General features: G+C 46.0%; 1 protein-coding gene across 1 annotated transcript; it reads right to left on the minus strand.

Annotated features, from left to right (window-relative positions):
- Positions 1-20,570: 20,570 nt before the first annotated feature.
- Positions 20,571-36,183, minus strand: PFDN4 (prefoldin subunit 4). Its single transcript, XM_077460550.1, has 4 exons — positions 36,040-36,183; positions 33,108-33,215; positions 29,728-29,865; positions 20,571-21,682 (listed from the first exon to the last, which is right to left on the minus strand). Exons 1-4 carry the CDS (start codon positions 36,061-36,063, stop codon positions 21,551-21,553), a joined length of 402 nt encoding a protein of 133 aa, XP_077316676.1. The 5' UTR covers positions 36,064-36,183; the 3' UTR covers positions 20,571-21,550.
- Between the last annotated feature and the right edge of the window lie 35,393 nt (positions 36,184-71,576).

The following is a 71,576-nucleotide window of genomic DNA, read 5'->3' on the forward strand; positions in this document are numbered from 1 at the left end:
AGCAGAGACCCAAGTGAATAAAATGGCGGTTGTCACAATATTTTATGTCACGCTGTATTCGCGCATCGGTCTTTTTGTGTTGTGTTTCAATTATTTTTATTAAATTATTATAGACATACAAAACCTTCCATATCATTGCAAAGAAATAAATACAGAACATTATAATAATAAAGAAATAAATACAGAACATTATAATAATAAATAAATAAATAATTATTATAATAATAAATAAATATATAACAAAATAATAGAAAAACACATATACAAAAATACATATGCAAAAAAAAAAAAAAATAAAAAAAAAATAAAAGGATCTATCCTATAACACACACCTCTTGAAGGGTCACAAGTTCATGATCAATTTAAGAAAGAAAAGTAAAAATAAAGTAAATAAAAAATAAAATAAAAATAAAAAATAAAAGTAAAAATACTACACCCTCAACTCACTGCCCCCCCCCCCCCCCAAAAAAAACCAAAAAAACCCAGAGGTCTTTTAAATGCAATTGTTTTGGAGAAAATACACTTCAATAAATAAAAAAAAATAAAAAAAACAGTAAAGTTAGCACAATTATTTTTTTTGTATAATGTGAAAGATGATGTTACGCCGAGTAAAAAGATACCTAACATGTCGCGCTTTAAAGTTGCACGCTCTCGTGGAATGGCGACAAACTACAGTACTTAAAAATCTCCATAGGCGACGCTTTAAAAATGAATAAAAAAAGTTAAAAAAACAAGAAACAGTAAAGTTGGCACAGTTTTTTTTTATAGAATGTGAAAGGTGATATTACGCAGAGTAAATAGATACCTAACATGTCACGTTTTAAAGTTGCGCACGCTCGTGGAATGGCGACAAACGACAGTACTTAAAATTCTCCATAGGTGACGCTTTAAGAATAAAAAAAAAAGCAAACAGTAAAGTTAGCACAGTTTTTATATATATAATGTGAATGATGATGTTACGCCGAGTAGATAGATACCTAACACATCACGCTTTAAAGTTGCGCACGCTCATAGAATGGCGACAAACTACGGTACTTAAAACTCTCCATAGGCGACACTTTAAAAATGAATAAAAAAAAAAAACATGAAACAGTAAAGTTAGCACAGTTTTTTTTGTAGAATGTTGTTAGATGATGTTACCTCGAGTAAATAGATACCTAACATGTCACGCTTTAAAATTGCGCACACTCGTGGAATGGCGACAAACTACGGTACTTAAAATTTTCCATAGGCGATGCTTTAAAAACGAATAAAAAATAAATAAAAAATGAAACAGTAAAGTCAGCACAGTTTTTTTTTATAGAATATGAAAGATGATGTTATGTATATCTACGATCTATGTAAATAGATACCCAACATGTCATGCTTTAAAATTGCGCACAATTTTGGAATGGCGACAAACTACGGCATTTAAAAATCTCCGCTTTAAAAATGAATAATTAAAAAAAAAAGGGGGGGGTTTTTGTATAATGTCAAAGATGATGTTACCCCGAGTAAATAGATACCCAACATGTAGCTGCAGGCATCATTCAGATATTCCCACTGAAAGTCAAGGATGTCATATGACGCCCTTGGACGGGAAGTTTAAAACAAGGGCAGAAGATTTAACTGCTTGCGGACCAGCCGCCAGGTAGGTTGGCTCCGCTGCACGAAATCACGTTATCACTCGATGTCCGCGGGGATACCCGCAATCATCTCCCGGAAAGGAAGAACGGGGAAATGCTAATGTAAACAAGCATTTCCCCATTCTGTCTAATGACACTGACACTGTAATTGGGAGCGGTGATCAATGTCGTGTCACACACAGCCCCTTACCCCCACAGTTAGAATCACTCCCTAGGACACACATAACCCCTGCAGCGCCCCCTCCTGGTTAAACCCCTTCACTGCCAGTCACATTTACACAGTAATCAATTCATTTTTAATCGCACTGATCGCTGTATAAATGTGAGTGGTCCTAAAATGGCGCCAAAAGTGTCCGATGTGTCCGCCATAATGTCGCAGTCACTGATCGCCGGCATTACTAGTAAAAAAAAAAAAAAAAAAAACAATATTAATAAAAATGCCATAAAACTATCCCCTATTTTGTAGACGCTATAACTTTTGCACAAACCAATCAATAATCGCTTATTGCGATTTTTTTTTACCAAAAATATGTAGAAGAATACGTATTGGCCTAAACTGAGGGAATTTTTTTTTCTTTTATATATTTTTGGGGGACATTTATTATAGCAAAAAGTAAAAAATAATGTGTTTTTTTTTCAAAATAGTCGCTCCTTTTTTGTTTATAGCGCAAAAAATTAAAACCGCAGAGGTGATCAAATACCACCAAAAGAAAGCTCTATTTGTGGGGGAAACGTCAATTTTGTTTGGGAGCCATGACGCACGACCGCGCAATTGTCAGTTAAGGCGACGCAGTGCCGAATCGCAAAAAGTGCTCTGGTCTTTGGCCAGCCAAATGTTCCGGGGCTGAAGTGTTTAATAGATGGAAAGATGAAAAAAAAATTACTGAAGGTCCCCTTTAAAAACAGCAGATACTGTAATGCGGATTTCAATATCTGCTACTTTATCTCAATAAAGTTGCTTTGAATGTGAAAAAAACAACAGATGCTAGAGGGGCCTCTAGCGGGCGGGGGTAAGTACTTATGCCGTGTACACACAACCGGACTTTCCAGCAGAAAAGGTCCGACGGTCTTACCAATGGACTTCCAACGAGGTTACGACGGACTTCCGTCTGAACGGACTTGCCCACACACGAACGGACCGAAGTCCGTTTGTTTTGAACGTGATGACATAAGACGGGGCTAGAAAAGGAAGTTCAATAGCCAGTAGCCAATAGCTGCCCTTGCGCTGTATTTGGTCCGTCGGACTAGCATAAAGACGAACAGTTTTCCCGATAGGAATTGAGTCCGTTGGACAGATTTGAAACATGTTCTATTTCTAGGTCCGTCTGAATTTTTGAAGAAAAAAAGACCCCACGCGATCGTAATATCCGACGGAATCCCGTCGGGACCTTTTCTGCCCGGAAAGTCCGGTCGTGTGTTTACGCGGCATGAGAAGTAAGGCCAGGAGCCCAGGGTTGGGGTTTTTTTAAAAATGAAGGCACAAATAATCCCAACCATTCATAACGGCATATCATAAACTTGCCCTTTGCCATTTCTTATTTTTGAGGCAAATGTATCCATAAATATTTATAGAAAAAAAAAATATATACAACTGGAAGCCTGACCTGAACACTGGAAGACCTTTTATCATTTATAAGATGCTGTAACTCCTCATTCTTGGAGCGATCAATAAGGCGCTGCGCTGGTGGGAAAATTCTATTCTCAGCCACGAGTCCCGTCTTTTTACTATTCTGCGCATCGGTTTGCTCAGCAAAGATGTTTGAATAGGAGAAATGACCGGCAAATGTTTTTTGACCTGTGATTGTGCAGAACATTTAAGCCCCGTACACACGAGAGGACTTATGTCCGACAGACTTCCGAAGGAGTTCTGCCGGAGTTCCGACAGAGTTCTGATGGACTTTTCGACTGAGCGGACTTGGCCACACACAATCACACCAAACTCCGACGGATTCGAACGTGATGACGTACGACTGGACTCGAATAAGGAAGTTCATAGCCAGTAGCCAATAGCTGCCCTAGCGTCGGTTTTAGTCCGTCGGAATAGCATACACACGAGCGAATTTTTCGGTAGGAACTGGGTCCGGCGGAGTTCCGTCGGAAAAATTTGAAGCATGTTCCATTTTCTAAAGTCCGTCAGACTTTTGCGAATCAAAAGTCCGTTGCAGCCCACACACGATCGAATAGTCTGACGGAATCATTCCGTCGGACTTTGGATGTTGAAAAGTCCGCTCGTGTGTACGGGGCTTAAGAATTTGGCATATAAAAAATTCATGCCCCGACTTAGTTGGGGTAGGCGGAACACTTTGCTGGGGGTGGGTCAGCCCGACACTTGACCTTTGACCTCTGGGGACACGCCTCCTGACCTTTTGGAGGTCCCTATTCAACAAAAATAAAAATCAGTTTTGTTTTTTCTGTTTTGGAAGCCGGCATTTCAGCGATGGTTAGGTGCCGGAATTTTGCACACTTATAATTTCAGGTTGAAAACATGCAAAGGAAGGTTCAATGTCGAAGAATTGTTGCAAGTGAGCTGTTTTTTTATTATATAGAGGAGGTACCACATCTAAAAATACCAAATCATTTGTATTAAAAAAAAAATAATAAACTTGATAGTGGAATTATAAGGTACCCAGATATTACATGTAAAATCAAAGTATGACATTTATTAATCATCTATTAAAAATAATTTAGAGGTATGCGCTGAGAGAACGCGTTCCACTGCCGCATTAGCATATCTAACAATACATTGATGGATGGAGTCATTGCACCATCAAGATTCTAAAGCCTTAAGGTTTTTTTACTTTAATGGATTCTATGCATTAAGGTTAAAAAAAACAAAAAACGTTTGTGCTACAGGATCTCCTCCTCCCTTATACTTACAGTGCCTTGAAAAAAGTATTCACACCCCTTGAAATTTTCCACATTTTGTCACGTTACAACCAAAGAACGTAAATGTATTTTATTGGGATTTTATGTGATAGACCAGTGATGGAGAACCTCGGCACCCCCAGATGTTTTGGAACTACATTTCCCATGATGCTCAACTACACTGCAGAGTGCATGAGCATCATGGGAAATGTAGTTCCGAAACATCTGGGGTGCCAAGGTTCACCGTCACTGTGATAGACCAACACCAAGTGGCACATAAGTGTGAAGTGGAAGGAAAATGATAAATGGTTTTCAACATTTTTCTACAAATAATTATTTGAAAAGTGTGGGGGGCATTTGTATTCAGCCCCCCTTTACTCCGATACCCCTAACTAAAATCTAATGGAACCAATTGCCTTCAGATGTCACCTAATTAGAGTCCACCTGTGTGTCATTTAATCTCGGTATAAATACAGATGTTCTGTGAAGCCCTCAGAGCTTTTTTTTTTAGAGAACCTCAGTGGCCAAACAGCATCATGAAGGCCAAGGAACACACCAGACAGGTCGGGGATAAAGTTGTAGAGAAGTATAATGCAGGGTTAGGTTATAAATAAAATCTCCCAAGCTTTGACCATCTCACGGAGCTCAATGTTCAATCCATCATCGGAAAATGGAAAGAGTATGGCACAACTGCAAACCTACCAAGACATGGCCATCCACCTAAACTGACAGGTCGGGCAAGGAGAGCATTCATCAGAGAAGAGCCAAGAGGTCCATGGTAACTCTGGAGGAGCTGCAGAGATCCACAGCTCAGGGGGGAGAATCTGTCCACAGGACAACTATTAGTCGTGCTCTCCACAAATCTGCCCTTTATGGAAGAGTGACAAGAAGAAAGACATTGGAGAAAGAAAGCCATAAGAAGTCCTGTTTGCGAGAAGCCATGTGGGGGACACAGCAAACATGTGGAAGAAGGTGCTCTGGATGGATTTAGCTGCAGTCTGGCTCCAGGTCGTGACCCCTAGGGCCTCCCAGCTCACACTCACGGTAGACTACAGTGAGGTAGAGAGGTAGCAGGTAAGGATAGTTAGGAGATAGCCAAAGGTCGGGGGAACAAGCAGGTAAGGATAGTCAGGAGATAGCCAAAGGTCGGGGGAACAAGCAGGTAAGGATAGTCAGGAGATAGCCAAAGGTCGGGGAAACAAGCAGGTAAGGATAGTCAGGAGATAGCCAAAGGTCGGGGTAACCAGCAAGTAAGGATAGTTAGGAGATAGCCAAAGGTCGGGATAACAAGCAGGTAAGGATAGTCAGGAGATAGCCAAAGGTCGGGGGAACAAGCAGGTAAGGATAGTCAGGAGATAGCCAAAGGTCGGGGTAACAAGCAGGTAAGGATAGTCAGGAGATAGCCAAAGGTCGGGATAACAAGCAGGTAAGGATAGTCAGGAGATAGCCAAAGGTCGGGGGAACCAGCAGGTAAGGATAGTTAGGAGATAGCCAAAGGTCGGGGGAACCAGCAGGTAAGGATAGTTAGGAGATAGCCAGAGGTCGGGGTAACAAGCAGGTAAGGATAGTCAGGAGATAGCCAAAGGTCGGGGAACAAGCAGGTAAGGATAGTTAGGAGATAGCCAGAGGTCGGGGTAACAAGCAGGTAAGGATAGTTAGGAGATAGCCAAAGGTCGGGGTAACAAGCAGGTAAGGATAGTCAGGAGATAGCCAAAGGTCGGGATAACAAGCAGGTAAGGATAGTCAGGAGATAGCCAAAGGTTGGGGTAACAAGCAGGTAAGGACAGTTAAGAGATAGCCAAAGGTTGGGGTAACAACCAGGTAAGGATGGTTAGGAGATAGCCAAAGGTCGGGGTAACAAGCAGGTAAGAATAGTGAGGAGATAGCCAAAGGTCGGGGTAACAAGCAGGTGGAGAATTAAGCTGACTGACAAACATATCTGCATATCCACGACATTAGCGCCTTCTGTGTATGCACCCCAAGCAATAACACCTACTTTATACAAAAAATATATATTTTTCCCTGCCAGAGACATTTTTATATTTTAGTAACATATGGGGGGGGGGGTATTTGGAAGCAATTAGCAGCTATACAGCTGCTGTTTCCATCAGTAACACACTTTCTGTTCTAGGGTGACAACACTCATTCACTGTACTATATCTTTGAAGAACAGTGTTGTCACCTGTGACAGATCCAACCAGGACAGGGGCTTTTGGAGAGGACTAAGGGCCTCCTACCGACTGATTATGGCCCATGGAGAGAGCAGATCATTCTCCAACGGTAGACAATGTGATGAACGCTGTGAGCGAGGCTTGTATTAATTCTCTTCTGGAGTGGTTGGAAAGGTGTAATATTAATCTTGTATAGGTTAATGGTCACAGGGAATATGGTGGCCCTCCGGTAGACTGGGTCTGAGAGGCTCCTTCACTTGGGACAGAAATATTTATCAACAATCTCCCTCAAAGATCTATGAAGATGAATTAATTCCACTGTATCAGACTGCTGGAACATTGTATGAGTTGGTCTGATAGACTGTTGTAGACCAGTCTGAGGTGGGGTGGGATCGATGTTTATGTGCGTCTCTCACATTGTGTGCACCCTAGGTGTGCATTCCCAATGTTAATTGAGACACCTATTGTTTCTGTCTGTTGGCTAATTTGACTATCTCTTGGAGGTTCTTACACAATGGGATTAGTCTGGTGTCATCTTGCCTTGTTTCTCTTAACCACTTAAATACAGGGCACTTTCGCCCCCTTCCTTCCCTGCCCAATTTTCAGCTTTCATCGCTCTCGCGCTTTCAGTGACAATTGCGCGGTCATGCTACAATGTACCCAAATTAAATTTTTATCATTTTGTTCGCACAAATAGAGCTTTATTTTGGTGGTATTTATTCACGGCTCCGTTTTTTATTTTTTGCGATATAAGCGCAAAAATGCGGAAATTTGGAAAAAAAACGATATTTTCTTTTTTCCATTTTAAAAGAAATCCAATAAAATCAAATTTTGTCATAAATTTAAGCCAAAATGTATTCTGCTACATGTTTTTGGTAAAAAAAATTCCGTTAAGTGTATAATAATTGGTTTGTGTGATCATGGACACATGTACATATGTGTGCAGGTGATCACGTACATATGTGTGCAGATAATCATTGGAACATGTGATTTTAGTGGGACATATGTGGGGGACATGTTTTTATTATTAGGGACATGTGTTTTTTTTATTTGGGGACATGTATGTTTTGGGGACATGTGTGTTATTGGGACATATGTGGGGACTGTGTTTACACTGTGTGGTGTGTTGTGTATTACACTAGACTGGTGATCAGTGAGTAAAAAACTGTAAAAAACAGCTCATACTCACTGATCATCAGCCGGCTGCAGCGATCTGCTCTCCTCTCCTCAGCGATGACTTCTGTGTGAGGAGAGGAGGAGCCGATTGCCTAGCAACCGGCTGTTTGTTTACATCACATGACGGCCGTGATTGGACACGGCCGTCATGTGATCAGGAGGGCCAATCAGAGAGCCCTCCTGCCGATCTGAGATGCGCCGTGTCCGGGTGACACGGGCGCATCGGGATCGCGCCGCTGCGCGGGCACGCGCGCGCGTGATCCCGCTCCTTCTGATGGACGTTCCTGAACGTCCTATCAGAAGTAGACGGCTCCCACCCGGCCGTATATGTGCATTGGCCGGGTGGGAAGTGGTTAAAAATGTAGCTCTTTAGTACTCCTATAATCTTCTCATTTAAGCCATGCCTTTGCACTTCCTGTTTGCCAGGTTATTGTGCTCTCTCCAGCCAATATCTTGCTCTTGTCACTCTTGCTGTCATCCTCATCTACCATACCACTCGTTACCAACCTTTGGCTTGCTCCTTGACTACGCTGAGGCTTGATCCCAACCTGCAACCACTTGTTACCGACATTTGGCTCGTTTACTGACTACTCTTCTGCTTGATCCCAACCTGGAGCCACTTGTTACCGACCTTTGGCTTGTTTACTGACTACTCTTCTGCTTGATCCCAAACTGCAACCACTTGTTACTGACCTTTGGTTTGTTTACTGACTGTGCTTTTACTTGTTTCCAAACTGCAACCACTTGATATCGACCATTGGTTTGTTTACTGACTACGCTTCTGCTTGATCCCTACCTGAAACCACTTGTTACCGACCTCTGTCTTGTTTACTGACTACGTTTTGGCTTGATCCCAACCTGCAACCACTTGTTACTGCCCTTTGGTTTGTTTACTGACTACACTTCGGCTTGATCCCAACCTGCAACCACTTGTTACTGACCTTTGGTTTGTTTACTGACTACACTTCGGCTTGATCTCAACTTGCAACCACTTGTTACTGACCCTTGGCTTGTTTACTGACTAAGCTTTTGCTTGATCTCAACCTGCAACCACTTGTTACCGACCTTTGGCTTGTTTACTGACCACGCTTTTGCTTGATCCCAACCTGCAACCACATGTTACTGACCTTTGGCTTATTTACCAACTACGCTTTTGCTTGCTCCCAACCTGCAACCACTTGTTACCGACCTTTGGCTTGTTTACTAACTACGCTTCTGCTTGATCCCAACCTGCAACCACTTGTTACCGACCTTTGGCTTGTTTACTGACTATGCTTCTACTTGATCCCTACTGGCTATATCTGCTACTGGACGCCGGCTTGCTCACCTCCTGAGGACCATCACCTGGCACTAACACACAGCAAAACCCATTTTCACCATCAAGAGCTCAGACCCTGCACTTTGAGTGAGCCCTTGTCATCTACCAGGGTGACCTGCTTGTATACCTATCCTGCTGGTTGGTGGGAGCCTCTCTACTGCTTTAGCTACTGGTCTCCGAGCCTGACCTCTGACCATGACACTAGCACATCTAAGGATTATTGAGCTACAATATATTACATGTTTGTTTTGGGTTTTGTTTTTCATTGATAAGAAAGAAGAATATCACAAACAAAAACTATTCTAGAGTTTACTGACCTTTGGCTTGTTTACTGACTACGCTTCTGCTTGATCCCAACCTGCAACCACTTGTTACCGACCTTTGGTTTGTTTACTTGACTATGCTTCTGCTTGATCCCACCCTGCAACCAACTGTTACTGACCTTCGGCTTTTTTACTGACTATACTTTTCCTTGATCCCAACCTGAAATCACTTGTTACCGACCTTTGGCTTGTTTACTGACTATGCTTTTGCTTTATCCCAACTTGAAACCACTTGTTACCGACCTTTGGCTTGTTTACTGACTACGCTTCTGCTTGTATACCTATCCTGCTGGTTGGTGGGAGCCCCTCTACTGCCTTAGCTACTGGTCTCCAAGCCTGACCTCTGACCATGACACTACCACATCTAAGAATTGTTAAGCTGCAATATATTACATGTTTGTTTTGGGTTTAGTTTTTTATTGATAAGAAAGAAAAATTCCACAAACAAAAACTATTCTAGAGCCAAAGGCACAGACTGGAAGTTAAATCTACACACCTTTTCCTAAGTATCTATAAACAAAAGTCTAAGCCTGGGATTTGTAGAAATACTTAACGTAATATCACACAGAGCTATGACATTAGGAAAAAGAAGGCTGAGCTCGCCAGTGATTTTCCAGAATCTAAATTGATGCAGGAGGAATGGAAGCGCCTCAGGCTTCCTCTAGGCGGAGATCCGAGAGGCTCTTACACAAGGATTTGATTCTACCGCCTCCCTTTAAACAATTTCACGCTGACGGTTTTCGACGTGCCGCGCACTCAGCTTATGCACTCAGTCAATTATCTACACTGGGTATTTCAGCGCTTTCTAGCCTGGGGGTCCCAATGTCAGAACCAATGTAATCACAAAACAAATACATAAAATAAAAATGGATGCATTTTCTCCAGAAATGTCATATTTAAATGTAGATTATGTTGTTGTAATGGAGGTAATGTGCGAGAATGGAATGGCACTCTGAGGAAATAAGAAAATGTAATGCTCGGGAATTGGTTACGCCGATTATAGAATGGCAATGGACTTCTTGCTTTTTGATAGAAATGTGAAGGGGTAACATGCAGTTCTTATAGAATGTCTATGTTTACCTTGACTTGCAGAGCGTATATAATAACTGTCCCCGGCATTAGACCAGCATTACAGGAGACAGCGCTGTGTTCATTTCATACGTTAAGGGACAACTCAAGTCAAATGTCTAAATTTTCTCTTACGCGAAGGTACAGCATCCTATGCGAAGGTACAGCATCCTACAATGCACGGGGTCTAAGCTTGAAATGTTTCAAGTGTAAAACTTTACAATAAAATTATTTGAAAATAATTTGTAGAGAACAACAAAAATAATGACATGGCACCCTGTACTCAAAAGTGGGCTATATGACATTATCATCATCTAACTGGTCAAGAGGTGAGCATTGCAGTGGGAGCTAAATTATTTGAAATGTTGGGCTACTGATTTAAATAAAAAAATCATTGGCCTGCCTCTCCATAGGCTATCCCCTCTTCAGTCTATCATGAATGCTGCTGCCAGACTTATCCACCTTACCAACCGCTCAGTGTCTGCCAACCCTCTCCTCCAATCCCTACACTGGCTCCCAATCACCCAGCGAATTAAATTCAAAATACTAACCACAACATACAAAGCCATTCACAACTCAGCCCCGAGCTCCGTCACCAATCTTGTCTCCAAATATCACCCAAATCGTCCCCTCCGCTCTTCTCAAGACCTCCTACTCTCAAGCTCTCTTGTCTCCTCCTCCCATGCTCGTCTCCAGGATTTCTCCAAAGCTTCTCCCACCCTCTGGAACTTGCTACCTCCACTGGTCCGGCTATCCCCTACTCTTGCTACCTTCAGACGATCCCTGAAAACTCATCTTTTCAGGGAAGCCTATCATGTCTCCAGCTAATCTCCTACTACTTCCATCAGCTCATTCCCCAGTTATAACCTTTTGTACCACCTGCCTCACCCTATTAGATTGTAAGGGCCCTCTTAATCCTCTTGTATTTTATTGTATTGTAACTGTATTGTCTCCTTTTATATTGTAAAGCGCTGTGTAAATTGTTGGCGCTATACAAATCCTGAATAATAATAAGACACTCCAGTGTGCAACTAGTGGGAGGGGGCTAACCCCAGTGTAAGACTAATGTGAGTGTTACCCAGTGTGAAACTTGTCGGGGTCAGACCCTGGCGTGAGATTAGTGGTGGTCCAACCCCAGCATGGGGCTTGTGGGGGTCCAATCCCATTGCGCAACTAGTGGGGGTCCAACCCAAGTGTGAGGCTAGTGCAAGTCTGACGCGGTGCAAAACTAGTGGGGGTCAGACCCCAGTGTGGGGCTTGTGTAGTACCAATCCCAGTGTGGTGCTTGTGGGGGTTCAACCCCAGTGTGAGGCTAGTGTGAGTATGACCCAGCGTGAAACTAGTGGGGGTCCAACACTGGTGTGGGATTTGTTAGGGACTGACCCCGGGACTTGTGGGGGTCTGACCCCAGTATGAGACTAGTGTGAGTTTGACCCATTGTGAAACTAGTGGGGGTCCAACACTGGTGTGGGATTTGTTAGGGACTGACCCCGGGACTTGTGGGGGTCTGACCCCAGTATGAGTCTAGTGTGAGTTTGACCCATTGTGAAACTAGTGGGGGCCAGACCCTAGCGTGGGGCTTGTGTTGGACCAACCCCAGCGTGGGGCTTGTGAGGGTCTAACCTGGCGTGAAACTAGTGGAGGTCAAACTCTGAAGTGGGATTTGTGGGGGTCCAACCCCAGTATGAGACAAGTGAGAGTTTGACCCAGTGTTAAACTAGTGGGGGTCAGAACCTGGCATGAGAGTAGCGGGAGTCTGACCCCGGAGTGGGGCTTGTGTAGGACCAACCCCAGCGTGGGGCTGGTGGGGGTCCAACCCTGGAGTGGGATTTGTGGGGGGACCGACACCAGTGTTAGACTAGTGCCAGTCTGACCATTCATGAAACTAGTGGGGATCAGGCCCTGGTTTGAGACTAGTGGGTGGACAAACCCCAAAGTGGAGCTTGTGTAGGACTTGTGGGGGTCTAGCCCCATTGTGAGATTAGTGTGAGTCTGACCCGGTGTGTCATACTAGTGGGAGTCCAACCCTGGACTGGGATTTGTGGGGGTCCAACGCCAGTGTGAGACTAGTGCAAGTTCGACCCAGGGTGAAACTAGTGGTGTCAGGCCCTGGCATGAAATTATTGGGGATCAGACTCCGGCGTGGGGCTTGTGTAGGACCAACCCCAGCGTGGGGCTTGTGGGGGGGGTCTGACCCAGTGTGAGACTGGTGGGGGTCCAATCCTGGAGTGGGATGTGTGGGGGTCTGATGCCAGTGTGGGACTTGTGGAGGTCCAACCCCAGTGTAAGACTAGTGCGAGTCTGACCCTTCGTAAAACTAGTGGGGGGTCAGGCCCTGGTTTGAGACTAGTGGGGGGGGTCCAACCCTGGTGTGGGGCTTGTGAGGATCCAAACCTAGTGTGAGACTAGTGCGAGTCTGAAATGGCGTGAAACTAGTGGGGTTCAGGCCCTGGTTTGAGACTAGTGGGGGGTCCAACCCTGGTGTGGGGCTTGTGAGGGTCCAACCCTAGTGTGAGACTAGTGCGAGTTTGACATGGTGTGAAACTAGCGGGGGTCCAACTCCTGTGTAATGCCGCGTACACAAGACCGGACTTTAAGGCAGACTAGGGCCGTCGGACAATCCAATCGTGTGTGGGCTAGTCCGATCGTTTTTCAACGGACCTAGAAATAGAACATGTTTCAAATCTGTCCGACGGACTCAATTCCTATCGGGAAAACCGTTCGTCTGTGTGCTGGTCAGACGTACCAAATACGATGCAAGGGAATCAATTGGCTACTGGCTATTGAACTTCCTTTTTTAGTCCCGTCTTATGTCATCACGTTCAAAACGAACTGACTTTCGAAAGGACTGTCCGTTCGTGTGTGGCCAAGCCCGTTAGTTCGGAAAGTCCATCATAACGCCTCCAAAAGACCGTCGGGAAGACCGTCAGACCTAGTCTGCCGGAAAGTCCGGTCGTGTGTACGCGGCATAAGACTAATGAGAGTCCGACCTGGGGTGAAACTATTGGGGGATAGATCTCCTTGTGCAAATACCAGATGGCCAGATGTAGGTTAACCCCCCCCCCCCATGAGCAGGCCGTTTTTTGCGATACGGCACTGCGTTATTTTAATTGACAGTTGCACGGTCATGCAACACTGCACATAAATGAACTTTATGTCCTTTTTTTCTCCTACAAATAGAGCTTTCTTTTGGTGGTATTTGATCACATCTGTGTTATTTTTTTTTTTGCGCTGTAAACAAAAAAAGACTGAGAATTTTGCTAAAAATTTTGCCATAAAACATCCAATTAAACATTTTTTTAAAAATCAAATTTCTTGATAAATTCAAACCAATGTGTATTCTGCTACATATTTTTGGTAAAAAATAAATAAATAAATCCCAATAAGTATATATTGATTGGTTGCGCAAAAGTTATAGCGTATACAAACTATAGGATATATGCAGGAATGTTTTGCCTTTTTTGTAATGGCAGTGATTAGTATAGCGGGACTGCGATATTGCGGTAGAAAGACTGATATTTTTGACACTTTGTGGGGGCCAGTGACAGTAATACAGTGATCAGTGCTAAAAATATGCACTGTCACTATACTAATGACACTGGCTGGTAAGGGGTTAAACATCAGGGGGGGATCAAAGAGTTAAATGTCTGCCTAGCCAGTGTTTGTGTACACAGAGAGGTGTGTTTTTTATTTTTTACTAAAGGAATGTGCTGGATTTTATTCCCTGCTTTGCCAGGAAACAAAATGCACCACGTCCCCACTGACAGGACAGAGATTTGCATTGTTTATATAAGCAAAACATTGTCTTCAAGCAGGTGCCATCATTGGTGTCAGTGGAAGGAATAGTGCCCCATCATTGGTGTCAGTGAGAGGAATAGTGCCCCATCATTGGTGTCAGTGAAAGGAATAGTGCCCCATCATTGGTGTCAGCGGGAGGAATAGTGTCCCATCATTGGTGTCAGCGGGAGGAATAGTGTCCCATCATTGGTGTCAGTGGGAGGAATAGTGCCCCATCATTGGTGTTAGTGGGAGGAATAGTGCCCCATCATCGGTGTCAGTGAGAGGAATAGTGCCCCATCATTGGTGTCAGTGAAAGAAATAGTGCCCCATCATTGGTGTCAGCGGGAGGAATAGTGCCCCATCATTGGTGTCAGCGGGAGGAATAGTGCCCCATCATTGGTGTCAGTGGAAGGAATAGTGTCCCATCATTGGTGTCAGTGGGAGGAATAGTGCCCCATCATTGGTGTTAGTGGGAGGAATAGTGCCCCATCATCGGTGTCAGTGAGAGGAATAGTGCCCCATCATTGGTGTCAGTGAAAGGAATAGTGCCCCATCATTGGTGTCAGTGAAAGAAATAGTGCCCCATCATTGGTGTCAGCGGGAGGAATAGTGCCCCATCATTGGTGTCAGTGGGAGGAATAGTGTTCCATCATTGGTGTCAGTGGGAGGAATAGTGCCCCATCATTGGTGTCAGTGGGAGGAATAGTGCCCCATCATTGGTGTCAGTGGGAGGAATAGTGCCCCATCATTGGTGTCAGTGGGAGGAATAGTGCCCCATCATTGGTGTCAGTGGGAGGAATAGTGCCCCCCTCATTGGTGTCAGTGGGAGGAATAGTGCCCCATCATTGGTGTCAGTGGGAGGAATAGTGCCCCATCATTGGTCTCAGTGGGAGGAATAGTGCCCCCATCATTGGTGTCAGCGGGAGGAATAGTGCCCCCATCATTGGTGTCAGCGGGAGGAATAGTGCCCCCATCATTGGTGTCAGCTAGAGGAATAGTGCCCCCATCATTGGTGTCAGCTGGAGGAATAGTGCCCCCATCATTGGTGTCAGCGGGAGGAATAGTGCCCCCATCATTGGTGTCAGCGGGAGGAATAGTGCCCCCATCATTGGTGTCAGCTAGAGGAATAGTGCCCCCATCATTGGTGTCAGCGGGTGGAATAGTGCCCCCATCATTGGTATCAGTGGGAGGAAAAGTGCCCCCATCATTGGTGTCAGTGGGAGGAATAGTGCCCCCATCATGGGTGTCAGTGGGAGGAATAGTGCCCCCATCATGGGTGTCAGTGGGAGGAATAGTGCCCCCATCATTGGTATCAGTGGGAGGAATAGTGCCCCATCATTGGTGTCAGTGGGAGGAATAGTGCCCCATCATTGGTCTCAGTGGGAGGAATAGTGCCCCCATCATTGGTGTCAGAGGGAGGAATAGTGCCCCCATCATTGGTGTCAGCTGGAGGAATAATGCCCCCATCATTGGTATCAGTGGGAGGAAAAGTGCCCCTATCATTGGTGTCAGTGGGAGGAATAGTGCCCTCATCATTGGTGTCAGTGGGAGGAATAATGCCCCCATCATTGATATCAGTGGGAGGAATAGTGCCCTCATCATTGGTGTCAGCGGAAGGAATAGTACCCCCATCATTGGTGTCAGTGGGAGGAATAGTGCCCCCATTATAACCCGCTGCGGAACGCAGTCGCACAGGAGCGATGTGTGTCCCCGTTTCAGGGACGAGTCTATGCCTGAATTCGGCCCTGAAACGGAGCCAAAGACGCACGCGTTTTTTCTGCAGTGCGCTCTGCAGCCGCCCCGGAGATATGTGAACCGGCTCCATAGGGAGCCAGTCACATTCTCCTACTATGCAAATTAGATGCGGGGAAACGCACATCTAATTTGCATAGGTGTGAACGCGGGCTTAAACCTTTGATCGCCCCTGATGTTAACCCCTTCCTTGCCAGTGTCATTAGTAGTGACAGAATATTTTTTTTTAGCATTGATCACTGTATTAGCGTCCCTGGTCCCCAAAAAGTGTCGTTCGTGTCAGATTTGTCCGCCACAATGTCGCAGTCCCGCTATAAGTTGCCAATTGCCGCCATTACTAGTAAAAAAAAATAAAAAAAATTCCATAAATCTATCCCATAGTTTGTAGACGCGATAACATTTGCGCAAACCAAATCAATATACGCTTATTGGGAATTTTTTTTTTTTACCAAAAATATGTAGCAGAATACACATTGGCCTAAACTGATGAAGACATTAGCATTTTTTTATTGGATATGTTTTATAGCAGTAGGTAAAAAAAATATATATATATTTTTTTTCAAAATGGGTCAATGTTTTTTGTTAATAGGGCAAAAAATAAAAACAGCAGAGGTGATCTATTTGGGGGGGGGAGGGGGGAGAGACCATATTTTTTTGTTTTTATTTGGGTGCAGCAGCACACGACTGTCAGTTAAAGTAACGCAGTGCCGTATTGCAAAAAAAATAGCCTGTTCAAGAGGGGGGGGGGGGGGGGGTAAATCTTCTGGTGCTGAAGCAGTTACAGTGTATCTGTGTTGCCTTCAGCGGGATTCCGCTCTTTTTTTTTTTTTTTTTTTATTACCTGTGTTACAGTTGGGCGACTGCTACCTTCACTTAGCATCCACGTCCGGCGTTTTTTTGACCCCCGGCACGACGATTCTTTTCCTCGGGATGACTTTAAAAAAAGTGCTCTGGCGTTTTCCATTTTAAGTGTGGGCGTCTGAAGCCCACAGGCATTTACTTCCTGTGTATCGATGACGCTCGGCTCCCAGCATGCTCCGCTCCATCTCGCACATGCTCAGTGTGCAATAGTGGTAATTGCAGATACAGCTGCCTGCCCACTTTAAAAATGGCAAATTCGGACACGCCCTCGTCACGTGACCGGCGTCCTAACGAAATCTCGCGAGATTTCGCAATTTCATTTTTCCCCCCATGGATTCTTGGGAAATAGCTTAGAAATTTCCCAGGGACCATTGCGAGGACGATAACCACGCCTACTCCCACGGGAGGACAACCCGGAAGTCAGCAGAAACATCTGAAATAAAAGGTAAGTAAAGAATAATTTTTTTTTTTCAGGGTTCATTTAGGTAAGTATTCAATCTGGTGATTTTAATAAGATGAAGTTTCATTTTTAGGTACCAAACCGCTTTAACCACTTGGGATCCGCGCTATTGCCAAATGACGGCATCAGCGCGGACCCACATTTCCGGGACTACGTCTATTGACGTCGTCCCGGATACGAGCGGCCTGCGCGCCCCCTGAGGGGCGCGCGGCGCGCTCTGTGATCGGCGAGTCCGTGAGACTCGCCTGATCACCGATCCGTGCAAGGGGTCGATCCCGACCCCTTATCACGTGATCAGCTGTCAGCCAATGACAGCTGATCATGTGATAGAACGGAGCCGGTAATCGGCTATTATTCCTCCTCGCGCTGATAGCGCGAGGAGAGAAAAAAAAAGCCGATCACGGCCAGCAATACAGCTGACCACCTGCCCCCTGCCAGTGCCCACCTGCCCACCGCCGTGCCATCCTGAATAAAAGTAAGTGCCCCCCATCAGTGCCCATAGTGCCCACAGTGCCACCTACAGTGCCACCCACAATGCCACCCAGCAGTGCCACCCACAGTGCCCACAATCTGCCTCAAAGGTGCTGCGACCCAGTGCCGCCCATCAGTGCCGCCCATCAGTGCCGCCCATCAGTGCCCAGCAGTGCCACCTATCAGAGCCACCTATCAGTGCCCATCAGTCCCATCTATCAGTGGTACCTATCAGTGCCCATCCGTGCCACCCATCCATGCCACTTATCCGTGCCACCCATCCATGCCATCTTATCTGTGCCCATCTTTGCCCATCAGTGCCGCCTTATCTGTGCCCATCGGTGCCGCCTTATCTGTGCCTATTAGTGCCGCCTTAACTATGCCTATCAGTGCCCACCAATGCAGCCCATCAGTGCCCACCAATGCAGCCCATCAGTGCCCACCAATGCAGCCCATCAGTGCCCACCAATGCAGCCCATCAGTGCCCACCAATGCAGCCATCAGTGCCGCCTAATCAGCGCACTTCAATGAAGGAGAAAAATGACCCGTTTGCAAAATTTTATAACAAACTATTAAAACATGATTTTTTTTTGCATCTTTTTTTGTTTGTTTAGCAAAAAATAAAACTCCGAGCTGTAACTAAATACCACCAAAAGAAAGCTCTATTTGTGGGAAAAAAATGATAAAAATTTCATTTGGGTACAGTGTTGTATGCCCGCGCAATTGTCATTCAAAGTGCATCAGCGCTGAAAGCTGAAAATTGGTCTGGGACCAGTAAGCAAGTGGTTAATAAACCTTTGCCATGAACAATGTCTAAATAGACCGAAACATTTACTGAACTTTTTTTTTTTTTTTTATTTACCAGTAAATAAACGACAAAACAGGCTTTTCATTGCACAAGCCTATTACTGTACTTGGTTGGTGCGTCGGGAGGCCAGAAGTTTTGGAGAACTGCAAACAAGGCATTAAAATGTGAACACCCGAAGCTCTGCTTCAGAAAGCACCGCAGTCTTTGGGACATTAAAATTGCATAACGCTAAGAAATTGTTTTGTTTTATAAAATGCTTTTTTTCCAAAACTGTAGAAATAAGAAAAGGATCTGAAAAGGCAGAATGCTATTTTATTTTGCATTTACAGAATACATTTACAAGGGTACATGCTACAGGCGGTGTGTTTTCGTGAATGCAGTCTGTCAAACAAAGGTTATATGTAAGATACGGTCTATGTCAGATGATCATTACTATGCAGCTGGGCTATAGCGCACCTAAACAATAGAATAGTGAGCGTCCAATCGTGACCGAGTGTCTCCACTCATGTCTTCTATAGATGATCTATGTCACCAACCCCACACTACAGGTCTCTCGGCGCAATCTGGAATCCAAAACGCAGATGAATATACACTATATGACCAAAAATATTGGGACACCTGCCTTTACACGCACATGTACTTTAGTCTTAGTCCGTAGGGTTCAATATTAAGTTGGCTCCGCCCTTTGCAGCTATAACAGCTTCAACTCTTCTAGGAAGGCCGTCCACAAGGTTTAGGAGGGTGTCTACGGGAATGTTTGACCATTCTTTCAGAAGCGCATTTGTGAGGTCAGGCACTGATGTTGGACGAGAAGGCCTGGCTCGCAGTCTCCACTCTAATTCATCCCAAAGGTGTTCTAAGGGGTTGAGGTCAGGACTCTGTGCAAGCCAGTCAAGTTCCTCCACCCCAAACTCGCTCATCCATGTCTTTATGGACCTTGCTTTGTGCACTGGTGCGCAGTCATGTTGGGACAGGAAGAGGCCGTCCCCAAACTATTCCCACAAAGTTGGGAGCATGAAATTGTCCAAAATATCTTGGTATGCCGATGCCTTAAGAGTTCCCTTCACTGGAACTAAGGGGGCCAACCCAACCCCTGAAACACAACCCCCCACACCATAATCCCCCCTCCACCAAATGATTTGCACCAGTGCACAAAAGACACAGAGGAGCGAGTTTGGGATGGAGGAACTTGACTAGCCTGCACAAAGTCCTGACCTCAACCCCTTTGGGATGAATTAGAGCAGAGACTACAAGCCAGGCCTTCTCGTCCAACATCAGTGGCTGACCTCACAAATGCTCTTCTGGAAGAACGGTCACACATTCCCATAGACACCCTCCTAAACCTTGTGGACGGCCTTCCCAGAAGAGGTGAAGCTGTTATAGCTGCAAAGGGCGGAGCCAACTCCATATTGAACCCTACGGACTAAGACTTGGGATGCCATTAAAGTTCATGCGAGTGTAAAAGGCATGCATACCAATACTTTTGAGAATATAGCATATCAGCCTACAACAGAAGAGACACAATCAGACCGATGACTCCTAGTAGGTGCGAACCTTGTGATTTAAACCCGATTCACACCTATGCAGTTTGCATATTCCAGGTGCATTTTGCGTTTTTCAATACACATTTTTAACTTATTGAAATCTATGGAACCAAAAACAAGTCCCTGGCCCTTTCTATAAATTGGAACTACATGCATAGGAAACCATGTTAAATGGACTGAAGTGCCTTTCTGCAAAACTGCACTAAGACACACATTAAGTGTGAACCAGGCCTTATAAAGATGTTATCCATTCAGAGATAGCCAATTATTTAAGGATTCCGTTATAAAAAAACAAACAAAAAAAACAAAAAAACAAAAAAAAACACAACAACAACACACAAACACACATTTTTAAATGGCAGAAAATGATTTATTCATTTGTACAGAATGCACTTTTCAAAGTAGTTGTTGCACAATTTCCTATGACAAGAGAGAATGTATTTTCTCTCTTCTCGTGAACAAAAAAAAAAAAAACCAGAGACGTGTCCGGCTTAAGAAGCAGACAAGAAGGTGAGGGTGTCTTACTTCGATCTTAAGCCCTGGTTCACACCGAATGCGGCTTTGAAAAAAAATTGCGCTACTTCAAAAGCCGCCGGTCAGTGCGATTTTATGTATGTTTTTTGTTTGCCAAGATCTATGCGATTTTATGTGCAGATGTCAATGCAAGTCGCACATGAAAATCGTCAAAGACAGTAAAAGAAACTTGTTCAAAAATCGCATGACAAGTCGCACCCTAGTCAAATCAGTGCGACTTGTATCAATTTGAACAGTTCCGTAGGCACAAATCGCACTGGTGTGAATGGGGGCTAAAGTGGAACTTTACTCTCTCAAACAACATTGACTACTTTTAATCCTCATGCTGCTATTAATATATAGGAAGGTAGAGCATTATATTCTAGGATGACAGGGTCTCTTAAAAAAAAAAAAAAAAAAAAAAAAAAAAATCTGAATTAAGACAGTCTCCCCTTGTCTACCCTTCAAAATATTATGATCCAAACGGTACAATCTCTATTTGAAAGTGACAAACATTTGTGTAGAGGTGGAGTCTATTGGACCAGAAATAAATTAAATGGATTGTTTTCCGAGAGGAGGACCATGTACTAAACAGATGTTAATGAATCTAAAAGGAGATTGTACAGATTCCGATGTGCCATTGGTTCACATGGATGAACTGTTTTTAGAAAGTGGTTCTTAAGGCTGCAAAATTCAGTTCTGCATCAAGGGGTATGAAGCAGTCTGGCCTCATATTTCATATGTGCAATCAATAAAATAAAATATATGGAGAATAAGAAAAAAAAAAAAAAGAAAACATATTGATTTGAAATGATTTAGCTGTCTTCCGCCTCTAGGTTGATGTTGTTTCCAAACTTGGCGTAAAGCTGGATCTTTAGATCAGAGAGCACTTGCTGTATAGACTCTACCCGGGACTGTAACGATTCCATTTCTTCCTCCACCGCTTTCTGGATAAGTGAGAAATACAAAAATAAAAAGACAGACTGACCACAGAGAACAGAGAGAGAGAGAGAAGCACAAAGACATTTCACAGCCGGCCTCTCTGGAAAAGTGCGACACCGAGACTGGAAGCTGCACAAAACAAATAGCATGCCGCTGTGTTTCTACAGGCTCCTGAGGAACGGATTCTGAATCTATTTCGGGGTAATTGGAAATAAATGGGAATATTTGCCCACTGAGCACAGTAGACCCTTCAAGATCCCGCCTGATAATTTTACTAACATACATTTCCAACTCATTCCACAACTTCTTTCCATTCCTTATTCCTTTCACTGCTCCACCCAGGCCCCTCTGTCCCACCGGGAGGCCCAAGCGACCGGGGCTGGCCAGAGACCTGAACAAAGCCGGCTTTGATTGGGTCTCGGATCAAGTAACCCGGACGCAAAAAAAAAATAAAAAAATTAAAATGGTAGTATTAAAAAAAAAAATAGCCAAACTTGGCGTTTTTAATGCTTTTAAAGTGGAGTTTCAGCCATTTCTGTGTTTATTAAAAGTCAGGTGGTACAAAAAGTGTAGCTGCTGACTTTTAATAAACACACACTCACCTGTCCTACGATCCTCGCTTCTCTCCCCCACCGCTGGCATCACTAGTATTGGCACCCGGCTGTGACAGCATGAGGCTTCACAGCCGCGTGCGCACGGTGCACGCACGAGTTACGCAATCTTCTGGGACCTGTGACGTGTTTGCAGGGAGAAAGGAGATCTTCCTGCTCGAGTCACCTTGGCGGGCCGAGTGGAATTGGGAGCTGGGTACCTGTCAAAACGTAGGCCCCTTTCACACTAAGGCGGTTTTCAGGCGCTACAAAATAGCGACTGAAAAAACGGCCCCTTTCACTCCAGTGAAAGCCCTCCGGATTTCACACTGTAGCGGTGCGCTAGCAGGACGGTGAAAAAAAGTCCTGCTAGCCGCACCTTTGGGGCGGTGTATTCACCGCTCCTACCCATTGAAATCAATGGTGCAGAGTGGCTATACCAACGGTAAAGCGCCGCTAAAAATAGCAGCGCTTTACTGCCGATGCCCGCACCGCCCCAGTGTGAAAGGGGCCTTAGTACTCGCTCTCCCCCCTCCAAAAAAAAAAAAAAAAATGTTGCATGTAAAGGGGGGGTGAGGAGTGCTTAAAGAAGAAGTTCCACTTTTAGGTGGAATTCCACTTTACATGCAAAAGAAGGGATTTGTAGTCTTCTAGAACCAAGATTCCAAAAAAAAAAAAAATTAAAAAAAGAAAGAAAGAACACAACAAACACACACATACCTGACACATGACTATTTCTATCACAAGGGATGTTTACATTCCTTGTGACAGCAATAAAAAAAAAAAGTGTAAAAAAAAAAAAATGTAAAGTGCCCCATCCCTCCGTGTTTGCGCGCAGAGGTCGAATGCACGCAAGTTTCGCCCGCAAATGTAAATAGCGTTCAAATCCCACATCTGAGGTATCACTGCGATCGTTTGAGCGAGTGCAATAATTCTCCTCTGTAACTCTAAGCCCTTGTACACACGCTATGACTAAGCACCGTGTTCGGTGTGAAACATGTCAGCGGCTGTGCAGTTAGTCTGTTTACCAGCCTAGATGCTATGATTTTAATTACATTTTTGAAATAAAGTTGAATAATTCGGAGTGCGGCTATCCAGCTACATCTTTTCTACTTCAGTTCCTGTTGCAAACAGAGCCAGCACCCTGTGGGATTGTGGAGACAGCTGTTTTGGGAGAAGTCATTACTTTAGAGCGGTAATTCTTTGCCCTTGTACACACGGTTGGAGATTCCGACGGAATGTGTCCGATCGGACCATATTGTCGGATAATCCGACTGTGTGTGGTCTCCTTCGGACTGTTTACGTTGGAATATCTGACGGACCAAGTTTTCCAACTTGTCTATAAAATTTTCCGACAACATGATCCGACCGGACATACTCCGATCATGTGTAGCCTACTCCGACGGACAAAGTGCCAAGCATGCTCAGATCAAATTCCTAGACCAAAGCTATTGGCTACTAGCGTGAACGTAGTCCCATCATAACAAAATAACATCATCACGTTATGTACAATCAGATTTTCCAACAACTTTGTCCGACCGTGTGTATGCAACAGTTTCGGACAAAATCCAACGGATTTGGTTGTCAGAATGTCTGACCGTGTGTACAAGGGCTAAACTGGTAAGTGTCAACTATGTTAAGTACCTTAGTTTGTCACCATTCTACCAGCGTGCACAATTTTGACATGTTAGGTATCTATTTACTCAGCGTAACATCTTTCACATTATACAAAAAAATTGGGCTAGGAGACCTTTATCGAAAATTTATTAAACTCAAGATAGCTGAAAACTTCAGTTATGCACTTAAAATATTTTTTTTCCAGCAGTGTATGTTACTTTTTCCCCAAATGTTGTGCAATTTGTGTATATAACTGAGCACTTTTTACTCAAAGTCATTGGCCATTGTTCATCCGGTTTATAAATGCCCTGCCCCGCCCTCCCCCCTTTTTCAACTTTCCAAGGAAGATTTACTTTCACATCCCAATAACCTGTGGAGATTTATTTTAAGACCGTTTAAGGAGTTCTTGTATTTGCTCAGGAGATCGGTTCACACATCGCACACCTATATATATAACCCGCTATTATCTCTAAACATGTCACTTAGAGAGGTCTTCAGATACACGTGTTCAATAGAAACCGACCAGAATAGCCTCATGACTGACGGAGGGGGCAGGCACCAGTACCAGCCGCCGCTTCTTGCCGAGCTATTTAGAGTAGAGTGATGGCGGTTAATTACATCCTGCCAGACTCTGTACATTTTACCCAAAACGCGAGATGCTTTTCTCCAAAAAAAAAAAAAGAAGATATATATGTGTAATATATATATATATATATATCAAAATAATCATTTATCATTCTGAGGCAGAAGCAGCATTTTCATTGTTTTGTTCCCAAAACTGTGTACCCCCCTCCCCCTCTTTACTGACTGCTCCATAACAGAGCTCACAGAAGACTTTAAAGACGCAGTGCAAAAGTCCCCGCCCCGCTTTGGAAACCACACAAGCACTCAGCTGTCATTTCAAGAGTTGTTTTAAATATAATTTAAACCTACTACTTTCATTAAAATACTTCCTATTAGAACATGTAGATGGGACGTGGCTGCAAACAGGCTGCAGGAGATCAGCAGCTCTGGGGTGTACAAAGGAGGGGGGGAGAGAGAGGGGGAGAGGAAGGAAGGAAGGAAGGAAGGAAGGAAGGAAGGAAGGAAGGAAGGAAGGAAGGAAGCATCATTTCAAGCATCATTTCAAGCATCAGGTGGGACCTCCCGCCACTCTGCCCGGGTATCCCGTCCCACCGGGAGACCCGCGTGACCAGCCGGCACTTCCGCCGGCTGGCCAGAGACCTGAACAAGCCCGAAATCGGCTTTGATCAGGTCTCCGATGTAGGAAACTGGAAGGGAAGTCACAACGTCAGTTCTGCTTTACTCGGCAGCCAACAGTATTCAAAAACTTAAAACATAAAGAGTACCTGTCACCAGGGCCGGATTAAGAGCATTATGGGCCTGGTGCTGAGGACTTTGGAGGGCCGTTTTTATGGTTAATAAATAAAATTAAAACGCAATCAAATTTTTAATAAAACAAATTAGGTATTTTTAACAAACTGCTCATTCACACTATGTGCAAGAGAACCCGTGCAAATGAGACCACATTTTCTGTATACTTTTTTTTTTACATTTTTTACATTTTTTTATTTATTTGTTGCAATCTTTTATTGTTTACATTCTTATTTTTTTTTTTTTTTTTTTTACAATTTTACTTTTTTATTTTTTCCAGTGAGTAGCAGTGGACGGTGTAAGTAGTGCAGTGGACGGTGTCAGCAGTTTTTTTTTTTTTTTCCTTTTATAATTTATTTTTTACAATTTATTTTATTTTATTTTTTCAAAATACATTTGGGGCTGGGTTTTTTGGCAGTGGAAGGCATCAGTAGGGCAATGGCAGTGCCCAAATGGTCAGTCCAACCCTGCTGGGCCTATATTAAAAAGGTAGGGGCTGGGAGCTGCAGCTCCAATAGCCCTACCTTAATCTGGCCCTGCCTGTCACTGCCTATTACTGTCACAAGGGATTTTTTACATTCCTTGTGAAAGCAATAAAAGTGATCAAAATTGTTTTTTTTTTTTTTTTATAAAAAGGGACAGTGTTCGCTCACGTGCCAAAGAAAACACACAGGTAAGTCACATCTCCAAATCTAACCAGTGTTCAAATCACTCCTCTGCACTGAACTGTATTTTTTTTTCCTCCCAAACAAATTGTGTTTGAAAGACCGCTGCGCAAATATCGCGTGACAAAAAAAATTGCAATGATCGCCATTTTATTCTCTAGAGTCTCTGCTATAAAAAAATACAATTATATATATATATTTATATTAATGTTTCGGGGTTCCAAGTACAATTTTCTAGCAAAAAATACATATTTTAGCTTGTAAACAACAACTGTCAGAAATAAGCCTAATCTTGAAGTCGTTAAACCAACACTGGGTTTGGTTTAGTTTTATTGTATTTTATGGTCTAAGAATTGTGAAAAAAATATATTTATATTATTAATAATAATAAAGATGTAGTACTCTGTTATCTTAAGTAAAGACAAAGTTATTGCCGGATAAACAGGTCCATGGCAGAAATGTGAAAAATTGCTCTCGATGTCCGCTGGCCGATGGTCCAGCAGAGAGGAAGAATGGCGTTCTGCCTTTTTTTTTTTTTTTACTCTTTATTTTATTAAAATGTCATTCAACATACAAAGACCAATTTTACTAACATCTTGAAATATACTTAAACATTTTCCTTATTCCCACCCCTCCTTGACTCCTCGCACCCTGCAGCAAACTCCGGGGACTGTTTTACCTAACAGACGGCAGTCTGTCTATGTACACAAGGCAGATCGCCATTCTGACAGGAGGGAAGGCATAGATCCTGCGTCTCTGCGAAGCATGTCTTCCCCTAGTACAGCGATGGCCAGCCTTGGCACCCCAGATGTTTTGGAACTACATTTCCCATGATGCACAACGACACTGCAGACTGCATGAGCATCATGGGAAATGTAGTTCCGAAACATCTGGGGTGCCAAGGTTCACCCTCACTGCCCTAGTACTAACACCTTCCTGTAATAAAACACCAGCTAGGCACACAGTTAACACTTTGATCGCCCCTGATGTTAACCCCTTCCCAGCCAGTGTCATTAGTACAGCGACAGTGCATATGTCATGTCATATTCCTATTACAAGAGATGTTTACATTCCTTGTAATAGAAATAAACGTGATCAAAAAATAATTTTTTTTCCCAAAAAAGAAGTGGCCAAAAAAAAAAAATAATAAAAAAAAAATAAAAAAAATAAAGCGCCCCTGTCCCCGTGTGCTCGCACGCAGAATCTAACACATACACAAGTCCTGCCCACATATCAAAACTGTGTTCAAACCACACATGTGAGGTATCGACGCGAATGTTGGAGTGGGAGCTATAATGTTGTCCCTAAACCTCCTCTGTAACGCAAAGCATGTAACCAGTAAAAAAAATTAAAAATTTCAAGCGTCGCCTATGGGGATTTTTAAGTACCGAACTTTGGCGCCATTCCACGAGCGTGTGCAATTTTGAAGCGTGACAGGTAAGGTATCTATTTACTCTGCGTAACTTCATCTTTCACGATATGCAAAAACACTGGGCTAGCTTTACGTTTTTTTTAAAGCACAAAAAAACTCTCTTTCCCCAAAAAAAGTATAAGGGTCCTTTCACACGGGGCGGATCAGTTCTGATCCGCCCCGTGGATATCCGTATGCTCAGCGGGGATCACTCCGTCAATCCCCGCTGAGCAGGAAGAGGACAGGTCCATCTCTGCACACTGCGCAGGGACAGACCTGTCACAGCGCCGCTCTCCCCTATGGGAGATCGGATGATGACGGACCGCAGTGCCCGTCGTCACCCGTTACACTTTTTCGGATCCGAGCGGGTCGGATGTCAGCGGACATGTCACCGCTGACATCCGACGCTCCATAGAGCTCTATGGAGCACCCGTTCAGGTCCGCCTGAAAAACTGACAGGCGGGCCTGAACGGAACGTCAGTGTGAAAGGGGCCTTAGAAAAATTGCTGCCCAAATACCGTGCGAGATAAAAAGTTGCAACAACCGCCATTGTATTCTCTAGGGCAGTGGTCATCAGTCCTGTCCTCAGGGCCCACTAACAGGCCAGGTTTGCAAGATAACTGAAATACATCACAGGTGATATCATTCGCTGCTCAGTGATTGCCGTATTCTGGTGTGCATCTCCTCAAAGGTAATACATAAAACATGGCCTGTTAGTGGGCCCTGAGGACAGGGTTGATTGACCACTGCTGTAAGGTCTTTGCTAAAAAAAAAAAAAAAAAAAAAATACATATATAATGTTTGGGGGTTCTATGTATTTTCTAGCAAAAAAAATGATGATTTTTACATGTAGGAGAGAAATATCAGAATTGGGATGGGTGGCAAGTGGTTTAGGTATGTTCGTTTATGCCTCACCAAGAGACTGGCCACCTCATGGCGGCTGCATTAACGCTCCTAGAGAACAGATCTGCGTACATGGCAACAATAGCATAACCATACGATATTACAGCTCACTGAGCCATAGAGTATGGCCCACGTCAATGATAGCGGTAGGAATGTGCACACAGCCATGATCAGAGCCATGTTTGTAGTATTCACAAATGTGAGGCACATTGTGTCTCAAAAGGAGACTGACCACATGGATCTGCACACGAATGTTTGCGCACGTCACTACTGGAATTCAATTTGAAGGAATACAAGTGTCTGATTGGCCGATTCTGAAGCCACCACCTTCCTTTTTGTTATTCATGTTTTACAGTATAAATAAAATAAAGACAGCAGCTCCTACTAAGGAGGATTTTGCTTAGCTCAATGCGATACCAGCATCTGTGAGATATACAAGTGCGCATTCCTGGCATTATACAAGAAAGCTGTAACTAGAGGTGTGCAACGGATCAAAAAACTCACGGATCGGATCTTTCCTCGGATCAGAGTCACGGATCGGATCATTTTTCGGATCAAAAAAAAAAGACAAATCTTGTTACACCCACCAGAGTTTTAGATTTCACAGTTATTTTTGTTATTTTCAACACAAAACTGAGCTTTTGCCGACAGACTGTTTAGAGGTTACATTTTAAAAGCAGCAGCAAACCTGCTGACCTTACATGGTTGCTAAAGTGACAGAAAACCTCTGATTTTCACATTTAACTATTAGCAACCATGTAAGGTCAGCAGGTTTGCTGCTGCTTTTAAAATTTAACGTCTTAACAGTCCGTCGGATTTACAAATACTGTATTTAAGCATATAAAGCTCCGTTGTGTGTGTTGAAAATAACCTGTGAAATCTAAAACTCCAGTGGGTGTAACAAGATGTCCGCTTGCCCCCTTCTCACTATCATTACTGTGCAGGAGTGTGGGGTGTAACAAGATGTCCGCTTGCACCCTTCTCACTATCATTACTGTGCAGGAGTGTGGGGTGTAGCAAGATGGCGGCGACAAGACATCACTTCCTGATGAGAGCGGCCGCCCGGTGTACAAAGATGGCCGCCGCTCTGGAGCTAGGCCGAAGCCGCGGCCTTTCCTATGCCACGCGATCAGCGGAGCGCTCTGCGGATCGCGTGGTGTGCCGATCCGAACAGGGTGACCCGTTCGGATCACGGATCGGTGACGATCCGTTGCACCCCTAGCTGTAACTGTGCTTTTCAATTATTTGCTTATTGGAGAAGCTTAAAAATATTCCACTACAATTCCGACTAACAATTGAATTTAGGATCTGCTTGTCACAGCGACCCCAATTATCAGTAAAACTTCTGAGAGTACCATTGGGGAAAAATAATCTCTTGGGGGGGAGATTGCGACAAAAGAAAACAAAAGGCTCCCTATGGCAAGCGTTACGTTATAAAAGTGATGCAACACTCCTCCCCCACCACCGCCACCACCACCATGCTTACTAACCTTGGCAGCTTCGAGCATCTCCTGCGTCTCTTCCTGAGGATGACTGATGAACACATCGCCGATTTGGTAAGGAATCAACAGGGAGTCGTCCAGCATCATGAGGTCATCGCAGGCGTCCTCCAAATTCTGGAGCTCTTTCTGTCAGAATGATCAACAAATCACAAGTAAGAAGTGGCGAGAGTGTGCAGGCCGTAATCACGCATTGACTGCACAGGGTTATGTACTGACAGAGCTCATGAGAAAGTGGCTACCTTCTGTATAATAATAGAATGCAGCGACCAAATAAAGAAAAATCTAAAAGGCCCCTTTCACGATTGTGCGACCTGAAAGTCACGTGACTTTGATGCGACTTTGCCACACAGCTTGAAGCGATGCCTGTGTAATCTTAAAGGTCTATGGACCTCAAGCCGCATCAAAGTTGGACCAAAGTAGTGCAAAGACTACTTTGAAGTTGCACAGATATGAACAATACTCATTGGAAATCATCGGGTACGACGCGTCATGCAACTTTGCAGTCCCAAGTCGCAGGACTTGAAAGGGGCCCGTTTAGAAAAAAAAAATCCACTTTTGTTAAGAAAAAAAAACCCCATACACCCCTCTGGATGATCTATGTACATTGCAGGGATTTTATCTAACCATGTTGCAGATTCCGACTTTCTGATATTTGGAAGAATAAGCGGTTTGCTTCTCTGTGTCCATGTGTGAATCTAATGGAAGTGATGTTATAATTATCAATCAGCTGCTGCACCTGCAGGGCTCTAATGAGGAAAGTGGCAGGATCTGCATTTCTTTAGGCATGATTTCCCTTTAGGAGCATTTCAACAAAAAATTACATTTTTATTACAGTGGATGCCAAAAATCTGACTGGTATCAGAGTGCGGGCTTCTGGGAAAATCAGTAAGCCAATCACACAAGCAGGAAATGACATTTCTGGGAGGGAGTTCTGTACACACCTCCAGGTAGCCATATTGCATTTCACAGAAAATGACAGTGGCTGCAGAATGAGTGCCGGTTCACACTTGTGCGATGTCAGACATTGCAAGTGATTTGCAGCACTCTGGGTGGACCGGAGAGGAGTACAAGTACTCAGGCAAATGCTCGGTATTGGCACTGGTATCGGTGCAACCCCGTTATTCAATTACAGTATGACTTGTGTAGCAATTGTATACGCTATATTATTTTTCTTTGCGATTTTCTTTTCCCCGCGAAAGCAGCATAACCCTTTAAATTGATTAAATATAGGGCTGCAACTAACAATTATTTTCATAATCGATTAGTTGGCCAATTATTGTTTTGATTAATCAGTTAACAACCTTGACCGACGCTCGCCGATGTACGTCGGCAGAATGGCACGGGCAGGCATATTGGTGTAGAGGTACGTCCATTTTTATATGCAGCCCTGCCATCGCTCACGCGCTGGTCAGGACCCCCGTGATTCCGGTCGCGGGGATACCCGCAATCGTCTCACGGGGGCGGCTGAACGGAGAGATGCCGTTGTAAACAGCATCTCTCCGTTCTGCCTAGGAACAAATGACGCTGATCTCTGCTCCATGTGATTGGAGCAGAGATCAGTGTTCACCAAAAGAAAGCCCAACCCCTAACAGTTAGTAACAGACCCCTAGGAACACTTAACCCCTACACTGCCACCCACTGGTTAACCCCTTCACTGCCAGTGTCATTTACACAGGAATCACTGCATTTGTATAGCACTGATTGCTGTATAAATGACAATGGTCCCAAAAATGTCCAATGTGTCCGTCACAATGTCGCAGTCACAAAAAAAAAAAATCGCTGATCGCCGCCATTACTAGTAAAAAAAAAAAGAAAATATATATATTTTAATAAAAATGCCATAAAACTATCCCCTATTTTGTAAACGCTATAACTTTTGCGCAAACCAATCAATAATCGCTTATTGCAAATTTTTTTACCAAAAATATGTAGAAGAATACGCATCGGCCTAAATTGAGGGAAAAAAAGTGTTTTTTTATATATTTTTGGGGGATATTTATTATAACAAAAAGTAAAAAATTCTGGGTTTTTTTCAAAATTGTCGCTCTATTTTTGTTTATAGCGCAAAAAATAAAATACCACCAAAAGAAAACTATTTGTGGGGAAAAAAAAGGATGTCAATTTTGTTTGGGAGCCACGTCGCACGACCGCGCAATTGTCAGTTAAAGCGACGCAGTGCTGAATCGCAAAAAGTGGTCTGGTCTTAAGCCAGCAAAATTGTCCGGTCTAAAAGTGTTTAAAATAAAAAAAAAATATATAAATTTTGCTGCGATTTGCATGTTTACATTTTTTTATAGCCAATTTGTTGCTGGACAGATTAAAAAAAAAACAAATTTCCGCAAAAATGCATTATTACATTACTTTTCTGCAGCTTCCTCATTGAAGTATATTGAACCAAAAAAATAAAAACAAAATAGCACCATTTTGTGTTAAAAAAAAAGTCCTTGTCTTTTCCAATTCCCATACACAGCAGCTGAAAAAATCATGGATGTGAACGTGTCCCATAGGAAACCATGTAAATGAACGGTCGTGTGTTTCTGCAAAAGGCACCAAAAAAAAAAACCCACTGAGGTGTGACCCAGGCCTGAGATGTTTAGTAACATAATGGGGTTAAAAAAAAAAAAATTAGTACAAAAAAGAAAAATAATCGCTACTGTAAGGGGTACATTTTTTACTATGGGACAGTGAAAGTAATATTTACAGTAGCGATTTGCTCTTTTTTGTACTATAAAAGGGCTAATTAAATTTTTTTTTCAACCCCATTATGTTAGTGGCCAATTAATCGATTATAAAAATAGTAATCGATTAATTTCATAATCGATTAGTTGTCGATTAATTGATTCGTTGTTTCGGCCCTAGCCAAATACTAGAGAAAGTTTGCACAGTTCCTACGGAGACACCCCGAAATTCACTCAGTGGGTGGTCATGTCACCCCCCCCCCCCAGTCCAATATGCCTTGATTGAAAAATCTTTTAGGAGATGTATACAGACCATGCCTATGTCAGAGGATGATATACTGCATACTGGTGGATGTTATCTACAGCAATACCCTTCCGGCCTGTAATACTCGGCCTATTTCTGTGCGAATCCTCGCAGTCTAACGTGTATTCTCAGTAGATTTACAATACAAGAAAATTGTTGGCTGAATCAGTGCTGCGTCCAATCAGAAGAAGCCGCTGTTAGGACATAGACACAGCGGGAGATCCGTCCATCAGCACTGTATAGTGTGGATGGAGGCATCTGCTATTCTCTTTGTTGTGGCCCACAGGTGATCAGTGTACGGCCAGTTGAATACAGGGGGACCCCCCCCCCCGAGCAGTGGGAATCCAATCAGCACACAGACAGGAGGTGGGGGAACCCCGGCGTACCTTCTTCAGCTCAATCTCATCTCTCAGCTCGTTGATACGACTCGTGTTCCTGGCGAAGATGTTAATTTTCTGTTGGTCCTCAAAGGTGACATTGACGTCCTCAGCGACCTGCCGGGAGCAGTGATAGGTCAGTGTGTATCTACAACCACGCTTTATATTACATTATAGATGGATGTTGGCTGAGGATACACGTCACTTCATTCACTTCCTGTCCCAGGGAAAAAACAGGAAGTCGCAGGGTAATGGGGGGTACTGTGAGGGGTCATGAAGGGGGGTATGGGGTACTGTGAGCAGTAATGGGGGGTATGGTATAATATTTACAACTATGAGGTAGTGTAAGATAATATGGAGTTCTATAAGGGTACTATGAGGTATTGTGGGGTACTATGAGGTAATGTAGAGTACTATGGGGTAATTTGAGGTAATGTGGAGTACTATGAGGTAATTTGGGGTAATGTAGAGTACTATGGGGTAATTTGAGGTAATGTGGAGTACTATGAGGTAATTTGGGGTAATGTAGAGTACTATGAGGTAATTTGGGGTAACGTAGAGTACTATGGGGTAATTTGAGGTAATGTGGAGTACTATGAGGTAATGTGGAGTACTATGAGGTAATGTGGGGTAATGTGGAGTACTATGAGGTAATGTGGGGTACTATGAGGTAATCTGGGGTAATGTGAAGTACTATGAGGTAATGTGGGGTAATGTGAAGTACTATGAGGTAATGTGGGGTAATGTGAAGTACTATGAGGTAATTTGGGGTAATGTGGAGTACTATGAGGTAATTTGAGGTAATGTAGAGTACTATGAGGTAATTTGAGGTAATGTAGAGTACTATGGGGTAATTTGAGGTAATGTGGAGTACTATGAGGTAATGTGGAGTACTATGAGGTAATGTGGGGTAATGTGGAGTACTATGAGGTAATGTGGGGTAATGTGGAGTACTATGAGGTAATGTGGGGTACTATGAGGTAATCTGGGGTAATGTGAAGTACTATGAGGTAATTTGGGGTACTATGAGGTAATGTGGGGTACTATGAGGTAATCTGGGGTAATGTGAAGTACTATGAGGTAATTTGGGGTACTATGAGGTAATGTGGGGTACTATGAGGAGTACTATGAGGTAATTTGGGGTAATGTGGAGTACTATGAGGTAATTTGGGGTAATGTGGAGTACTATGAGGTAATTTGGGGTAATGTGGAGTATTATGAGGTAATTTGGGGTAATGTGGAGTATTATGAGGTAATTTGGGGTAATGTGGAGTATTATGAGGTAATTTGGGGTAATGTGGAGTATTATGAGGTAATTTGGGGTAATGTGGAGTATTATGAGGTAATTTGGGGTAATGTGGAGTACTATGAGGTAATTTGGGGTAATGTGGAGTACTATGAGGTAATTTGGGGTAATGTGGAGTACTATGAGGTAATTTGGGGTAATGTGGAGTACTATGAGGTAATTTGGGGTAATGTGGAGTACTATGAGGTAATTTGGGGTAATGTGGAGTACTATGAGGTAATGTGGAGTACTATGAGGTAATGTGGAGTACTATGAGGTAATGTGGGGTAATGTGGAGTACTATGAGGTAATGTGGGGTAATGTGGAGTACTATGAGGTAATGTGGGGTACTATGAGGTAATCTGGGGTAATGTGAAGTACTATGAGGTAATTTGGGGTACTATGAGGTAATCTGGGGTAATGTGAAGTACTATGAGGTAATTTGGGGTACTATGAGGTAATCTGGGGTAATGTGAAGTACTATGAGGTAATGTGGGGTACTATGAGGAGTACTATGAGGTAATTTGGGGTAATGTGGAGTACTATGAGGTAATTTGGGGTAATGTGGAGTATTATGAGGTAATTTGGGGTAATGTGGAGTATTATGAGGTAATTTGGAGTACTATGAGGTAATTTGGGGTAATGTGGAGTACTATGAGGTAATTTGGGGCAATGTGGAGTACTATGAGGTAATTTGGGGTAATGTGGAGTACTATGAGGTAATTTGGGGTAATGTGGAGTACTATGAGGTAATATGAGGTAACGTGGGGTAATGTGGGGTAATGTGGAGTACTAATGTGCAGTACTGCATAGAAACCAATGAGCTTCTAACCCCAGCTTGTTCAATTAAGCTCTGGTAATAAAACCTGGAAGCTCATTGGTTTCTATGCAGAAGTGAGCCTGATTTTACACTTCCCAGCTTTAGAAAATAAACCACATTGTGTACTTAAAAGTGGCCTGTACCATGAGGTAATATGGGGTACTATGAGGTGATAGGAAGGTGTAATGAGGAGTACTATGAAGTGCTATGAGGTAATTTGGGGTACTATGAGGTAATTTGGGGTAATGTGGAGTACTATGAGGTAATTTGGGGTAATGTGGAGTACTATGAGGTAATTTGGGGTAATGTGGAGTACTATGAGGTAATTTGGGGTAATGTGGAGTACTATGAGGTAATTTGGGGTACTATGAGGTAATTTGGGGTAATGTGGAGTACTATGAGGTAATTTGGGGTAATGTGGAGTACTATGAGGTAATATGAGGTAACGTGGGGTAATGTGGAGTACTAATGTGCAGTACTGCATAGAAACCAATGAGCTTCTAACCCCAGCTTGTTCAATTAAGCTCTGGTAATAAAACCTGGAAGCTCATTGGTTTCTATGCAGAAGGGAGCCTGATTTTACACTTCCTAGCTTTAGAAAATAAACCACATTGTGTACTTAAAAGTGGCCTGTACCATGAGGTAATATGGGGTACTATGAGGTGATAGGAAGGTGTAATGAGGAGTAATATGAAGTGCTATGAGGAAGGCACCTTATTGTACCCCATAATTCCTCCCGGTATGTGATGAATTACAATAACCCCTCGGGCCCCGCCCCACACCGGGTGTCGTACACCCCACACACCCGGTAAACATCCCCCACACACGCTCCTCACCGCTTTCTTCATGGTGGCGGACATCTTGGGACGGTACCACTGCCGGCTCCGTGACGGGGAGACTCCGCCCACCTTGTATAGCTACATGGACCCGCGACAAAACACACACCCCCGTTTCATGTAGCACCACCAAAAAGAACATGTTTATCCAAAAGAAACAAATAAGAACACTTTCACTGACAGGTTCTGTTCGTTGTCTCATATCAAAGAAAACGTACCGAGCGTCCCCCCCCCCCGGGACAGAGATGGTACAGTCCGGATAACGATCCAGTAGGGGAGGAAGACTACAGATGCGACCGCTAGATGTCGCTGTGTGCTAAATGCTTGGACGTCCTATAGATGTCGCTATGCGCTGAGCCGGCCGCTAGGTGTCGCTGTTCGTTATGCGCTGAGCCGGCCGCTAGATGTCGCTGTTCGCTATGCGCTGAGCCGGCCGCTAGATGTCGCTGTTCGCTATGCGGTGGATGGCTTAGATGAAGAAGTCATTGCAGAGATACTTTGTATCAGCAGGTAATATTCTCATTCCTTTTGTAGCTATTTAAATGTGTAAAGTGTAGCAAATCACCCAGAGCTGTATTGATACAATGTACAGTGTGTTTCTACCCATAGCTCCTTTTCTGTCTCCTTTCCAGATCCATGTGTCCCCTTTTCCTCTATTAGCCTTGATGGGGACACCCATAAGAGAAAATATACACTCCCTGCTATCATCTGTATATAATTTCCTTCACCTCCAGAAGATTTACCCCCCTCTTAATCACCAGGCCATTTTTTGTGCATTACTTTAACTGCGCGGCCGTGCGCCATTCTACCCAAATAAAATTGATGTCATTTTTTCCCCACAAGTAGAGCTTTCTTTTGGTGGTATTTGATCACCTCTGCATTTTGTTTTTGTTTTTTGTTTTTTTTTTTGCACTATAAACAAAAAAAAGACTGACAATTTTGCAAAAAAAATATATATATATATATTTTACTTTCTGCTATAAAACATATAAAATAAAAAAATGTAAAAAAAAAAAAAAAAAATCACATTTCTTCATCTTAGGCCAATATTTATTCTGCTACATGTTTTTGGTAAAAAAAAAAAATAAAAAAATAAATCCCAATAAGCGTATACTGATTGGTTTACGCAAAAGTTATTGCAGAACTATGGGATATATACTGACAATGTGCAGGTCCTGAATTAAGGACTTGGTTGAAGAGGAAACGTCCCAGCAATACAAGGACTTGTTCTCTTCAGTACGGGAACTTACAAGCTCACTGAGTTCAGTCAAGTCCATGCTGGTACTGAGCTCGGCAGACCAGGTTGAGCACCAGCATCCACCATGCAGCCCAAGGGCATCTTCCTCCAGAGCAGTGGAGGTTGTGGCAGGGGCGTACCAAGCGGTTGGCGAGACCGGCACATGCCAGGGGCGCAGACTGAAGGGTGGCACCAATTGGCAGTGTTCTTCACTTCAGCACAGGCACAGCAGCGGTGGGCTGGCGGCGCCAAGCACTGCTGCTTGCTGCTGGGCTAATGGGCTGGCCCAATGGCGTATGAAGTGGAGGTGGGGCGGGTAGCTCTGGGTGGCACACACTAGGGGGGTGTCAGGCTCGCTCCCCCCTCTGCGACTGAAGCGGAGACAGCGGGTGGGTTTGAGCAGCGGCATGGAGCACAGGCGTGGTGACAGGCAGTGGCAACTAACACATGGAGAGCCTAGCTTTGCAAGGGCGGGGGGGTTGGGAGCCGCACCCGTCGGCACACTAGGGACCCAGCCGCAACGATCCCCTTCTCTCGTGGCTCCGCCGTGGGTCTGATAAGTCTCGGCTGTCTCACACAGCTGAGCAGAGTGAAGCCGCCTCCCCCTCCTCCGTTATGTCTACACGTGCTGACTGTGCATGTCCAGCGCTGATCATCTGAGCCGTGATACATTATGGGTCTGGGGGGGGGGGGGGTCTGCACTGTAGGCATCCTTACAGTACTTGGTTCTTAGAACAAAATTCTGGTAGCCATCATGTTGGCAAGAAGAGTCAGTGAGCTTCAGGCCCTGGCAGTCACAGAACCTTTTCTGAAGGTCTTTTCAGACAGAGTGGTCAACAGACCCAGTGTTCTTACCCAAGGATTCTTCGACCATCCACCGCTCACAGGAAATAGTCCTGCCCACTTTCTCTTCAGCTCCTGCCAATCCTGGAGAAGAAGCTTTTCACACATTGGACGTGAGGAGATGTTTGTTAAGGCCCATACACACCATCAGACTTTTTGACAACAAACATGCAAATTAGCTGTTTTGGAGCAACATCCGACCGTGTCTTTACACTTTCTAAAGCTTCATACACACGATAGGACTTTGTACAAACTTTTCCTTGGATTTTTGTACAAAGGGCGTCGGCCCTGAACTTGTATTGCATACACACAGCAGGACTTTTTCAGCCAACTTTAACCAAATCACGTGTTTTTTCTGCTCTTTACTGCCACCTTTGGTCAACTTCTGTATTGTTTTCTGATCTTTTGCATTGGTTCTGAGTAGGGATGAGCCGAACACCCCCCTGTTCGGTTCGCACCAGAACCTGCGAACAGACCTAAACTTCGTGTGAACTTTAGAACCCTATTAAAGTCTATGGGACTCGAAGTTCACAATCTAAAGTGCTCATTTTAAAGGGTAATATGCAGGTTACTGTCCTAAAAAGTGTTTGGGGACCCGGGTCCTGCCCCAGGGGACATGGATCAATGCAAAAAAAAGTTTTAAAAACAGCCGTTTTTTCAGGAGCAGTGATTTTAATAATGATTAAAGTGAAACAATAAAAGTGTAATATTCCTTTAAATTTCGTAGCTGGGGGGTATCTATAGTATGCCTGTGAAGGGGCGCATGTTTCTGGTGCTTAGATCCCGGCCCCCCCCCCTGTTTGAAATGGTAAGGGGGTACAAAAGTACCCCTACCATTTCACAAAGAAAGTGTCAAAATGGTTAAATAAGACAAACACACTTTTGAAAAATTCCTTTATTAAAAATAAAACCTGCGTTACATCAGAGGAGGCGGGGTCACCCACACGTCACTGGGGAACCCCTGGCTTCCCTCTCTAGCGTCAGAGGGGCGGGGTCAGGTGACGGGTGGCCCCGCCCTCCGAATATAAGAAACGTCAGCGCTGGGATCTCTGCAGTGTCTCCGGCGTGGAGACAGAAGAAGGATGTATGGACAGCGCTGGACTGAGAGATCCCCCGTCGCTGGATATGATCATCCATCGCTGGGCCCCTGGAGACCCGTCGCTGGATAGCAAGAGTGGATTAGCACCGCTGGAATCTTTTTTTTATTTTTTTTATTTTTAATAAAGGAATTTTTCAAAAGTGTGTTTGTCTTATTTAACCATTTTGACACTTTCTTTGTGAAATGGTAGGGGTACTTTTGTACCCCCTTACCATTTCAAACAGGGGGGGGGCCGGGATCTGGGGGTCCCGTTGTTAAAGGGGGCTTCCAGATTCTGATAAGCCCCCCGCCCGCAGACCCTCACAACCAACGGCCAGGGTTGTGAGGATGAAGCCCTTGTCCTCATCAACATGGGGACAATGTGCTTTGAGGAGTCACAGACCCCCAAAGCATCCTCCCAATGTTGAGGGTATGTGGCCTGGTACGGTTCAGGAGGGAGGGGGGCCGCTCTCTCGTCCCCCCCTCTTTTCCTGCGGCCTGCCAGGTTGCGTGCTCGGATAAAGGGTCTGATATGGATTTTTAGGGGGACCCCCACGTCAATTTTTTTTAAAATTTGATGCAGGGTTCCCCTTAATATCCATATCAGACCTGAAGGGCCTGGTAATTGAATTTAGGGGAACCTCCACACTTTTTTTTTTTTTTTTTTTATCAATGAATGAATGAATTGTCGGCTAATGCAGAGAACACTCATTGAGTGTTCTCTGTATTACGGGGAGCCGACAATTTAGCCGCAAGTGATTTTAAAAGACTTTTTTTCCTGCACAAATGACACTTTGTGCAGGGACAGTTCTAAGCACCAGAAACATGCGCCCCTTCACAGGCATACTATAGATACCCCCCAGCTACGAAATTTAAAGGAATATTACACTTTTATTGTTTCACTTTAAGCATTATTAAAATCACTGCTCCTGAAAAAACGGCCGTTTTTAAAACTTTTTTTTGCATTGATCCATGTCCCCTGGGGCAGGACCCAGGTCCCCAAACACTTTTTAGGACAGTAACCTGCATATTACCCTTTAAAATGAGCACTTTAGATTTCTCCCATAGACTTGTATAGGGTGTTCCGGCTTTTCGAATTTGCAGCGAACAGCCCAAATTGTTCACTGTTCGCTGAACAGGCGAACAGGCAATGTTCGAGTAGAACATGAGTTAAGCCCCATACACACGATCGGACTTTGTACAAACTTTCCCGTGGACTTTTGTACAAAGGGCGTGGTCCACAAGTTTGTATTGCATACACACGATCGGACTTTTTGACAAAAAACACGAACGTAGTGACGTCACAACGTACTGACGCCACTTCAAAAGAGGACATTCAATGACTCCAGCGCCACCTTTGGTCAACCTTTGTATTGTAGTCTGATCTTTTGCATTGGTTCTGAGCATTGCGTGTTTGTACCTTGTACAAAAGTCTGATGCTTTTGCATACACACGGTCGGACTTTGCTCCATCGGACTTTTGTTGCCAGAAAGTTTGTCCGTTCGCACAGCCAACAAAAGTCCGATGAAAACAGAAAAAGTTTGTCCGATGGAGCGTACACACAGTCGGATGTTGCTCCAAAACAACTAATTTGCATGTTTGTTGTCAAAAAGTCTGATCGTGTGTATGGGCCTTAACAGTCACTAAAGAATTCAGAAGGTCAAACACTCACACTTTGTGATATTTTCAGGCTCACGTAAAGGGGAGAGAGCTTCCAAAAGCACGTTGGGCAGATGGCTTAGATTGCCATTCACGGAGGCCTACGAGGTCAAGGGAGAAATACTCCCATCAGGTATTGCCACTCCTTCTACGAGATCAACAGCAGTTGCCTGGGCCGAAAGAGCCGGTGCTACGCCTGAACAAATTTGCAAGGTTGCCACTTGGTCTAACTGCTCAACATTTCTCCGACATTATAGGTTGGACTTACTATCTGCTGCAGATCAAGCCTTTAGCAGGAAGGTACTCCACGCAGTAGTCCCACCCTAGAGTAAGTTTCTCAGTTATCCTCTCCATGGTTGTCATGAAAAGCGATTTGAGAAACACTTAAGACTCATACACACGATCAGACTTTTTGACAACAAACATTCAAATGAGCTGTTTTGGAGCAACATCCGACCGTGTGTACGCTCCATCGGACAAACTTTTTTGGTTTTCATCTGACTTTTGTTGGCTGTGCGAACGGACAAACTTTCTGGCAACAAAAGTCCAATGGAGCAAAGTCTGATCGTGTGTACAGAAAACCATAGGACTTTTGTACAAAGTACAAACAGGCATGCTCAGAACCAATGCAAAAGATCAGACAACAATACAGAAGTTGACCAAAGGTGGCGGTAAAGAGCAGAAAAACCACATGATTTGGTGAAAGTTGGCTGAAAAAGTCCTGCTGTGTGTATGCAATACAAGTTCAGGGCCGACGCCCTTTGTACAAAAATCCACGGGAAAGTTTGTACAAAGTCCTATCGTGTGTATGAGGCTTAAGAGCCTTCAGGACAACCGTTACTTCCCTCCCTTGTTTATCTTTGAAGTGGTTTTAAATGTCTATCATGGTTGTTTGGTGGTTTTCTGTGCTTTGTTTTTCCAGTATGTGGGAGACCACACAATAACTGAAGCCATGGTGGAGGAGAAGGGATTTAAAGGTTGCATGTGTTTCCTGGAAAATGGGCGGAGCTGCGCCCTCCAAGGTTGTCCTGAAAGGCTCTTAGAAATCCCGTCACCGGTAAGTCTAACTAAGTCTTTTTCCCTGTGTCATTTCTTTTTTACACATACTAGGGTTGTCCCCATACCGATACTAGTATTGGTATTCGGACCAATACTGAGCATTTGCACAAATGCTCCCGATGCCAGATCCGATACCTGGGAGCGATAAATAAAGCGGAAGTCAATGGGCGGGAACAACGGAAGTGACGCCCCACGTCGACGTCAGCGGTTGGACATCCCGACGCCCATCTTGGTACACCCTGCACTCGGCCGCAGTAAGCCAGCAGCGGACATCTTATTACACCCAGCCCATATAGTTCAGGCTGGGTGTAACAAGATGGCCCCTGCAGCTTTTAATGCGGCCGAGTGCAAGGAGTACCAAGATGGGCATCGCAGGCAGCCTTTCCTCATGGCATGACAGTGCCTGGCTTGCCCATAAGTTCCCATAAATGGCACCTATCAGTGCCCAATGCCCATAAGTGCAGCCTATCAGTGCCCTCCACCTGTCAGTGCAGCCTATCAGTGCCCGCCACCTGTCAGTGCCATCTGTCAGTGCCACCTAATCCTATCAGTGCTGCATATCGGTGCCGCCTAATCTGTATTGTGCTCTGAAAACTGTCACATAACATTAAAAAAAAGTATCGGTACTTGTACTCGGTCTTAAAAAAGTGGTATCGGAACAACCCTAACACATACAGTATATCAATGAATTTCATTGGTATAAGCAACCATTTTTACTGAATGAAACTGATTAATTCAGTGTCTTTTGTTGGGATTAGCTGTGATTGGCCCTGTTTGTACCATGTGATCCCTGTGACCAATCACAGCTAGCAACAAAATTGTATACAATGGATGACATGAATGGAAGCCACCCACTGTTTACAATTTTCACGTGATCTTCTGTGATTGGTCACAGGGATCACACGACACCGGCAGCGGGCCAGTGCAGGGATCAGTCATCGCGGTGCGTTGCGTGGCGCATTCTGTGTCCCAGAACAACAATGCGGGAAGGTATTAAACAAGCTGCTAGCAGGCTTCAGCAGGGATCGACAAACTTCAAGAAGTGCTTCACCTCTGACACGTTATAACGCAGTGTGGAGGAACAGGGAGTGCCGTTCTCTTGTTTCTCTTATTTCGCTGTGCACTGACTTGATTTTATGGCGTCATACAAGTCAATGTGAACGCATCTCAGACACGCCCCCAAAGAGATCTCGCATACCAGCTGCCTTCCTACGCATAAATTGCATCCAAGACCTAAAGCTGAATTCCAGGAATCTTTACATAGTGCTGATATGACTGAAGAGTTCAGTTATTTATTGCCCAAGGTTGTCATTATGAATACTAAAACTGGCTGCAGAGGCCATGGAAGGCCATCGCTCCATCTCTCCATACTACAATGACTCAGCCAGCTGTTCTGGGAGACTGCTGGAGCATGTCACACCCTAAATATGGCTATAAGGTGCAACACGTTCCCAGAGGTGAACTTATCCTTTAACCACTTGCTTACTGGGCATGTAAACCCCCTTCCTGCCTAGGTCAATTTTCAGCTTTCAGCGCTCTCACACTTTGAATGATAATTGCGCAGTCATGCAACGCTGTACACATATGACATATTTATCATTTTTTTTCACACAAATAGAGCTTTTGTTTGGTGGTATTTAATCACCACTGGGGATTTAACTTTTTGCTAAACAAACAAAAAAGACTGAAAATGTAGGGGGGAAAAAAACAGTTTTCATAGTTTGTTATAAAATTTTGAAAACAGATAATTTTTCTCCTTCACTGATGAGGCTGCCCTGATGGGCGCTGATAGGCTGCCCTGATGGGCTGCACTGATGGGCACTGATAGGCTGCACTGATGAGGCTGCACTGATAGGTGGCACTGAGCTTTCTTTTGGTGGTATTTAATCACCACTGGGGTTTTTATTTTTTGCTAAATAAACAAAAAAGACTGAAAATTTTGAAAAACGAAAAAAACTGTTTTCATAGTTTGTTACAAAAAAAATTACAAACAGATAATTTTTCTCCTTCACTGATGTGCACTGATGAGGCTGCCCTGATGGGAACTGATAGGCTGCAATGCTGAAGCTGCACTGATAGGTGGCACTGATTGGCGGCACTGATAGGCAGCACTGATGGGCACTGATGGACACTGATAGGTGGCACTAAAGGGCACTGGTAGGTGGCACTGAAGGGCACTGGTAGGTGGCACTGAAGGGCACTGGTAGGTGGCACTGAAGGGCATTGGTAGGTGGCACTGATGGGCACTGGTAGGTGACACTGATGGGCACTGGTAGGTGACACTGATAGGCAGCACAGATAGGTAGCCCTGGTGGGCACTATAGGTGACACTGGTAGATGGCACTGGTGGGCACTGCTTAGCAGTACTGATATGCACTGGTAGGTGGCACTGGTGGGCACTAGTAGGGGGAACTGGTGGGCACTGCTTAGCAGCAGCTGGTGTCCATGTGCAAGACTGGTGTGATGTTTACACAAGCCATTAATCGCCATTTTTCTTTCACTCTTCACGGTGTCAGTATGAGGGGAAAGAAAGCCGATCACCGGCTTGTTTTCATCACGTTATCAGCTGTCATTGACTGACAGTTGATCACGTGGTAAAGGGCTGGGATCGACCCCCCCCCTTATTCCGATCTGTAATCATCCGAATCTCGAGGACTCGCTGATCACATCGCACATCAGTTACGTCCCAAGGCAGCACATGGACGGGAGCACGTACATGGAGGCCCTCCCGGTAAGTTAGGCCTGCGCTGTAGCTGTCTTTCGGCTATAGCCACTCACATGTAGTAGAATTGAAAGTGCATGTTTTCCCTTTCAATCCTACTACATGTGAGTGGCTAATTAGCATTTTTTCAGATGCTCCAAAGTGATTGATTGATCTCTGTCTGTGTATCACTCTAAATCTTTCCAGTAAAATACATTCTTACAATCCTACTTTTCTAGATGGAAGTCAATGCATTAGCAGCTGTTAGTGGTCATTGCTGATGGGGAAGATCTTTGTTTAGTTAAGGTTGCTGAGCGGCCCGCTCTGCAAAATCATATATATATATATATATACAGTGGCGGAACTACCGCCATAGCAACACATGCGGGCGCTATGGGGCCCGCAGTCAAGTGGGGCCCGGTGAGGACAGGCGCCGCGGCTCCGCGGGAGATAGCCGGCGGCTCCGCGGGAGGTCCGCGGGTAGTCCGCGGCTCCGCGGGTAGTCCGCGGCTCCGCGGGTGGTCCGCGGGCGGCTCCGCGGGTAGTCCGCGGCTCCGCGGGTGGTCCGCGGGCGGCTCCGCGGGTAGTCCGCGGCTCCGCGGGTGGTCCACAGGCGGCTCAGTGAGTGAGAGCGGGCGGTCAGAGGATCCGTGGGAGGCGGATGAGAGTGGCCAGTTCGCTGGTGAGAGAGTGGGCTGGCCAATCAGGGAGCTGACAGGCGGGGAGCATAGAGATGACATCATCTCTGGCCGCCCTGCATCCCTGCAGTGCAGTTCCCCCCTCACTGTGCAGGCAGCCAGGAAGCAGAGAGCTGACATTATTATCTCTCTGCTGTCTGACTGATAATCTGCTGCCTGACTCTGTGACACAGCAGGAAAGTGGCAGAGCAAGTGACAATCCATAATGTGTGGCAGGCGACGTGGCAAGTGACAATCCGTAACGTGTGGCAGGTGACGTGGCAAGTGAAAATCCATGACGTGGCAAATGACAATCCATAATGTGTGGCAGGCGACGTGGCAAGTGACAACCCGGGACGTGGCAAGTGACAATCCATAACGTGTGGCAGGTGACAACCTGGATGTGGCAAGTGGACAATCCGCAACATGTAGCAGGTGATGTGACAAGTGAAAATCCATGACGTGGCAAATGACAATCCATAATGTGTGGCAGGCGACGTGGCAAGTGACAACCCGGGACGTGGCAAGTGACAATCCATAACGTGTGGCAGGTGAAATGGCAAGTGACAACCTGGATGTGGCAAGTGACAATCCGTAATGTGTGGCAGGTGACGTGGCAAGTGACAACCCGGGACGTGGCAAGTGACAATCCATAACGTGTGGCAGGTGACATGGCAAGTGACAACCTGGATGTGGCAAGTGACAATCCATAACATGTGGCAGGTGACGTGGCAAGTGAAAATCCGTGACGTGACAAGTGTCAATCCGTAATATGTGGCAGGTGACGTGGCAAGTGACAACCCGGGACGTGCAAGTGACAATCCATAATGTATGGCAATTGACAATCTAGGATGTGGCAAGTGACAATCTGTAATGACGTGGCAAGTGACAATCCGTAATGTGTGGCAGGTGACGTGGCAAGTGACAACCTGGATGTGGCAAGTGACAATCCGTAACATGTGGCAGGGGACGTAGCAAGTGAAAATCCGTGACGTGGCAAGTGACATTCCGTAATGTGTGGCAGGTGATGTGGCAAGTGACAATCCGTAATGTGTGGCAGGTGACGTGGCAAGTGACAACCCGGGACGTGGCAAGTGACAATCTAGGACGTGGCAAGTGACAATCCGTAATGTGTGGCAGGTAACGTGGCAAGTGACAATCCGGGATGTGGCAAGTGGACAATCCACAACATGTGGCAGGTGACATTCTGCAACGTGTGACAAGTGACAATCTGCATCTGGTGGCAGGCGATGTGGCAAGTGGACAATCCGCAACATGTAGCAGGTGATGTGACAAGTGACAATCCTTAATGTGTGGCAAGTGACAATCCAGGACGTGGCAAGTGACAATCCATAATGTGTGGCAAGTGATGTGGCAAGTGACAATCCAGGACGTGGCAAGTGACAATCCATAATGTGTGGCAAGTGACGTGGCAAGTGACAATCCAGGACGTGGCAAGTGACAATCCATAATGTGTGGCAAGTGATGTGGCAAGTGATAATCCAGGACGTGGCAAGTGACAATCCATAATGTTTAGCAAGTGACGTGGCAAGTGACAATCCAGGACGTGGCAAGTGACAATCCATAATGTGTGGCATAATGTGTGATTTATCTATCTTGGCAAGTGACAATCTGGGATGTGGCAAGTGGACAATCTGCAACATGTGGTAGGTGACATTCCGCAACCTGTGACAAGTTACAATCTGCATCTGGTGGCAGGCGATGATGGCAAGTGACACATTCAGGGATCCCACTGATTTTGCATTATGGTGAGTTGAACTATTTCATTTTATATAACAGAACAGAAATTGGTTAGAAGGCCTGGAGGTCAGCAATGTGTTCCCTTCAGGGGCTGCATACAGTATACTGCATACTTTGTTGTTCAAAATTAATATAAGCTGTTGCCTGGGTACTGTGCCACATGGGTGTGGTAGTCTGTTGTTCAATGGCATTAGTTCATTTTTTTTTTTTTTTGGTGGGGGGGGGGGGGGGGCCCATACAACATTTTGCTATGGGGCCCTGTGATTTCTAGTTACGCCCCTGTATATATATATATATATATATATATATATATATATATATATACAGTGGTGTGAAAAAGTGTTTGCCCCCTTCCTAATTTCCTGTTCCTTTGCATGTTTGTCACACTTAAGTGTTTCGGAACATCAAACCAATTTAAACAATAGTCAAGGACAACAAAAGGAAACACAAAATGCAATTTGTAAATGAAGGTGTTTATTATTAAAGGTGAAAAAAAATCCAAACCATCATGGCCCTGTGTGAAAAAGTGATTGCCCCCTAAACCTAATAACTGGTTGGGCCACCCTTAGCAGCAACAACTGCAACCAAGCGTTTGCGATAACGTGCTATGAGGCTTTTACAGCGTCCTGGAGGAATTTTGGCCCACTCATCTTTGCAGAATTGTCCTAATTCAGTTACATTAGAGGGTTTTCGAGCATGAACGGCCTTTTTAAGGTCATACCACAACATCTCAATAGGATTCAGGTCAGGACTTTGGCTAGGCCAATCCAAAGTCTTCATTTTGTTTTTCTTCAGCCATTCGGTGGTGGACTTGCTGGTGTGTTTAGGATCATTGTCCTGCTGCAGAACCCAAGTTCGTTTCAGCTTGAGTACACGAACAGATGGTCGGACATTCTCCTTCAGGATCTCTTGGTAGACAGCAGAATTCATAGTTCCTTTTATCACGGCAAGTCTTCCAGGTCCTGAAGCAGCAAAACAGCCCCAGACCATCACACTACCACCACCATATTTTACTGTTGGTATAATGTTCTTTTTATGAAATGCAGTGTTCCTTCTACGCCAGATATACTTGGACACACACCTTCCAAAGAGTTCCACTTTTGTCTCATCGGTCCACAGAATGTTGTCCCAAAAGTCTTGGGGATCATCAAGATGTGTTGTGGAGAAATTGAGACGAGCTTTGATGTTCTTTTTGCTCAGCAGTGGTTTTCTCCTTGGAACTCTGCCATGCAGGCCATTTTTGCCCAGTCTTTTCCTGATGGTGGAGGCATGAACGCTGACCTTAACTGAGGCAAGTGAGGCCTGCAGTTCCTTGGACGTTGTTGTGGGGTCTTTTGTGACCTCTTGGATGAGTCGTCGCTGCGCTCTTGGGGTAATTTTGGGCGGCCGGCCACTCCTGGGAAGGTTCACCACTGTTCCATGTCTTCGCCATTTGTGGATAATGGCTCTTATGTGGTTCGCTGGATTCCCAAAACTTTGGAAATGGCTTTATAACCCTTTCCAGACTGATAGATCTCAATTACTTTCTTTCTCAATTGTTCCTGAATTTCTTTGGGTCTCGGCATGATGTGTAGCTTTTAAGGATCTTCTGGTGGACCTTACTGTGTCAAGCAGCTCCTATTTAACTGATGCCTTGATTGTGAACAGGTGTGGCAATAATCAGGCCTGGGTGTGGCTAGAGAAATTGAACTCAGGTGTGGACAACCACAGTTATAGTATGTTTTAACAAGGGGGACAATCACTTTTTCACACAGGGCCATGATGGTTTGGATTTTTTTTCACCTTTAATAATAAACACCTTCATTTACAAATTGCATTTTGTGTTTACTTGTGTTGTCCTTGACTATTGTTTAAATTGGTTTGATGTTCCGAAACACTTAAGTGTGACAAACATGCAAAGGAACAGGAAATGAGGAAGGGGGCAAACACTTTTTCACACCACTGTATATATATATATATATATCATTTTTTTTTTTTTTTTTTTTTTTTCATCTGGTAAGAAAAATATTATTTAAAATTCTTGTTACTACCCTGCAAAGTTCTTCATTTAATTTTGTTTTCAGCCCTTGCCAGTGTTGTAAGCCCTCCCCATTGCTCCATTCAGCTTCTCTAAGTCTTTGTCGTCATTCCCAGTAATGGGGGTCAGATGGGACGTGTTTTTCTCAACCTCTTAAAAGCATTTAGCGAGTGTTCGCCTTGGCTCCTTTACCGCATATTTTTGGAGCTTTTTATACGCTCCGTGTAGCAAGACCAAGGTGAGTTTTTATTATTAGCTCTGCAGTGCAGGTTTCCCTAATGCAGGAGATATCTATGCAGGGCTGTCTTTTTGCATGGTCACGCTGGGCAGTTGCCCGGGGGGCCCCACCTGCCCAGCGACCCCAGCCAAGCATCATTAAGATGTCCGGGCCACCCCGGGTGCCACACACTGGGGGGGTGTCGCACACCCGGGACCCGGCCGAAATGATCCCCTTCTCTCGTGGCCGCGATCAGTCTCAGCTCGGCTGTCTCACACAGCTGAGCAGAGGTGAAGCTGCCTCCCCTCCTCCTTTATGTTTACGCATGTCCCGCCTGATCATCTGAGGACATTATAGGTCTGAAGGGGGGTGGTCTGTACTGTAGGGGGGGTCTGTACTGTAGGGGGGGTCTGTACTGTAGGGGGAGTCTGTACTTTAGGGGGTTCTGTACTGTAGGGGGGTCTGTATTGCAGGGGGGGGCTGCACTGTAGGGGGAGGCCTGCATTGTAGGGCGGTCCGTATTGTAGAGGGGAGTCCGTATTGGGGGGGTCTGTACTGTAGGGGGAAATCTGCACTGTAGGGTGGTCTGTACTCTGGAGGGGGGTCTGCATTGTAGAGGGGGGTCTGCACTGTAGGGGAGGTCTGCACTGCAGGGGGGTCTGTACTGTAGGGTGGTGTCTGCACTGTAGAGGGGGGTCTGCACTGTGGGGGGAGGTCTGCATTGTATCGGGTCTGTATTGTAGAGGGGAGTCTGTATTGTAGGGTGGTGTCTGCACTGTAGGAGGGATCTGTATTGTAGAGGGGGGTCTGTATTTTAGAGGGGATCTGCACTGTAGGGGGAGGTCTGCACTGTAGGGAGGGTCTGCATTGTAGAGGGGGATCTGTATTGTAGAGGGGGGGTCTGTATTGTAGAGGGGATCTGCACTGTAGGGGGGGGGTCTGCATTGTAGGAGGGGGGTCTGTATTGTGGGGGGGTCTGTACTTTAGGGGGATGTCTGTATTGTAGGGGGGTCTGCACTGTACCCACCAGCACCAGCAGTACCCACGCCAGCATTAATACCCACCAGACAGCACCAGAGTGTGAGTGTGTACATTTATATATATTTATTTAGTTTTTTTTGTTGTATGATTTAGTGGTGAACGTTATTAGTGCTCGTGCCCCACCTAAGTTTTGATTGTTATATCTTACGTGTCCCCCTTATAAATCAATGTTAGAGTTTCCACTAGTTCGAGGAAGTTTAAGAAAGGTGAGGAAAAAGAAACTTTATTACGTGTTGATGAAAATAACCTTTAGAGCAGAGCTTGTGTTATATTGTACAAACGTTGTGTTAATGTTTAAACACTGATTTTTGTTGGAAGTACCAATAAATAAAGCCTTATTGATAATTTGCATTTTTATTCTCATGCGTGATCGTGTAGACAGGGTCCCAGTGCGCTGTATTGCAAATATTAAACAGTCCAAAGACATTGATGACCCGATCCAGTGTGTTACTGTAATGTGCATTTTTTATGATTTTTTATTGATGCTCTTAAAAATGTCGTAACCACCCCCCAAAGCCCCCCCACCCGTTATCCAGTGTTTAAAAAAAAAAGTCAGCTCTGGAATGTAACACTCCTTCTCTCTGGCATTGACCCTGCAATAATATCTTTCTGCCACAAGATGTCCTCAGTCTTCTGTGCTGTAGAATGCCCAGTAGCCTGGAGAGCTGAGGACATACTGTGAGTGCAGGGTGTTGGATGGCACTGAGGGGTCTTCACCCTGCTCTCCCAGAACCGTGCAGCTTGTAGAATCAATGAATACAGAAATGATACATGTGATTAGGGATGAGCCGAACACCCCCCGGTTCGGTTCGCACCAGAACTTGCGAACGACCCCCGCGTTCGGTACGAACGTTAGAACCCCATTGAAGTCTATGGGACTCGAACGTTCGAATTGGAAAGTGCAAATTTTAACGGCTAATATGCAAGATAATGTCCTAAAAAGGGTTTGGGGACCTGCCTCCTGCCTCAGGGGACATGGGTCACTGCAAAGGCCTGTTTAGAACAGTCCCTGCACAAAATGACATTTAACGGAAATAACACCATTTAAAACTGCTTGCGGTTTTAATGTTATATCTGGTTCCTGCAATATGGTTGAAAATCATTGAGAAACATGGCATGGGTAGCCCTCCCTGCCCATTACCAGCCTATTTGGGTCTTGTACGCATATTAAGGGGAACCCCGTACCCATATTAAAAAAAGGAAATGCATGTGGCCCCCAGGCCCTATATACTCAGAACAGCAGTATACAGGCGGTGCAAACAAGACAGGGACTGTGTAGGTTTGTTGTGTTAAGTTGAATCTGTTTGTCATTTTCAACCGGTACATTTTTAAAGTGTAGCTCCAGTCAAAAAAACTATCTTTAAGCTTTTTGGAAAACATAGGGAAGGGTTATCACCCCTGTATAATTTGTTTTGTCGTCCATCTTTTTTCATCTCACTTGCTGCTGTCTCCTTGCGTTTGCAAGTAGGAGATGTTTGTAAGTTGGATGTTTGAAAGTAGGGGCCTGCCCTATATTATAGCGGTATGTACTGGGTACAGAGCACGCAGACAGCACGCACTATCTCCTAACACTACTGACTGCAAGCTCTATTATTAACCACTTGTTAGCCCAATGTTTGCATAAAGTGAAAGATGAAGTTATGCTGAGTAAATAGATATCAAACATGTCACTCTTCAAAATTGCACATGCCCGTGGAATGGCGCCAAACGTCGCTACTTAAAAAATCCCCATAGGCGACGCTTTAATTTTTTTTTTACTGGTTACATGTTTTGAGTTGCAGAGGAGGTCTAGGACTAGAATTATTGCTCTCGCTCTAACATTCTCGGCGATACCTCACATGTGTGGCACATGCGAGCACATGGGGACATGGGTGCTTTAATTTTTCTTTTATTTTTTTATTGTTCATTTTACTTTATTTATGTTAGTTTGACATTTTTTTCCCCAAAAATATATTTTTGATCACTTTTATTCCTATTACAAAATGTAAACATCCCTTGTAATAGGAATATGGGGTGACAGGTCCTCTTTACAGTGAAATCTGGGGGGTCAATATGACCCCACATCTCACCTCTAGGCTGGGAAGCCTGAAATAAAAAATAAAAAAAAGATTATGGCTTTGATCGTACTGGCGAGTTGGTAGAAGCACCGGAGGGCGGTGAGGGGTGGGGGGCGTCTATGGCTGGGTATTTCAGGGTATCACCGAGTATGGCTGGGTATCTCTGAGTATGGCTGGGTATGGCAATTTATGGCAGGGTATTACAGAGTATTGGCGGGGTACTACAGAGTAATAGCAGGGTACTGCAGAGTATTGGGGGGTACTACAGAGTAATGGCAGGGTACTGCAGAGTATTGTGGGTACTGCAGAGTAACGGCGGGTACTGCAGAGTAATGGCGGGTACTGCAGAGTAATGGCGGGTACTGCAGAGTATTGGGGGGTACTGCAGAGTAATGGGGGTTACTGCAGAGTAATGGCGGGTACTGCAGAGTAATGGCAGGGTACTGCAGAGTAATGGCAGGGTACTGCACTGCAGAGTAATGGCGGGGTACTGCAGAGTAATGGCGGGGTACTGCAGAGTAATGGCAGGGTACTGCAGAGTAATGGCAGGGTACTGCACTGCAGAGTAATGGCAGGGTACTGCACTGCAGAGTAATGGCGGGGTACTGCAGAGTAATGGCGGGGTACTGCAGAGTAATGGCAGGGTACTGCAGAGTATGCACTGGTATTGCAGAGTATTGGCAGGGAATTGAGGGGTTAAATTCGGTGAGCAGCGATGTGGGCACTGCAGATGCAGCCCACATCGCTGCTGACACCGATCTCTTTCCCCTCCGCTGTACCGATCGGTACAGAAAGGGGAGGGAGGAACAGGCGTCATAACATGACGCCGGTTTGTTTCCAAGTGATCACTCCGTCATTTGACGGAGCAATCACGTGGTAAATGGCCGCTATGAGCGGCCGTTTACCGTGATCCGTGATGCGCCGGGTCCTGTGGACCCGGCGGTCACGGATGCTCTCGAGTGCGCACACCTCGGGGCACGCGAGAGCAGAATTCTGGGAGGCCGTTAATTAACGGCCTCTCTGAGTTAAACAACCGCCCTGAAGCCGTTAATCGGCAATGGGCAGTTGTTAAGTGGTTAAAGCTAGATCACTAGCTATATAGGTGAGGTGAATATAGTGGTGTATACTGCAGTCAGGGCACAGACAACAACCACTACACAGCAGCAAGATAGGAAATCAGCCAAAAACGATTGGTGTGTAACTGTGTTGAAGGTACACAGAACACCCACTGCTTCAGATGCTAAGTAACACACTACAGGAGGCCGCCTCAAAGGCGGCCTTATATAGTGTGGGGCGTGCACTACACAGCCTGAGCTATGATTGGCCACAGGCAGGATGCCTGTGGCCAATCATGGCTCTCCTCGCTGCCGGCGCTGCGATTGGCCAAGCATGCGGGGTCACAGTGCATGCTTGGCCAATCATCGGGCAGCAATGCACTGCGCCAACGCAGTGCATTGTGGTCCGCGCGCGCATCACTCGAATTTTGACGCGAACGGCCAAAACGTTCGGAATTCGCCGAACGCACGAACAGCCAATGTTCGAGTCGAACGTACGTTTGACTCGAACACGAAGCTCATCCCTACATGTGATTATATGGAAGACTCAACTGGAAAAAATGAAAAAGTGTAATGTACTGCCTGGAGCCTTTCAATAGGTAAGCAGGGGGAGCTGCAAGATGGGCTATATAAATACCCATAGTGATAAAAATTGTATTCACATTTGTGCACATGTAAGGGGGCTTGTGATTGGCCAATGTGTGGCATCAACTGGTACAAGTCCCTGCCCAGCTTATACATTCTTGAGCAACAATCTACATGCTTGAAGGCCTAAACCTCCACCATATTGTGCCCAACTCTTTGCCAGAGGCCTTTCACAAACATCCCTGGCCATGGCCATTAGCCTTTGCATTCCAAAGAAAAGTCCACACAAAAAAAAGTATAGTTGCTGCACTTTACTGATGTTACTTCAGAAGATGGCAGGGGTGGCCTGCCCCTTAAAGGGCACATGGGCATGCCCCCCCTATCCACCGCCGCCTCCCCCTATCCATGCATCCAGCCCCTTTCAGGATGCCGTATGCATGGAATCCAATGTGGGGTGGGTGTTTTTTTTTTTGAAGCACTGATTAGAGCTAGAGGCTCTAATAGGCTTCAAAATAGGGTGGGCTCGGGGTGCAGATAATGCACTCACAGCCCACCCAGGTGTGTTACAAAAGAGAATGAATATTCGCTATTGTAACACTGATCCTCCTCCTAGCCAATCAGGAAGCGGGTTTTGACACCCTTCGCCCGATTGTCTGAAAGGACAGGCAATCCTATTGGAGGCCTAGGAGGAGGGAAGGCACCGCACGCTGGAAGCTACCGATGAAGCAGAAGACACGGAGCTGCTGCCCGCTACCCGCCTAGATGGGGTAAGTGCCGGACCAACTGGCAAACAGTGGGGGGGGAGTTCCACAGACCGTTAGAGGAGGGGGGTTGTTTGCCGCCCCACCCCCCACTCCCAAAAAAACCCACCAGCCACTACTGGAAGATGGCATTTACAATCACATCGCATAGATTTACTATCTAGGGCAGTGATTCTCAACCAGGGTTCCGTGGAACCTTAGGGTTCCTCCAGAGGTTGCTAGTGGTTCCTTCAGCATTGGGCAATTTCTGCCTCTGAGATAAGTTCCCACCAACACCATTGATCTTTTTAGCCATCTGTAAGGAGGTAATTCTTCCCACTGACCACAAGTGTAAGGACCATTCTCCCCAATGACCACAAGTGTAAGGACCATTCTTCCCACTGACCACAAGTGTAAGGACCATTCTTCCCACTGACCACAAGTGTAAGGACCATTCTTCCCACTGACCACAAGTGTAAGGACCATTCTTTCCAATGACCACAAGTGTAAGGACCATTCTTCCCAATGACCACAAGTGTAAGGACCATTCTTCCCACTGACCACAGGTGTAAGGACCATTCTTCCCAATGACCACAAGTGTAAGGACCATTCTCCCCAATGACCACAAGTGTAAGGACCATTCTTCCCACTGACCACAAGTGTAAGGACCATTCTTCCCACTGACCACAAGTGTAAGGACCATTCTTTCCAATGACCACAAGTGTAAGGACCATTCTTCCCAATGACCACAAGTGTAAGGACCATTCTTCCCAATGACCACAAGTGTAAGGACCATTCTCCCCAATGACCACAAGTGTAAGGACCATTCTTCCCACTGACCACAAGTGTAAGGACCATTCTTCCCACTGACCACAAGTGTAAGGACCATTCTTTCCAATGACCACAAGTGTAAGGACCATTCTTCCCAATGACCACAAGTGTAAGGACCATTCTTCCCAATGACCACAGGTGTAAGGACCGTTCTTCCAACTGACCATCGCACTAATGTATCATGAGTTGTAGATTTCTAATTTTTATCAGGAGTTCCTCGAGACGGGAGAACTATTTCAAGGGTTCCTCTGTGTTGAAAAGGTTGAGAAAGGCTGATCTTTTGTCAATTACATATAGTGGATGATCTGTAGTAGTCGCATGTGAAAGCAGCATACAACACTTCACCCTTAAGCCATCTTCCCTTTATGCAGTCTCTTTCCTTCCCAGGGTCTTTAGTACTCACTCGGAGGGCTGTGACTTGCCTTTGGCTATCTGTGCCCAGCTCACAACTCCTTACATGTAGTTCCTGAGACAGGGTCACTGCAGTGACACCTCTGACTGTACACATCTCCCAGGTCCTCCAGGGGGATAGACTCACTTCACAGAACATTTTGGCCTGGCCTCAAAGTCCTTTTGCAGTCTGCTCTAGCCTCCACCACCATAAGAGATGGGATGCTTACAGCCAGCTCTTCTGAGTGCAGGACTACCTCACCCTGTCCTCCAGCTCTGTCCAGGACCTCCACTTAGCTGACTACATCTGCCTGATGTTGGGATCTCTGGCTCTTATGCCCTTACTGTACTAGGCTCCTCCCAATCAGACATATACAGTATATGTCCTCCAACCAGACATATACAGTATATGTCTTACAGACACCTAGAATAGTTTGACAATGCGATGTGTATAAGCCCCCAGGCCCCCTTTGCTCATTTTGAAACATAGATGGCAGTTTGCCTTTATCTTTTAATAGATGTGTCCATCTAATTGGATTATAGATGGCCGATGATGGCTCTCTAACATCTTTTGTATAAACCAACCTTATGGGAACCTCCTACCTTTCCCCCAACATGGTGGGAGAGATGACACACACCTATTGGATTCTAGTGAATCTGTGCTTTTTAATACAATGTGAACTATGGTTTTCAGCATGCTGATCGTTCACATGTACTCCTGAAGAAGATCTATCAAAACGCGTCGGGTTTACATGTGACGTATATTGGATCTAAACAAATGCTTGAACCCTATATTCAATATTTTATTGTCTGGTTTGTGTTTTTACTTTTATTGATTTGTTATAATAAAATGTATGTTTTTTTATATATGCGGTGTTTTCCTTGTATCTATATAGTCCTCTAAAATTCCTTGGCTGCTACCACTGTTGCTTGTATATAGTAGATCAGTGCTCTCCAAACTATGGCCTGGGGGCCAGATGCGGCCCTTTGCTTGCTTTTATTTGGCCATTGGAGCACAATTTTATTCAGTGACACCAAAGTAGAGGTACAATCCCTCCCAATAACACCAAGGATGGGGCATATTTCCCCCCAATGACACAAACAATGGAACACAATTCTTCTCCAGCATGAATCTATTTATGGCTGCCGTTGCCATCCCCTATTCAGGTGCCCAGCCCATTTTTGGGTGCAGGCCTCCTAAATTACAGCGGCGGGGTGAATGCCCCCAGTGTGATCCCCGCCCACTCGCGTTCTGCCCAGCACTTACCCTGTCTTTGTGGGGCAGCGAGAGGGGTTCTTCGCGTGTCTCCTGCCGTCCTCATCTCCTGTCCTCTCCTGCTGATAGGCTTCCAATCACAGCGCCTGTCGTTTCCGCCAATCAGGTGACAGGTAACAGACCCAAGCACCTGATTGGCAGAGAGGAGGTTTAGTGTTAGGAAAGCGAATATTAATTTGCTTTTCTAACACAGCTGAGTTAGAAAAGCAAATGAGTTAGGTCTAGTGATGGCCGAACGGTTCGCCCGGCGGTCGTTTCGCGGCGAATTTCCGACTTTCGCCGTCCGCGGGTTCGAACGCCTTTTTCCGTCGTTCGCCCCGGCGGACTTACGTGTTTAATGTATACAAGAACTTTAACCTTTCGTGACACGTTTATCATGTGTTACAGGACAACCAATTGAGACATGACAGCTCATGGACACTTGGACATTCCCCCTAACCTATAAATACACCCGATCCGGTGGCCATTTTACATTCTTTCTTCTGTCACTGTAGGGAAAGGATCCTGTGTGGAGTAGGGACAGAGAAAACGCTAGCTATTTGGTACACAAAAGTTCTTTTCAGGACTGGTATAGGTGTTAGGTCAGCAGCCTGAGTTTCTTTTGTCAGTTTAGATAAAGGGACAGAGCGCTGTATGCTGCTATTTTAGGGACAGCTCAGCCAGATTAGTCTTTCTTCATCATCATCATCATCATCATCATTAGCTGTTACTATCAGGTCCACAAAAGAGCTGTTCCAGCTAATCGTTCCAGCCTACTCTTTTTTGCCAATTTGTATAGGGACAGGCAGGAAGCAGTGTGTCAGGCAGTGAGGATAATTTTAAAGACTTGCTGTTACTATTAGTTCCACAAAGGTTCTTTTCAGGACTGGTATCAGTGGTACGGTAATAGGCTTGTACACGTATAATATTCTTTCTTCCAAATATAGAAAGAATATTATACTTGACTGCTGCCCTTCTGCTGCAGTCTGCTAATCATTCACAACTCACTTGTTCCACAAAGCTCTTTATCAGGACTGGTAACTTGGTCTGTCTAGGGTGCTACGGTACATAGGCTTGGGTGCGGTACAGTCTGCTGTTCTGTAAGGACCGCTATCGGTCCACAATACATAGGGTTGCCGTGCACTACTGCTGACCGCTGCCCTATACTGCAGCAGTCCTTCATTGGTATAGGGACTGACGTACAGTCTGCTAATCACTAACACACAACCTGCTTGGTCCACAAAAGTTCTTATAAGGACTGGTAACTTGGTATAGGGTGCTACGGTACATAGGCCTGAGTGCGTTACAGTCTGCTGTTCTGTAAGGACCGCTATCGGTCCACAATACATAGGGTTGCCGTGCACTACTGCTGACCGCTGCCCTATACTGCAGCAGTCCTTCAGCGGTATAGGGACTGACGCACAGTCTGCTAAACACTAACACACAACCTGCTTGGTCCACAAAAGTTTTTATAAGGACTGGTAACTTGGTATAGGGTGCTACGGTACATAGGCCTGAGTGCAGTACAGTCTGCTGTTCTGTAAGGACCGCTATCGGTCCACAATACATAGGGTTGCCGTGCACTACTGCTGACCGCTGCCCTATACTGCAGCAGTCCTTCATTGGTATAGGGACTGACGTACAGTCTGCTAATCACTAACACACAACCTGCTTGGTCCACAAAAGTTCTTATAAGGACTGGTAACTTGGTATAGGGTGCTACGGTACATAGGCCTGAGTGCGTTACAGTCTGCTGTTCTGTAAGGACCGCTATCGGTCCACAATACATAGGGTTGCCGTGCACTACTGCTGACCGCTGCCCTATACTGCAGCAGTCCTTCATTGGTATAGGGACTGACGTACAGTCTGCTAATCACTAACACACAACCTGCTTGTTCCACAAAAGTTCTTATAAGGACTGGTAACTTGGTATAGGGTGCTACGGTACATAGGCTTGAGTGCGGTACAGTCTGCTGTTCTGTAAGGACCGCTATCGGTCCACAATAGATAGGGTTGACGTGCACCACTGCTGACCGCTGCCCTATACTGCAGCAGTCCTTCAGCGGTATAGGGACTGACGTACAGTCTGCTAAACACTAATACACAACCTGCTTGGTCCACAAAAGTTCTTATAAGGACTGGTAACTTGGTATAGGGTGCTACGGTACATAGGCTTGAGTGCGGTACAGTCTGCTGTTCTGTAAGGACCGCTATCGGTCCACAATAGATAGGGTTGACGTGCACCACTGCTGACCGCTGCCCTATACTGCAGCAGTCCTTCAGCGGTATAGGGACTGACGCACAGTCTGCTAAACACTAACACACAACCTGCTTGGTCCACAAAAGTTTTTATAAGGACTGGTAACTTGGTATAGGGTGCTACGGTACATAGGCCTGAGTGCGTTACAGTCTGCTGTTCTGTAAGGACCGCTATCGGTCCACAATACATAGGGTTGCCGTGCACTACTGCTGACCGCTGCCCTATACTGCAGCAGTCCTTCATTGGTATAGGGACTGACGTACAGTCTGCTAATCACTAACACACAACCTGCTTGGTCCACAAAAGTTCTTATAAGGACTGGTAACTTGGTATAGGGTGCTACGGTACATAGGCCTGAGTGCGTTACAGTCTGCTGTTCTGTAAGGACCGCTATCGGTCCACAATACATAGGGTTGCCGTGCACTACTGCTGACCGCTGCCCTATACTGCAGCAGTCCTTCAGCGGTATAGGGACTGACGCACAGTCTGCTAAACACTAACACACAACCTGCTTGGTCCACAAAAGTTCTTATAAGGACTGGTAACTTGGTATAGGGTGCTACGGTACATAGGCCTGAGTGCAGTACAGTCTGCTGTTCTGTAAGGACCGCTATCGGTCCACAATACATAGGGTTGCCGTGCACTACTGCTGACCGCTGCCCTATACTGCAGCAGTCCTTCATTGGTATAGGGACTGACGTACAGTCTGCTAATCACTAACACACAACCTGCTTGTTCCACAAAAGTTCTTATAAGGACTGGTAACTTGGTATAGGGTGCTACGGTACATAGGCTTGAGTGCGGTACAGTCTGCTGTTCTGTAAGGACCGCTATCGGTCCACAATAGATAGGGTTGACGTGCACCACTGCTGACCGCTGCCCTATACTGCAGCAGTCCTTCAGCGGTATAGGGACTGACGTACAGTCTGCTAATCACTAACACACAACCTGCTTGGTCCACAAAAGTTCTTATAAGGACTGGTAACTTGGTATAGGGTGCTACGGTACATAGGCCTGAGTGCGTTACAGTCTGCTGTTCTGTAAGGACCGCTATCGGTCCACAATACATAGGGTTGCCGTGCACTACTGCTGACCGCTGCCCTATACTGCAGCAGTCCTTCATTGGTATAGGGACTGACGTACAGTCTGCTAATCACTAACACACAACCTGCTTGTTCCACAAAAGTTCTTATAAGGACTGGTAACTTGGTATAGGGTGCTACGGTACATAGGCTTGAGTGCGGTACAGTCTGCTGTTCTGTAAGGACCGCTATCGGTCCACAATAGATAGGGTTGACGTGCACCACTGCTGACCGCTGCCCTATACTGCAGCAGTCCTTCAGCGGTATAGGGACTGACGTACAGTCTGCTAATCACTAACACACAACCTGCTTGGTCCACAAAAGTTCTTATAAGGACTGGTAACTTGGTATAGGGTGCTACGGTACATAGGCCTGAGTGCGTTACAGTCTGCTGTTCTGTAAGGACCGCTATCGGTCCACAATACATAGGGTTGCCGTGCACTACTGCTGACCGCTGCCCTATACTGCAGCAGTCCTTCATTGGTATAGGGACTGACGTACAGTCTGCTAATCACTAACACACAACCTGCTTGTTCCACAAAAGTTCTTATAAGGACTGGTAACTTGGTATAGGGTGCTACGGTACATAGGCTTGAGTGCGGTACAGTCTGCTGTTCTGTAAGGACCGCTATCGGTCCACAATAGATAGGGTTGACGTGCACCACTGCTGACCGCTGCCCTATACTGCAGCAGTCCTTCAGCGGTATAGGGACTGACGTACAGTCTGCTAAACACTAATACACAACCTGCTTGGTCCACAAAAGTTCTTATAAGGACTGGTAACTTGGTATAGGGTGCTACGGTACATAGGCTTGAGTGCGGTACAGTCTGCTGTTCTGTAAGGACCGCTATCGGTCCACAATAGATAGGGTTGACGTGCACCACTGCTGACCGCTGCCCTATACTGCAGCAGTCCTTCAGCGGTATAGGGACTGACGCACAGTCTGCTAAACACTAACACACAACCTGCTTGGTCCACAAAAGTTTTTATAAGGACTGGTAACTTGGTATAGGGTGCTACGGTACATAGGCCTGAGTGCGTTACAGTCTGCTGTTCTGTAAGGACCGCTATCGGTCCACAATACATAGGGTTGCCGTGCACTACTGCTGACCGCTGCCCTATACTGCAGCAGTCCTTCATTGGTATAGGGACTGACGTACAGTCTGCTAATCACTAACACACAACCTGCTTGGTCCACAAAAGTTCTTATAAGGACTGGTAACTTGGTATAGGGTGCTACGGTACATAGGCCTGAGTGCGTTACAGTCTGCTGTTCTGTAAGGACCGCTATCGGTCCACAATACATAGGGTTGCCGTGCACTACTGCTGACCGCTGCCCTATACTGCAGCAGTCCTTCAGCGGTATAGGGACTGACGCACAGTCTGCTAAACACTAACACACAACCTGCTTGGTCCACAAAAGTTCTTATAAGGACTGGTAACTTGGTATAGGGTGCTACGGTACATAGGCCTGAGTGCAGTACAGTCTGCTGTTCTGTAAGGACCGCTATCGGTCCACAATACATAGGGTTGCCGTGCACTACTGCTGACCGCTGCCCTATACTGCAGCAGTCCTTCATTGGTATAGGGACTGACGTACAGTCTGCTAATCACTAACACACAACCTGCTTGTTCCACAAAAGTTCTTATAAGGACTGGTAACTTGGTATAGGGTGCTACGGTACATAGGCTTGAGTGCGGTACAGTCTGCTGTTCTGTAAGGACCGCTATCGGTCCACAATAGATAGGGTTGACGTGCACCACTGCTGACCGCTGCCCTATACTGCAGCAGTCCTTCAGCGGTATAGGGACTGACGTACAGTCTGCTAAACACTAATACACAACCTGCTTGGTCCACAAAAGTTCTTATAAGGACTGGTAACTTGGTATAGGGTGCTACGGTACATAGGCTTGAGTGCGGTACAGTCTGCTGTTCTGTAAGGACCGCTATCGGTCCACAATAGATAGGGTTGACGTGCACCACTGCTGACCGCTGCCCTATACTGCAGCAGTCCTTCAGCGGTATAGGGACTGACGTACAGTCTGCTAAACACTAATACACAACCTGCTTGGTCCACAAAAGTTCTTATAAGGACTGGTAACTTGGTATAGGGTGCTACGGTACATAGGCTTGAGTGCGGTACAGTCTGCTGTTCTGTAAGGACCGCTATAGGTCCACAATAGATAGGGTTGACGTGCACCACTGCTGACCGCTCACCTATACTGCAGCAGTCCTTCAGCGGTATAGGGACTAAGAGTTTTGTCACAGGGTCATTTAAAAAATGACATGCAGAGGAAGAGGCAGGCCCTTCCGCAGGGGTGGTAGGGGTAGGGCAGGAGCAACAGGCTTGAGCCAAAGTGGGAAGTTGCAGAAGGTGCGTTCAATTACTTTAAAGGATGCACCAGACTTGGTTGAGTGGCTCGCTCAGCCTTACTCTTCTGCACCCTCCTCATCCTCTCGATCTGCACCCTCTTCTTCACTCTCTGCTATGTGCACCCCCAAAGACACTACCACCAACAACACGACCACCACCACCACCACCACATACCTTCCGCTTGAGTCACTGGAATTATTTTCCGATCCATATCAAGAGGACATTTCTGATGCGCAGCCACTCTTGGTATTGGATCAGGAAGAGGAGGTAGCAACAAGCGCTACTCAGCAGTCTGACGCCAGTACCCAGATCAGCCCAAGGAGGAGGTTGGTCCCCGGTGTTGCTGCCTACTCTACTTATAGCGGTGGGGAAGGTGACGTTGATGATGACGTGTCTAGTGATGTCACGTGGGTGCCCACAAGAGAGGAAGAGGAGGGGAGTTCAGAGGGAGATATGGACCAGCAGATAGGGAGGAGAAGCAGCAATGACTTACATTGCACAGCAGGGACAAAGCAGACTGCAAATGTATCAGGAGCGAGTCATCGACCATGTACGGTCACATCTGGCGCTCCCAGGACACCGGCACATGGCTCCGCAGTGTGGGCTTTTTTTAACGTGTCCGCTGCTGACAATAGCGTTGCCATCTGCAATCTTTGCAGTCAACGCGTTAGTCGCGGTAAGCCCAATACTCACCTAGGGACGACCGCCTTAAGAAGGCACATGAGCAGCCATCACCGAGCCCAGTGGGAGCAACGGAACACACAAAGCCACACTGCAGGCTCTCACCGTCCAGCCTCGTCTTCTACTTCTCCTTCTCCTCTCTCCTCACAATTGTCCTCCACTCCACCTTCCATCACGCCAAGCTCACATTTTTCTGCAAAAAGGCAGGCTTCCGTGGGCCTAATGTTTGAGCGTAAAAAAATGATGACGCCGGATAACCCTCTTGCCCAACGGTTGGCGGCTGGCTTGTCAGAACTCATAGCCCGCCAACTACTGCCATATAAACTGGTGGACTCGGAGGCCTTTCGCAAATTTGTGGCCATTGGAACACCACAATGGAAGGTCCCAGGAAGGAAGTATTTCTCAGAGAAGGGCATCCCAGAGCTATATGGCCATGTTCAGCGGCAAGTGAATGTATCTCTGGCACACAGTGTCGGTGCCAAGATACATCTGACCACAGACACGTGGTCTAGCAAACACGGGCAGGGAAGGTATATCAGTTTTACTGCCCACTGGGTGAACCTTCTGACGGCCGTCAAGCATGTAACCCGTGGCACCCGTGTAGATTTGGTTTTACCGCCACGGATTGCATGCAGGCCTGACTCTTCTTCTCCTCCTCCTACTCCATCCTCCTCCCTCTCCTCCTCAGCTGCCTCCTCCTTTTCCGCTGCTAGCGTCTCTTCCACTGCACCGCCCAAGCTCCCCAGAACCTATTCCACATGCCAGGTGAGACGTTGCCATGCCGTGCTGCGTCTGTTGTGCCTGGAAGCAAAGAGCCACACTGGCCCGGCACTCCTTTCAGCTTTGCGTTCACAGGCAGATGAGTGGCTAACACCGCTCAATTTGACAGTTGGTAAAGTGGTGTGTGACAACGGTGCCAATCTGCTTAGCGCATTGAAACAGGGCAAAATCACGCACGTGCCGTGCATGGCACACGTCTTAAACTTGGTCGTGCAGCGATTCCTTGTCAAATACCCTGGGGTCCAGGACATCTTGCGGCAGGCAAGGAAAATCTCGGCCCATTTCAGAAGATCTTACACGGCCATGGCTCGCCTTGCTGACATTCAGCGGCGACACCATCTGCCGGTCAGACGTCTTATTTGCGATTGCCCGACGCGATGGAACTCAACCTTCTATATGCTTGATAGGCTGCTCCAGCAGAAACGTGCAGTTAACGTCTACCTGTATGAACTCTGCGAAAGAAACGGTTCTGGGGAGCTGGGTTTTTTTTCACCGCGCCAGTGGCTGCTCATGCGCGACACATGCAGACTTCTGCGGCCATTTGAGGAGATCACCAAACTGGTCAGTCGCAGCCATGGCGCCATCAGTGACATGGTACCTTATGCCTTCTTTCTGGAGCGTGCATTGCGTCGTGTCATTGATCAGGCTGTGGAGGAGCAGGAGCGGGAAGATGAGGAAGTCGCAATGCTGGATGAATTCCCAGGGGGGGCTACTCTATCTGAGACAAGTCAACAACAGGAGTCTGATGAGGAGTCAGAGGAGGATGGTGCCGGGGCGGATGAGCAGGAGCAAGAAGAGCATGCTTTAAACCTTTCTGGGATCCCTGTTGTGCGAGGATGGGGAGAGGAGAATGAAGAGGACGACATTATCCTGGATGATGAGCAGGAGCCAGGCCACCACACCGCTTCCACTTTAGTGCAAATGGGGGCCTTCATGCTCCAGTGTTTTAATAGGGACCCCCGTATAAAAAGCATGAGGGTCAAGGACCAGTACTGGGTGGCAACGTACTTAGACCCCCGGTACAAACACAAAATGGCGGAAATGTTACCGCCGTCGCAGAGGGCTGTCAGAATGCAGCACTTCCAGGCCTTGCTTCGAGAAATGCTGCATTCTGCTTTTGCGTGCGCTGGCAGAGGAGCAATTCCCACTCCCAGAGAAGGATTTGCGGGTACCAATCCAACAGCGCCTGCAAGAAGAGGCCGGTTTGAAGATGTGTTGGTGACTTCGGATATGAGGTCATTCTTTCAGCCGACCCATCGACAGGTGTCATCCGGATCCAGCATCAGGGAACGCCTAGACCGTCAGGTGTCCGACTACATTGGGTTAACGGCCGATGTGGACGCTCTGAGGAGTGATGAACCCCTAGACTACTGGGTGGGCAGGCTTGACCTCTGGCCAGAGCTTGCCCAATTTGCAATCGAACTGTTGGCTTGCCCCTCATCCAGTGTCCTGTCCGAAAGGACGTTCAGCGCAGCAGGGGGGATTGTGACCGATAAGCGTACTCGCCTAGCTCACCACAGTGTTAACTACCTCACATTTCTAAAAATGAATGAGGCATGGATCTCGGAGGAATTCAACACATGTGATCAGTAGACCATGTATATGTCTATAAACAATTTTTGGAATCAAGCACACAGACCTTCTTAATTCATTTGGCTCACTTCCCTGACCCAAAAAAGCACACCGTACTATATGCCCCTACCCTCCTCTTTGAAGAGGTTGAGCGGTGTCATATTTCTACTGGGGCTGCTTATTATGAGGGGTTCCCACCATCCCTGTGCTGTGCTGACTTCCTCCTGGGTGTTCTTATTATGAGGGGCTCCCACCATCCCTGTGCTGTGCTGACTTCCTCCTGGGGGTTCTTATTATGAGGGGATCACACCATCCCTGTGCTGTGCTGACTTCCTCCTGGGGCTGCTTACGGTGCTGCTGTCAGCGCTGTATGTCACGGAGCTGCTGTCAGCGCTGTATGTCACGGAGCTGCTGTCAGCGCTGTATGTCACGGAGCTGCTGTCAGCGCTGTATGTCACGGAGCTGCTGTCAGCGCTGTATGTCACGGAGCTGCTGTCAGCGCTGTATGTCACGGAGCTGCTGTCAGCGCTGTATGTCACGGAGCTGCTGTCAGCGCTGTATGTCACGGAGCTGCTGTCAGCGCTGTATGTCACGGAGCTGCTGTCAGCGCTGTATGTCACGGAGCTGCTGTCAGCGCTGTATGTCACGGTGCTGCTGTCAGCGCTGTATGTCACGGAGCTGCTGTCAGCGCTGTATGTCACGGAGCTGCTGTCAGTGCTGTATGTCACGGAGCTGCTGTCAGCGCTGTATGTCACGGAGCTGCTGTCAGCGCTGTATGTCACGGAGCTGCTGTCAGCGCTGTATGTCACGGTGCTGCTGTCAGCGCTGTATGTCACGGAGCTGCTGTCAGCGCTGTATGTCACGGAGCTGCTGTCAGCGCTGTATGTCACGGAGCTGCTGTCAGCGCTGTATGTCACGGAGCTGCTGTCAGCGCTGTATGTCACGGAGCTGCTGTCAGCGCTGTATGTCACGGTGCTGATGTCAGTGCTCTGTATTACGGTGCTGCTGTCAGTGCTCTGTATCTCCTGCACCCTCTTGTTTGCCTACCCTGGTCCCTGACCTTCCCTCTCCTCCATTGCCTTCATTAGCTCCATAGTCCTGAATTGTCAGAACAATTTCCCAAATAAAAAAAAAATGCTTGTAGTTATCGATCCCAAATTCACCTCATACATGTATTATGCTATTGTCCAGGTGGTGGGACTACGTGCTACCCCCTAATAATTACCCCGTGGCCGCAAATTCGACCTAAAGGTTTGCGAAATTCGCCTCCCATTGAAGTCAATGGAGCCCGCGGCGAACGGTCGTTTTCGCGAACGTTTGTGTCCGTTCGCGTTTCGCGTTCGCGAAACGTCCCGTCGGAAGTTCGTCCATCACTAGTTAGGTCACCTTTTTTGACACCTATAACAGCCTATGGCTCTAATCAGGTGCTTCAAATCCCCTCTCGCTGCCCCACAAAGACAGGGTAAGTGCTGGGCAGAAGGCGAGTGGGCGGGGATCACACTGGGGGCATTCAGGGGTACACCTGCAGCATTTAATGGGCACAGTGGCAGCATTTGGGCATACTGGCAGCATTTGATGGGCACACTGGCAGCGTTTGGGCACAGTGGCAGCGTTTAGTGGGCACAGTGGCTGCGTTTGAGGGCACATGGCAGCGTTTGATGGGCACAGTGGCAGCATTTGATGGGCACAGTGGCAGCGTGTGATGGCACAGTGGAAGCGCTTGATGGGCACAGTGGCAGCATCTGAGGGCACAGTTGCTACAATTCATGATTTTTTTTCAAAAAATGTTTGCGCCCCCCCCCCCCCCCCAAAAAAAAAAATTTGAGCACCAGCCCCCACTGTTCCTCTCACTGACACCAATGATGGGACATAGTTTATGCCCACTGATGCTGAAACACTTTCTACTCCCACTGACCAAAGCCCAGCCCCCCTAAAGTCTGAAAGACACTAAACTGGCGTTATGTTTAGAAAGTTTGAAGACCCCTGCAGTAGATTTCAGGACGAGGACATATAGCACACAGTATATTAGGTAATCCACGTTCATGGCACACTGTATATACTGTATGCCCACTGACTCACTCACTCATTACAACACTGCAAGGAGGGCTCTTGCTAAAAGGGACCTAGCGCCTGGTTGCATCATTCTATGTTGCCAAACACTAGTCTGGAACAGAGCCACCTAGTGGGAGACTAGCTAACTGCACCTGCTTACACACCAGTTGAAGCAACATCTGTTGCCTTGTAATACACTAGAGCAGTGGTTCTCAACTCCCGTTCTCAGGACCCACTAACAGGCCAGATTTAAAGTATCACCTAGGGGAGATGCAAACTACAATTCTGCAATCACTGAGCAGCAAATTATATCACCCGTGATGTGTTTCAGTTATCTTGCAAACCTGGCCTGTTGGTGGGTCCTGAGGACAGGAGTTGAGGACGACTGCACTAGAACAAATGATTCTGCGCATTTTGCTGGTCCTTGGTTGCACGTCGAAGGGCCTATAGAAAATGAATGTACCGACACATCCAAATACTGTATTTGAAAGTATGCACGAGGACAAAAAATCACCCATCTGACTATAGTTACATAGTAGATGAGTTGAAAAAGACACAAGTCCATCAAGTCCAACCTATGTGTGTGATTATATGTCAGTATTACATTGTATATCCCTGTATGTTGCGGTCATTCAGGTGCTTATCTAATAGTTTTTTGAAACTATCGATGCTCCCCGCTGAGACCACCTCCTGTGGAAGGGAATTCCACATCCTTGCTGCTCTTACATCAAAGATCCCTCTACGTAGTTTAAGGTTAAACCTCTTTTCTTCTAATTTTAATGAGTGGTCACGTATCTTGTTAAACTCCCTTCCACAAAAAAGTTTTCTCCCTATTGTGGGGTCACCAGTCTGGTATTTGTAAATTGAAATCATATCCCCTCTCAGGCGTCTCTTCTCCAGAGAGAATAAGCTCAGAGCTCACAACCTTTCCTCATAACTAATATCCTCCAGACCCTTTATTAGCTTTGTTGCCCTTCTTTGTACTTCGCTCCATTTCCAGTACATCCTTCCTGAGGACTGGTGCCCAGAACTGGACACCATACTCCAGGTGCGGCCGGACCAGAGTCTTGTAGAGGGGAGAATTATCGTTTTATCTCTGGAGTTGATCCCCTTTTTAATGCCAATATTCTGTCTGCTTTGTTAGCAGCAGCTTGGCATTGCATGCCATTGCTGAGCCTATCATCAACTAGGACCCCCAGGTCCTTTTCCATCCGGGATTCCCCCCAGAGGTTCTCCCCCCAGTCTATAGCTTGCATTCAGATTTTTGCCACCCAAATGCATTATTTTACATTTTTCTACATTGAACCTCATTTGCCATGTAGTTGCCCCTCCCCCCATTCATTTGTTCAGACCTATTTGCAAGGTTTCCACATCCTGCGGAGAAGTTATTGCCCTGCTTAGCTTAGTATCATTCACAAATACAATAATGACACCCGTGTGACAAATTGACATAGTTTAACAAATTTTTTTTTTTTCTTAGACACATAACTGAATCTCTTTGGCCTCCATTGTTCTCCAAGGTGGTCTGTTTCCCCTTTTTTTTTCCCCATTAGTCCATAGTTCTGTGCATAGTTCCGTACATTAAGGGCACACGGGAGCTGCCTCCCCTATCCGTGCGTCCAACCGCCTGATCTACATATCAGTGGCGCCAGACCATGGGGTGTTTTTTTTTGGACAGGGTCTAATTAACCTACCTGCATGTCTTTGGAGTGTGGGAGGAAACCGGAGCACCCGGAGGAAACCCACGCAGACACAGGGAGAACATGCAAACTCCAGGCAGATAGTGTCGTGGTCGGGATTTGAACCAGCAGCCCTATTGCTGCCAGGTGAAAGTGCTAACCACTACACCACTGTACTGCCCTATTGTGCTGAGATCAGTGGCGTAACTAGAACCTCCAGGGCACCCCTGAACCCGAGCCAGGGCCCTTCCCTCCAAGTCCGGCGGTGGAACTCCAGGGCGTGGTCACAGGTATGACCTTTGGGAGCCCTGTAGTTCCACCACTGGTATCAGTAGTTTTTTTTTTTTTTTTTAATTTTTAGGTGCCCAATTGGGGGACTGTCCCTAGGCAGGATGAGGTCCCCGTCCCCAGAAGAGATGAGGTCATTTTCTCCAGGGCAGATGAAGTTACTGCCCCCACTTGAGAAGGGGTCCCTGTCTTCAGGGGGAGATGGAGGGGGTATGTAATGGTGTGTGGGGGATGGGGTCCTCTCACTCACCATGACCAAGGTGTAGGCCGCGCACTCATCCATTTTGGCCTGGGCTCCATCCAGTGTGCTGAACGGGCGATCAGCATATCTCCCAGAAAGACCTTTCATCATCTGTGTATGACGGGGGAGGAGGGGGGCTGGCAGACAAGCCTGCAGTGTCCTCCGGGGAGCCGGCTCTCATAGGGCTGCACTGCATCTGTGCGCTTAAAGTTTGTTTACCCGGGAGAAGTATGCAGTGCAGTGTGGGCCGGATTAGGGGGGGGCGGGACTCTGGCTGGGGAGAACAGACATCGGACTGAGCGGCAATGCATGGAGCAGGAGAGGGGTACTCTGAGGAGCCGGCCGAGGATACAGGTCATGCAGGGAATGCACTACTAAAGAGCAGCCATATGTAGAGGGGGATGCATGGGCCCCCTGCGTCACAGGGCCCGGTTGCAACTGCTGCACCCGGGGGGGGGGTGTTCTGTTTCATTGCCGCCACGCTGTGGGGGGAGGTGTTGTTTGTTTGCTGCCCCCCAAAAGAAGAACAACACCAGCCTCCACCGGTGCGTAGCAAAACTCAGAAGTCTATTTCCACAGTCCCAACGGAAGATACTCGCGCGTCGATTATCACCTTTTCATAGAATGTGACAGAAGCGGAGATGGGAACTTTAAAAAAAAAAAATGGATTTTAATAGCTGTATCTGTCACATCTCTGGGTGTAAAACTGATGCATATCTTGGATATTCCCCGGGCGAACGCTAACCCATTACCGTGATACAAAAACATCAGCCGGTCTGACAGGTTTCCGATGAGACGCCGCGACTGACAACGCCACCCCCTCGGGAGATATGAAAATCAATTAGTTTCACACCGGGGCTCAATATTCCAATCCGATCGCGCCTTCGCTTTATTACATGCGCGGGGCGAAATGCTTATTTTACTGCGGAAGATAAACACGAGATTGATGTGGCCTCCGGAGAGTTTTCCAATGGTGCCACTGACAGCAGTCAAGACCAGTCCCCTATAGAGAATGTTTACCCTCTATGCAGGTCACAGGATGTCCTACACGTGTATTACACAATGCATTAACTGGAGGTCATATCTTCATCTGGAATATATAGGAAATGGAGAATCTCGGCTCAAAAATGTATTTTCAAGGCCCCAGCTTGACTGTACAGTCTGCTTTTTTATTTATTTATTTTTTTTTTTTAACTCTTGTCATCCTTTTTTGCATTGATCTCCTTCAGCCTCTGTCGTGCTGCACGTTCTTCCCCTGGACTGGCTCCTCGCCGACGGTGGACCATGCTTGTGCAATGTGTGTCTGCAAGACGTGATCCTCCA

Source organism: Lithobates pipiens, unplaced genomic scaffold (assembly GCF_037356315.1).
Source record: "Lithobates pipiens isolate NorthernLeopardFrog02 unplaced genomic scaffold, aLitPip1_a1.2 Scaffold_28, whole genome shotgun sequence".
Taxonomy (NCBI): Eukaryota; Metazoa; Chordata; class Amphibia; order Anura; family Ranidae; genus Lithobates; species Lithobates pipiens.

What these genes read in the sequence shown, in the direction of transcription:
- PFDN4 (XM_077460550.1), bottom strand. Translation starts at nt 36,063, where the DNA reads ATGTCCGCCACCATGAAGAAAGCG. An exon ending in CCGCCACCATGAAGAAAGCG is followed by an intron (nt 33,216 to 36,039) that starts GTGAGGAGCGTG and finishes TGCTCCCGGCAG; the next exon opens with GTCGCTGAGGACGTCAATGT. An exon ending in AGATGCTCGAAGCTGCCAAG is followed by an intron (nt 21,683 to 29,727) that starts GTTAGTAAGCAT and finishes TCACTTATCCAG; the next exon opens with AAAGCGGTGGAGGAAGAAAT.